Genomic DNA, 72,089 nt, shown 5'->3' with positions numbered 1-72,089 from the left:
ATACCTTTCCTGGTCAGTGATTTCCACTTCACTTGTGAATTGCTGGAACGAAGAACAGAGGGCGATACAAGGCAATACACAGGTTGAAATGGGGAAGAAAAACAAGGCTTAGAACTCCGAAGTGGGGGAAATGGCACCTTTATATACAGACACAGCTTGTAACGGAGACGAAGGGATATCAACCTGGGAAGGCATGTACAGACTGCTCGAAGACGATAATCCTAGAGTAATGAAGGTTACTGCTATCGCTGACTCTTCCGAAGCATCCCTAGAAGTGCTAGCACGCTCATTCCTACATCGGATAGCAGCGAGGCCCAAAATTCTCCCATACACGGACATGATCAAGTGGATACTTGATAGCGTAGAAATGAGAAATAGAAAGTTCAATATTCAAGGAAAAGGGCTTATCGGGTCATTCGCTGCGCAGGATTTAAATCTTATGTATCATATGCCTGAGCCGCAGGCAACTTATAATACACAATTCATAGAAAAATTTGTGGCGGAGAACCCGAACATGTCAGAGACCACCAAAGATTGGTCCAGAAAGAATGATCCGCTGAAGAAAGATAAACACGGTATGTACAGTACTGGTTCCCTTACTTCCCCATATTGTTTTGCTACTGCCATGCTCTGTAGATTATTTGGAATGCTAGATATCAATAAATTTTCATCCGAATGGTTACCATTACTAGATGCTGCCACAAACGCCACTATTGTGGATTGGGCCAAGATTTTATCTGATAACCTAATCACGGCTATTGTCAGTTACCGGTCCAAAAGATCTACGTCCCAAAGGGTTTATCCTCCTTTTTACCTAGCCGCATATGTTATGGATTCAATATGTTATGTGTCTAAATTCCCTGTTATGGGTTGGAAGTGGACAACTCAAGACCCCTTACCCATCCATGTCTATCATAAGATATTGTGGGACTCTCAGTTCACTCCATATTTCTACCATATTTGTCACGGACTTATCCTGCCCTTGTATAGAATGTTGTATGATAAAGACCCCCCGAGGTGCTCACCTGAAGCACAAATAGATATCATCCCCATCGCAAGATGGTTCAGAGAAGAAATGTTCACTTATGTTAGAGTATTTGGAAGCATTGTACCCCCTCATGTTCTACCTTTGTATATCCCTGATAAACTTCTAGCTCGAGAAATTGCATATCAAACATGTTCAGAACGCAGCCTAACTAAAGATTTAAAGGACAAAAAGAAGGCTATATGGCAGCAGTTTCCTGTGGCTTGTGGGGCCTTTTCGCTATTCGATGTAGGTCACAAGTTCACCGAAGTACAGAATATGATGTGTCTACAATTATTTAAATTCCCGGGAAGACCATTTGACCCAAATGAGGTTGCCCAGAATTTCACAACGACATTCAAGATAAAAGTGTTCTTTGGGAAAAATGATTTATTTGATGATATATTCCAAAATAAAATCTCACTTCAAGAAATTTTGCGGGAAGCCCAATTTCAATTATCTCCAGAAGACTTTCAAAATTTCATGGTATACAAGGAAAGAAGACTAGCCAGTGCTCCTCTAGAAAAGCTGCGACTGTCTGCCAGAGAACCGACTCCAAGCATTAGCCTCAGTGGGAATTCAAGCACTAATGGATCTAAATCTAAGTATGTACAAGAAATGCCTGAACATTCTAAAAGATCCGGAAACGACCAAGATAGGGTTGAAGACTCACCTAAAGACACTGCTCAGTCAATGGAACTTCCACAACAGTAGGTTATTACCTCCCTGCTGAGAGATCCTCCCCCCGTCATCATTGAAGCACCACCCGCCACAACAAAATTAGATAAGGAATGGGAAACCTTCAACGAACTGATCAATCTTGAAGGACAAGCCCCAAAAACACCTGTGAACAATACACAGGTAGCACGGGAAGTGGTCCCAACCATAGTCAGCAATGTCTCAGAAACAGAGCATATTCCTATCGCTTCGTCTTCTGAGCTTCTACTTAATGTAGAAGAAATTCCCCCTCTGGACATATTTTATAGTCCCCAACATAAAGCAGTGGTAAGAAGACAGAGAAAGAATAGGAAGTTAGAAAATACACTTTCTCCGGATGCTGAGCAATTAGACGTCTTATGGAAAGATCCTACCAGTAATCCGACTGAAAATCTCACCAAACTATCTCAGATCGTAGGAGCGTATGCCTCTGCAACTATTGAAAAAGCATCAAAAGTACAACAATTGTTGAAAGAACGAGAAGATCATATACAAGTACTGCAACTACAATTTCAACAAGCCAATACTAATAATGAGGCACACAACAGCTTGAAAAGTTGCAGGAAGACTTCCAGCAAATGCAAATAGGTTATCAGAGAAGTTTGGAAGAAAAGGGAAAATAGCTACAGGATTTACAAGAGATGCATAGAGATGACCCTAAGCTTACAAAGTTTATTTCAGAATCTATTGCCTTGAATGAACAACTACTGCAGTAGCAAGAAGTATTGGGCCAAAAGATATCACAGTGGAATTATTATTGCGAAATGAGTGACTATGATCTGATTGACAAACGAGTGACTGAGTACTTGGCTTGGCAGGATGAAGACGAGGGAAAAAGAGAAGGCGCACCCATGATAAATTAGAATCATAAAGAGTTGCTCTTCAATAAGTGGGACGACCAAGTCAGGGAGGCAGAACAAGCAGTAGAAACAGTGGCCACGACAGCAAGCATTCTTATCGACTGTGTAAATGAGAATTTGCACAGAGAAAATTTAATCGCAGAAACCACCCCGGGGTATTTACCAAATAAACTACAACTAGAGGTGGAATGGAAGCAGAGAGCGCAAGAAAATGGAAAAGCAATCCAAGCACTAAATAGGTTAAATTGGGAATGTTACTGGGCATACTTGGTGACGCCGCATAGTCAGTGGATGACTGTGAAATGTATCATAAACGTGGCCGAAAAGGTGGTGCTAGCTCTCATCGATTTCGTTTTCTCAGCCCAGCTCAAAGCAGAAGTCAGCCAGCCGACTCTCCTTAGACCAATGCTGAATACATGCAGTTTTAAAGACCAGATACAAAAGTAGTTTAGTTATGAATTTAATTTTCGCTTTAAATTTTGCTTAGAAAAAGGGCGGTCATTTGAAAACCGCATCCTGAATTTTTGTAAATAAACTATTATTAGAATTAGGAAGTAGTATTTAAACCCTTCTCATGCATTTAGAGAAGGGTCCAGAAATTTATCAAAAAATTGCCCTCACAACATGCACTTTTGCACCCTTAGAGGAGGTTTTGGTGAATGAATGGATCAAGATTTGTTGATGTTTGCATTTGATATCTGCTACTGATGTTGCACTTCTGTACTCTTAGTAGATGTTAGAGCAAGGAGAGATAAATCATTGTTGCTTGAAGCTTATGAGTAGGACCAGTCATAAATGGTACTTTTATCTCTTGACCATTTCTGCTTATATGTTAAAGTAATATACAGTTTTTAGTTGTTTATATGTTATTACATGAATGCTTGAGTTATCATTTGGCACTTTTGTATGGTGGTAGCTATTTATTTATGTTTAATGTATGAATAGCTTATTATGCGATATGTTGTTCACAACTATTTTGCCTAACTTTTTATGCAAAGTGGTTCATCTTAATTGATTTCTTTTCTTATAATCGCTGAATGATCTTTATTACTAGTTGTTATTTGAAATCTCTTTAGATCGCATAATAGAAGAATGACATCCCGGGTTAGCATAGATTAGATGTGCTGTTTTTATTAGATTACAATAGAATAGAATTATATTAAAGTTTGAATTAGAATAACTTAGATAGTTACTGTTAGATCAACAACATCCAATTCTACACACACACACACCCATAGATTGGGAAACTGGTCCCATTATCCCTAGTTAGACCCGCTATACCAAACGGATAAGGAGCTACCAACCAAGGTCCGGATCAGGTGGGTATCCCCCTTGTTGTCGACCCGATTTTCAGGGCTTCAACTTATTTGGCACTAGAAGGAGGGCCTGAACATGTTGTTTGTTGGAGTTGTTTGCAATTGTGACATTTGTATTAGGATGCTTCTCTCAAACTTCCCATTTGGAGTTGCATGTTCGTGCCTCTTCCAACACTCCACCCGAAGTGGTAAGACTCTTGTCTCAGGTAAAATTCAATGGTAATAGTGTTACAAGGAAAAGTGTCTATTTAGAACTGCTCTATCCCACTAAGGTGTGACAGCTGCCTTAGAAACAAACAGAGAAAAACTACTTTTGTATTTCCTTTATGAACTATAGATAGAGAGGAATAGAAAGAACCAACCTGTGTCTTGCACTAATCCTTTGATCCAATCCCTCTCTTCTTTGATAGTCTCCAGCTACCTGCTCCCTTACCTTCCCAGCTTCACAAAGTACTTGTAAGATCACAGAAGAAGAACACTATACAAAGATATGGATCTATATTCATAAACAACTTAGGATCAGATTTAAGTTAACCATACAAATGTAACAAGCATCAATGATACAAAAGCATGGAGGAAAAACTCAAATAGTTTTTATTGATAAACAAGAAAATATCCAGGAGGAGTTACAACCGATGGTTCTTGACCCATCATCAACCTCCCAGCAAAGAAGCCCCTCTTCACCTCAAACAAAGCATAGATCATCCAATACTCTGATGTTTCTCTCAAAAACCAACAACAATTCCTTACAATATGCAAAATTTCAGCCCCCGGATCTCTGGGATGAGGGATCCGTATATAGATATCTGTAAGGAGGATGAGTCAGCTTGTGATTTGATTATTGTCTTCTCTCTGTCAGTTCTTGCTTCCACTTGGAGACTGAAGGTCTCTTACTCATCCTTGGTCGAATTCAGTGAGGCAAGTGTCACAGGAGAAGATTCTGGAAGCTTCCATTGTCTCTCCACCTCGCGGAATGACACTGCCATTTGTCATTTCTCGCCAATCGCACCCCACAGAAGGGACTTTTTAAATGCAACACACCCTCACAGTGTATTTAGGTGCAATGCAACGCACCTAGCTAGTGGAGCAGCTGCAATGATCGTGTTTTGACATATTCTGAGCAGTTTCTGGTGGAGAACTTCTGGGAGAAGCTGTAATCTGTTGACCTTGTTCCTTTAGGGGTTAGAACAACACTTTTAGGGACTTAGGAGCCCTTGGTTTATGGACATTTCATGCTTGGAGTTGTAGGGCACAAAAATGTCTATAACAGTTGCCCCCTAAAGTATGAGGTCGTTAACCTTTTGGTGTCGGGTGAAATGCTTTATTATGAGGATCCGAAGTTCTTTCAATGCTGGGAGGAGACCTGTAATAAGATACAATACAATAAATTATCTTCGTACTGTTTTCATGATCTAGCTGAGGCGGGCATTCCCATGCTCAGCTTTATAAATTCATTTTCATGTACATAGGACAAACAATCGTCTGAGGGTAGAGTGATGATTCTGATAGAGCCATCATCCTTTTGGTAGGATGATTATCTGTGCTGCAATGTTGTACATTTGATGTCTTTATTTTCCTGAATATATATCGCAGACCAGATGGATGAAACTAGATCCGGGGTCTTCAATCTAGTCTGATCTTTACTCGAAGTACAAGTCGATCCATGTGAGAAATGTTTTGAAGTCGAACATGGAAAGACATCGCTTGATTACCAGTGAATGATATAACCTGTTAACAAGCACGAGAGGAATCACCGATAATGATGATGATCCGCAAGGTACTACAGTACAATTCACGTGGTGTGAATAAAGGACTTGGCGTCGAACACCACGCAAAAGCTTTCGGTCGAAGGTCATTGATGTAAACCTGTAGCCGGAATTGAGAAACTTGCCATTGAGGTATGCAAGCTTCAAAGTACTGAATGGGGCGTTCCTAGATCAACTTCTTGGATAATGAGCTGATGTCGAAAAGAAGTGATCCATCACAGGAGGGCCTTAATGAATCCCACATCAATGACACGGAACGGAGCAAATGATTTTGATAGAGGTGAAAACGATATGATGATATAATGTTCAGGGTGGCGGTCATGAAAGAATGGAGTATAGTGTATGGTAGTGGGTGAGACACAGGTGACTTCTCTGGATGACTTCTCTTGAACATATCGGCGACACTCATGTGATGGATTGGTAGCATTAACCCCAAATTTGGATGGTATGGTGTGACCATGGCGATGTGACCGGTGAATGAAACAACCCAACCCGACTCAGACACGGAGTGGAAGTGTCATGTTCAAGAGCGACTTGCTACCAATAAAGATTCTTTGAGTTTTCTTCCCAATTTTCCCCAGTCATTGCTGACCAGTACCTCTTTATTTTTGTCAAGCTTGAGGAGGATAACATACGCTTGCTCTATAATTTTCCCTTCGGGCAAACCCATCGCTATGTTTTAACGAGCCTAGCGATAGTGAAACTTGTTCTCATCTAAAGACAAGTTTGTCGCTATTAATCTTTTTAACGAGTTTAACGACAAAGATAACTCGGTCCTTTTCAATTTTAGAGAGTCTGAAAAGGAACGTAAAGGTAACTCCAAAATTCCTTTTTCGTCATCTAATCCCTTAAGTCCCAAAAAGTATAAAACAATACAGAAGGGATGAATTTTCGATAGTTTTAACGATCCGAACAAAACAAGTGCTTGATCTTTTTGTGTAATAATCCCTCAGGTCCAAAAAGATTAAAATCTAGATGAGGGATAGCACTTCCTGTCCCTTTAACGAGCTGGAAGGCCAAGGACTCGGCAATCTTTTCATATTTTACGAGTCAGTTGAAAAGAGCTTAAAGGAGACTCGTCTTTTGAGGAACGAGTGATAAAACGGGTAGCAGCTGATTCCAGGTAAGGTTTGGAATTTTCCAATCACGGCAGTGTCACAAGGATGGCTAGTGAAATCACTCTTCGCAACTGTTCCTCAAAATGGGTAAACAATCAAATGGAGGTGAATGATCGGCCAATGAAAAAGTGGAGGTGACGATGCAAACATGACCAAGGTTTTAATGGCTGAAGTACTACATTCACGATGGTTATTTACTGGGGAATAGTTCTTTTTTTAACAAGCTTAAACACGAGTGGAAACATTTGCTCATGTCTTATGTTTATTTTTTAACGAGCTTGAGCTATGTGCTAAAACTACTCGATTAATCCAGTCTTGTGATAAGAATGTCTCATATAAAAACAACAACTTTTAGAGTTTTTCCCCACATCATTTCTTTATGCAAGTTAGGAAACGACCAATCCAAAAAACAAATAAATGATCGCTCTTTGCTTGCACTCCAAAAGGTTTGCATGCCCCCAGGTATAAAACAGAGTTTCAAGGTTACCTCTTCATTATTCCATTAAAACATTTGTTTACTGAGAGAGGCCTACCTCTTACAGGTTACCCAAATATTGCTCTATTCACAGCGCAAAAAAAACACTTCTTCGGCGATGTCTATCGAAATAAACAAAGGTGAGCGACGATGCCCGCCAACTCACATAACTTTGACAAGAGAATCTTGTTCTAGAATAACCCCCTCTTCCAATCACGGACGGGGGTACAGACTAGTCATATTCTCCTGCGGAAACCTACCCTATACCCGAAGTTTTCCTGCCGAAGCAGACCAGGGTGCATGCCCCCTGGGTTTCAGTCATATCCCTCCGAATCACTCGCGCTCATCGGGTGGACGGACTGGAGATTGAGACATTTCTTGCGTGAAAAGACCATTTAGGGATGGTATATGACTATTTGCTATGCGTGATCCGGGAAATGAAAGCTGGTCCACGAGCTTGACCACTCTTCCTTCGTGCGGAAAACACATCACTCTAAAGAGTGATGAGACAATGGCTCTCATGCAATAAATATAGTCTCATCCAAGGAGTAGATTGTAATCCAGGGGTCCTTGAACTACCATCACGTTCATGTGAACGGTTTTCCCTCTCAATGTTATGGGCACATTGGGAAGGATCCCTAACGGTCGACTGGTTCCTTTATCAAATCCTATCAGATTTCTCATCTCAGGCAAAAGCGGTGGCGAACCAAGCGCTTTCCAAGCAGTTGAGGAAAGGATACTCACAGAAGCCCCCTCATCTATGATGGTACCAGCCATAACCATTCTATATATTTGAACAGTAATTCGGAATGGTACACTGGCTGGTAAATGGGGTCTGCCTAGTTGATTCCAGTCGAAGGAGACAACTAGGTTGCTTGGAGGTGGGACTGAATAGATGGCCGGGTACGACTCTGACGAACTTCCTTCCTGCGGTAAAGGAACGGGTAAATTGCCCCCATGTTCGTTGGAGTCTGTGCTTATGAAAAGAATTTGGATGGTGTCATCCTTGTTCTCTTCAGTGATTGTATCATCCAAAGATGGAACCTCTGAAGGCAAGACCGGGTCAACTGCCGCCTCGACCTTTTGACTTTCGTCTGGTATGGATTCAGATGGTTTATCTTCAATGATAGGTGCTTCAGCCGACCACCTGAGCAGGCCGGCCGGATTTTCAACTAGTGACGGACTCGGCAAGAGTTTTTTATATCCAGGAGGAAGTCGTAACGGTGAAACCGGACGATCATCCAAAACTCTTTTAGCTTCGTCCAAGAAGGGACAACGGTGGACGACATGATCACCTTCGCACAGTTTACAAGGAAATCTATATTTTCCTTTTTGTCCTAGGGCTTCACTTTCACTAGTTGACGATGTTTTTTCAACATGATCATCAGAGGTTGACGACACTGGGTTGTGCAAACGAGGAGACCAGTCCCTTAAGATCCGAGGGATGCAGGGACAATCTCTGTGAAAGTGGTCTCCTTTGCAAATGACACATGGCGATTTAGGCCTGTTCGGTGCAGTGTGTGGATTTTTGTTAGACGACATTCGTTTGCCCCCATTCACTTTTGGCTCCTTCTTCTTCTTCTCTTTCTTCTTCTTTTCCTTCTTCTCCTTAGGAACTTCACTTTTGGCTTTACCAACCCCATCAAGCGAAGAGGAAGGAGGAGAGGAAGAATTAGAGGAAGTAGAAGGTTGGTGGGTAACTCTGGACTCGTCTAATTGTTGATTATATTGTTCAGGAGTAGTGGTGTTCTGAACGACAGAAGTTGAGAAGAGCCATACAGGAAAACCAATTGTTAGTCCTGGAAGTGACAATGTGGCCATATGGGGTGCACCAACATCTCCCAAGAGGAGAAGGGACTAGGATTTCCTCCAAGGGGAATTCCTTGGTTGGTGGACTCCATTTTCTCAACCCAAGATCAACGTAGGAAAGGGGTAATGAATATTCCGTTTAAAATAAATTTTAGACGCTTTGACACAACTTGTTTTTTTAGTTTTTAAGAGTTGAGAAAAAACAAAAGATGACTCTAGTCAGCTTCGATTTTTAATGAGCCTGAAGTGACAAGTGCTCAGATGGACCTTTTCCGTTAAGGAGTCTGAAAAGGAACGAAAGGGACTACTCTGGAGATCTAGGTAGAGGGAGTACCAAACCAATCGTAAAACTGCAGAATACTTTTTATGGTACGGCAGTCAATATTCCCGAATGCTGTGTTCAGTGCATTGCGATCGATAGGGCGGCAGACACGGCTTCCTAAGGATAAAGAATTTAAGCCTATAGTGGTCTCCCAAAATATACTCGACGGTACGTGGGAGCACAAGTCCGTACTGGCACTTATCGTCTCAAAGTGGAGGAATCACCTAACCATCAGTGAGAACAACAGTTACCAGGTTTTACGACACCGAAATACGTCTCTAGACTAGACCTCTAAATGTTGTGCGTTAAGTTCCAAAGCGTTGTTAGATTCATTGAATTTATTTTAAGTTGATCTTGCTTATGAAGTTTGCCTTTTGGGTTCACCACGAGATGTAGATGTAATTCCTAAAATGCAATCTAAAGATGATAAACAAACTTTTATCTCTTTTGTGCAATGAAAATCCTAGCTACTAGGGGAAAAGAAAGACAATCTTTTTACAAAGAGCAAAGAGCACACTGTAAATGCACTTTCCTAAATCAAGCCAAACAGACTGTCTATATGAAAATGCACATGCATGTATTTATTTTCGACTTTCTTACTATTGATGCTAAAAAGAAAGTTGATGTACAAATCTGAATTTCTTTTCAAGCGACAAATATAAACAAGTTCTTTTTCAAAATAAAAAACAGAGATGATTCCGACACCTTACGATTTCGAAATGAACACTCTTTCTTGACACTAGAAAATCACAAATTCATACCAAAGGCAATAGTAACAGTATAATCGATCATCAACAACAATCAAACTTTCTCCTATGATCGAAATCGACACTTGCGACAGATCCAAATCAAAGGACGAGAGTACGACTATTCTACTTTTGCAATGGAAAACTGTAAACGATTCAACAAACACACAAAAAACATCTACAGTTCTTTTGTACAAAGGAGGCGGAATAACAACAAGGAAAAGGGATTTCAAACAGACATATACTGATCACAGGCAGCAAAATTCAGAGATAGAACTGGAAAGAATGAAGCACAAGAACCACAACTGCACAGGGCTAGTCTGATCAGCGCACCTGTAACACAGAGAATCTGAAATGCAGCACAGGTTTCCCTTTTGGGAAGTGCGCTGAAATTCAGGATCTCTTAACAATACCTGCACTCGGCCAGAAACGAGAATCTGTCCGGGTTCCGGGTCACAGTTTGTAGTTCAGTCTTTGGTTTTTGGCCAAGTAAAATCAATCAGTAATTCAACAATCAGGCGTAGATCTAAGGAGGATCTAAGAGCTATCACAAGGGCAATCAGATAGTTTGTGAATCAGTTGTTCAAATCATAAATAGATCCAGTGAATGGATTGAAGCAGCAGATGTCTACTTTGCATTTGTTATAGCAAATGCAGTTCGAATGCCACTTATAAGTTTATGAAACAAACAAACAAAGAATGATAAACAAACAAACTAATTAAGTCCCCAGTATGGTCGCCATTTTGTTACAGGGAAAAGTGTCTATTTAGAACTACTCTATCCCACTAAGGTGTGACAGCTGCCTTAGAAACAAACAGAGAAAAACTACTTTTTTATTTCCTTTATGAACTATAGATAGAGAGGAATAGAAAGAACCAACCTATGTCTTGCGCTAATCCTTTGATCCAATCCCTCTCTTCTTTGATAGTCTCTAGCTACCTGTTCCCTTACTTGCCCAGCTTCACAAAGTACGTGTATGATCAGAGAAGAAGAACACTATACAAAGACATGGATCTATATTCATAAACAACTTAGGATCAGATTTAAGTTAACCATACAAATGTAACAAGCATCAATGATACAAAAGCATGGAGGAAAAACTCAAATAGTTTTTATTGATAAACAAGAAAAGATCTAGGAGGAGTTACAACCAATGGTTCCTGACCCAGCATCAACCTCCCATCAAAGAAGCCCCTCTTCACCTCAAACAAAGCATAGATCACCCAATACTCTGATGTTTGTCTCAAAAACCAACAACAATTCCTTACAATATGCAAAATTCCAGCCCCCGGATCTCTGGGATGAGGGATCCATATATAGATATCTGTAAGGAGGATGAGTCAACTTGTGATTTGATTAGTGTCTTCTCTCTATCAGTTCTTGCTTCCACTTGGAGACTGAAGGCCTCTTACTCATCCTTGGTCAAATTTAGTGAGGCAAGTGTCACAGGAGAAGATTCTGGAAGGTTCCATTGTCTCTCCACCTCGCGGAATGACACTGCCATTTGTCATTTCTCGCCCATCGCACCACAAAGAAGGGACTTTTGAAATGCAGCGCACCCTCACAGTGTATTTAGGTGCAATGCAACGCACCTAGCCAGTGGAGCAGCTGAAATGATCCTGTTTTGACTTATTCTGAGCAGTTTATGGTGGAGAACTTCTGGGAGAATTTGTAATCTGTTGACCTTGTTCCTTTAGGGGTTAGAACAACACTTTTAGGGACTTAGGAGCCCTTGGTTTATGTACATTTTATGATTGGAGTTGTAGGGCACAAAAATGTCTATAACAAAGAGTAATTCTTCTGCTTTTAAACATGCCCTTCAATTTATTCAAAATGTTTCAAGTTCGAACTTTCAAGGAATTGATGAAGGCATTTTATGCAGAATTTTTACTCTCACATTTGTAGCGGAAGCTAGAAACTGGTGTAGAACCCTCCCAGTTGCCTCAATTCACAGCTGGGACCAATTTGTCACGGCTTTCATTTGTAAATTTGATTTCTATGATTACGATCAGGTATATGATGAAATTGAATATCTATGTAAAGAAGATGAGTCTGTTAGAGATTTTAATATTCGATTTCATCTTAATTGTTTGAAATATGAAGTTGAGAATGAACTCATGAATGAAGAATCTTTAGATTGTGTTGAGCATAACTATTCCCTGCCTCCTATCCCCGATCCAGTAGAAATTAGTCCAAGCTTTGTTCCATTTTCTTCTAATGTGAATGTGAATTCCAATTTGGATGCGCGAATAAGTCATGATGAAGAAACTTCCCAAAGCTTAGGGGAAATGCCTGATCTAATACAAGAAGATGAAAGTGGGAATGTTGAAAGAGAGCCTGCCTTGGAACCAGAAAGTAACTTTAGACAAAGTTAGATAATATGATCGCAAGTCGACAAATGCAGATGCCAAGGTTAGAACAACGAAGTAATCCTCTTTAGAAAAACATAAGCACACAAAGGTATGATTTAAAGCCCAAAATCTACGATGAATGTGATGAAAAAAGGTTTTTTCACGATGATATTTTCAAATGCATTATTTCAGAATCACATTTTTCTCTTTATCCTGATGTTTTTAGTGATGATAATTCCCCCCCCCCCCAGTATTAATGATATCTCAGAAAGTACAGAGGATTATCCAAATGAATCACCATTAGATTTTCAAGATAAAGAGGCAGCTATAGAACACCCTTTTGACATTTACAAACATGAATGGCTTGACCTCCCCTTTTTGAATATACTGGATGAAAAAGAAAAATCTAGGGAATCCTGTAAAGTCATTTATGATAGCTACTTTGATGATTAAGATGTTGATTTATCTCGAGTAAATCAACAGAAATCTGAGAATGAGAGATATTCTAAACCAAGAATTATTTCAGCCAATCCTCATTCCAGAGTGGCAGATCATTTACATGATTTCACTACCCAAGAGAATATTCCAATCTATGATTCATACCATGAGAAAACCTTCATGCCTCTTCCAAATCATAATTTGTTTTCTAATTCACAAGATGGAATTCGAAATTACTCGAATCCCACAATTTTGGCCAATTCTTGTGAAAGAGAAGATATTTCAAATCAATCCTAGTTGTATTATAACACTAGTTGTACAGATAGTCATTGCATTCTTTTTCGCTTGCACTCATTTTGTATAAAATCAGATTGTGTTTTAAATTTCAATTTTCAGACTCTTGATAGATTAATATGGCATACTGAGCACCTTGCTGACAAACATTTCAGTGAGGTTTTACTATTTTGGAATATTGAATTGTGTCTAGGAAATGTAGAACTTCTTCAATTCCAAGTGCAATAAATATCAGCTTTTCTTGAAAAACTTCTATCTTATCCAAAACATCATCAACAAAAGGAGGTATTTTTGGAGAATTGCCGACAATTCAGGGTAATTGATAATTGTCTTTTGATAAATTTCCATCCATTCTTTATTGATTCATTCAGTGAGATATACTTGGAAACTTTCCTTTCATTAGAAAATGTCAAAGGCCTAACTTTCACACATAATAGAATACAGGCTATCAAAACCAAAAACTCATATTCACAGCCTAGCCTGTCATCTTTCCTATTGCACGATTACCAATCCATAACAGAAACTCATCTTGATTTTTATGATCCAATAGGTATCCAATTGGAAAGAAGATTTCACAAGAAAGAGATTTCAGTCAGAGTTCTGACCACAATTACACTTTCTAATTTCACATTCAACGTTGTCAGTCTAGGGAAAAATTTATTCTTAACACTGATATTTGAAAGGTACATACATGGAGGAATAAAAATGGAAAGATGGTTACACTGGAAATATCATTATACCTAGTTGATTTTCTGTGTATAGTTAAAATAGGAGTAGGAGTAATTTAGCTAGGTTGTTGGGTGGATAGTTTATTTTTAACAGTTAGCAGGTAAAATAAGAGAAGAAATTATCCCTATCATGTACATAATCCAAGGGAATAGTTACCTCTCATTTCTTTAAATATGTTTCTCCCTAATAAAATCTGTTGTGGTTGACAGCATTTGACATTTACTAAAGACACCAATTCTCTTTCAGATTTTGAACTTTTCGATTGTATAAATAGCAAATCTTTTGGAAAATTGATCTTTATTATTGACAGATACTGTTAAAAAACTTTAGCCTAGATATGATACTAGTTTCAACTTCATAAAGTCTGACGAAAGCAACCTTTAGTAAAGAAATTGTTTTATCTCAGTACAATGAAAGGTATCAATAAAAAAATGAAGATTCTCTGTAGAACAGCTGTTTCCAAAAACTCTATTATTGTCATCCAGAGCCATCTTAAGGAAACAATGACTTCCTCCCTGCTAAGGAAGATCGCAACTTTCAGAGGGATAATCCAAGGATACACTATATCTTGAAGAATGAGAGGTCTCATCACGAGTCGGCTTATCATGATCACAGATATTATAACTTGTTGACTTTGCCAATACTGTCCACCACAACATGGCAATGACTCAAGATTGTTGTGATCAAAAGACAAGGGGTCTCATCATGAGCCAGCTTGTTCAGCAAAGTTATAAATCAGTGAGTGACTGTGTCATAATTTGGCTACCAAACCAAGACATTGTTCTTTAAGAATTAAAAAGAAAATCAAAGCAATAAGTGTGGATATGGATTCTTTCTTTGAAAATTGTAGGTCACCTTAAGTAGGATACAGGATCATTGTTGGGTAGCAGGTAACCCTGTCGAGGCTATAAACGCCTGCTGGCAGTAGAGGCTCTACCTACGACAAATGAGCATATTTAAAACTGGTATATAGAGGAGACTTTGTTTTATCTTTACAAAACCAAGTAATGAATGATATAAATACAAGGACTAACCTGAGGAAACTAATAGCCAAAGCGGAAAATTGAAACAAAATATCATTGACAGTTTAGAGCATAATGTGCTTTGTCTTTCCATAATGAAGTTTAATTTTCTGAAAAATTTTCTGTTTTGGAAGTTTGAAAAATTCAATAGAAAAGTAGAGATAACTAGTTCTCCCAAGTGAATCGCCAAGTGTTGTGACCAGCAACAACCCCCCCCTTTTCATTTAAGTGTTATCCAAAATACTAAATGTATGGGGACCCTTAGTTAAAATTTAGGAAAAGCAAGAGTAGGGATTAAATTTCTTTTCCGCAAAATAAAGTTACCATCGTAAGCTTAGGAAACTCCTTCGAATACTTAAAACCTAAGTTTATGATAAAGGAAAAATCTTTAAAAATTGCATCATAAAATGGTAGTAGAACGCCACCATTCAGGTACAATCCCGGCATGTGCGAGATTCTGGTATTAAACAACTATTGCGTCACAATAAGTAAAACTAATAAGAAAAAACTTCAAGATTTACCAATTTGCGATGACGATGATCGCAAGATCGCATATCGCAAGAAATAGGCTAACGAAATTTGGCAAACATAAAACTTCTGTGATCTGTGATATTGTGATATCGTGATATAATGATGGTTGAGATATTAAGCCAGACCAACACTGCGATGGTGCGATCTGTGATGTTGCGAAGCAAATCGCAAAATGGCTCCATCGCGGATCTTTCGGGCACGGTATTCAAGAAAAGCCATTTGCCATAAGTTGACTCATGATCATGCGCTTTAAATGATAATAAAGGAGTTATTTGTCAGTTATTAATAAAATATGAACGCGTGCTTTTCAAATAATCACTTCACATAAGGTGGTGTATTTGGTATGTCTGCTGCATTTAAAACTCTCCCATCACCTTTCCTAGTCAGTCGTTTCCACTTCACTTGTGAATTGCAAGAACGGAGAACGAAGGGCGATACAAGGCAATACGCAGGTTGAAATGGCGAAGAAAAATAAGGCTCAGAGCTCCGAAGTGAAGGAAATGGCACCTTTATATACAGACACAGCTTGTAACAGAGACGCAGGGATATCAACGTGGGAAGGCATGTACAGACTGCTTGAAGAAGAGAATCCCAGAGTAATGAAGGTTACTGTTGTCATCGACTCACAGGGCTCTTCCGAAGCATCCCTGGAAGAGCTAGCATGCTCATTCCTACATCGGATAACAGCGAGGCCCAAAATTCTCCCATACACGGACATGATCAAGTGGATACTTGATAGCGCAGAAATGAGAAATAGACAGTTCAAGATTCAAGGACAAGGGCTCATCAAGTCATTTGCTGCGCAGGATTTAAAGCTTATGTATCATCTGCCTAAGCCGCAGGCAACTTATAATACGCAATTCATAGAAAAATTTGTGGCGGAGAACCCGAACCTATCGGAGACCACCAAAGATTGGTCCAGAAAGGATGAACCACTGAAGAAAGATAAACACGGTATGTAGAGTACTGGTTCCCTTACTTCCCCATATTGTTTTGCTGCTGCCATGCTCTGTAGATTATTTGGAAAGCCAGATATCAATAAATTTTCATCTGAATGGTTACCATTACTAGATGTTGCCACAAACGCCACTATTGTGGATTGGGCCAAGATTTTATCTGATAACCTAATCACGGCTATTGTCAGTTACCGGTCCAAAAGATCTACGTCCCAAAGGGTTTATCCTCCTTTTTACCTAGCCACATATGTTATGGATTCAATATGTTATGTGTCTAAATTCCTTGTTATGGGTAGGAAGTGGACAACTCAAGACCCCTTACCCATCCATGTCTATCATAAGATATTGTGGGACTCTCAGTTCACTCCATATTTCTACCAGATTTGTCACGGACTTATCTTGCCCTTGTATAGAATGGTGTATGATAAACACCCCCCGAGGTGCTCACCTAAAGCACAAATAGATATCATCCCCATCACAAGATGGTTCAGAGAAGAAATGTTCACTTATGTTAGAGTATTTGGAAGCACTATATCCCCTCATGTTCTACCTTTGTATATCCCTGATAAACTTCTAGCTCGAGAAATTTCATATCAAACCTGTTCAGAAGGCGGCCTAACTAAAGATTTAAAGGACAAAAAGAAGGCTATATGGCCACAGTTTCCTGTGGCTTGTGGGGCCTTTTCACTGTTCGATGTATGTCACACGTTCACCGAAGTACAGAATATGACGTGTCTACAATTATTTAAATTCCCGGGAAGACCATTTGACCCAAATGAGGTACCCAGAATTTCACAACGAGAGTCAAGATAAAAGTGTTCTTTGGGAAAAAGGATTTATTTGATGATATATTCCAAAATAAAAGCTCACTTCAAGAAATTTTGAGGGAAGCCCAATTGCAATTATCTCCAGAAGACATTCAAAATTTCTTGGTATACAGGGAAAGAAGACAAGCCAGTGTTCCTCTAGAAAAGTTGCGACTGTCTGCCAGAGAACCGACTCTAAGCGTTAGCCTCAGTGGGAATTCAAGCACTAACGGATCTAAATCTAATTCTGTACAAGAAATGACTGAACATTCTAAAAGATCTGAAAACGACCAAGATAGGGCCAAAGAGTCAGCTAAAGACACTACTCAGTCAATGGAGCTTCCACAAGAGCAGGTTATTACCTCCCCACTGAGAGATCCTCCCCCCCTCGTCATTGAAGCACCACCCATCACAACAGAATTAGATAAGCTATGGGAAACCTTCAACGAACTGATAAATCTTGAACGACAAGCCCCAAAAACACCTGTGAACAATACACAGGTAGAACAGGAAGTGGTCCCAACCATAGTCAACAATGTCTCAGAAACATAGCATATTCCTATCGCTTCGTCTTCTGAGCTTCTACTTAATGTAGAATAAATTCCCCCTTTGGACATATTTTATAGTCCCCGACATAAAGCAGTGGTAAGAAGACAGAGAAATAAGAGGAAGTTAGAAAATACACTTTCTCAGGATGCTGAGCAATTAGACGTCTTATGGAAAGATCCTACCAGTAATCCGACTGAAAATCTCACCAAACTATCTCAGATCGCAGGAGCGTATGCCTCTGCAACTATTGACAAAGCATCAGAAGTACAACAATTGTTGAAAGAACGAGAATATCAGATACAGGTACTGCAACTACAATTGCAACAAGCAAATACTAATAATGAGGCACACAAACAGCTTGAAAAGTTGCAGGAAGACTTCCAGCAAATGCAAATAGGTTATCAGAGAAGTTTGGACGAAAAGGGAAAACAATTACATGATTTACAAGAGATGCACAGGGACAACCCTAAGCTTACAGAGTTTATTTCAGAATCTATTGCCTTCAATGAACAACTACTGCAATAGCAAGAAGTGTTGGGCCAAAAGATATCACAGTGGAATTATTATTACGAAATGAGTGATAAGATCACTAATCAAGTGGTCGACTTACGAAGTGGCTATGATCTGATTGACAAATGGGTGACTGAGTACTTGGCTTGGCAGGATGAAGACGAGGGAAAAAGAGTAGGCACACCCAGGATAAATGACAATCATAAAGAGTTGCTCTTCAACAAGTGGGACGATCAAGTCAAGGAGGCAGAACAAGCATCAGAAAACAATGGCCACGAAAACAAGCATTCTTATCGACTGTGTAAATGAGAATTTGCACAGAGCAAATTTAATCGCAGAAACCACCCCGAGGTATTTACCAAACAAACTACAACTAGAGGCGGAATGGAAGCAGAGAGTGCAAGAAAAGGGAAAAGCAATCCAAGCACTAAACAGGTTAAATTGGGAATGTTACTGGACATACTTGGTGAAGCTGCATAGTCAGTGCATGACTGTGAAATGTATCATAAATGCGGCCGAAAAGGTGGTGCCAGCTCTCATCGATTCTATTTTCTCAGCCCAACTCAAAGCAGAAGTCAGCCAGCCGACTCTCCTTAGACCAATGCTGAATACATGCAGTTTTAAAGACTAGATACAAAAGTAGTTTAGTTATGAATTTAATTTTCGCTTTAAATTTTGCTTAGAAAAAGGGTGGTCATTTGAAAACCGCATCCTGAATTTTTGTAAATAAACTATTATTAGAATTAGGAAGTAGTATTTAAACCCTTCTCATGCATTTAGAGAAGGGTCCAGAAATTTATCAAAAACTTGTCCTCAGAACAAGCACTTTTCCACCCTCAGAGGAGGTTTTGGTGAATGAATGGATCAATATTTGTTGATGTTTGCATTTGATATCTGCTACTGATGTTTCACTTCTATACTCTTAGTAGATGTTAGAGCAAGGAGAGATAAATCATTGTTGCTTGAAGCTTATGAGTAGGACCAGTCATAAATGGTACTTTTATCTCTTGACCATTTCTGCTTATATGTTAAAGTAATATACAATTTTTAGTTGTTTATATGTTATTACATGAATGCTTGAGTTATCATTTGGCACTTTTGTACAATGGTAGCTATTTATTTATGTTTAATGTATGAATAGCTTATTATGTGATATGTTTTTCACAACTGTTTTGCCTAACTTTTTATGCCAAGTGGTTCATCTTAATTGATTTCTTTTCTTATAATCACTTAATGATCTTTATTACCAGTTGTTATTTGAAATCTCTTTAGATCGCATAATAGAAGAATGACATCCCAGGTTAGCATAGATTAGATGTGTTGTTTTTATTAGATTACAATAGAATAGAATTAGATCAAAGTTTGAATCAGAATAGCTTAGATAGTTACTGTTAGATCAGAAACATCCAATTCTACACACACACACCCATAGATTGGGAAACTGGTCCCATTATCCCCAGTCGGACCCGCTATACCAAACGGATAAGGAGCTACCAACCAAGGTCCGGACTGGGCGTGTATCCCCCTTGTTGTCGACCCGATTTTCGGGGCTTCAACAGACCCTTCACCAGTTCACTATCCTACATATTAAGCCTCTGCAGTATTGTCTCGACATACTTCCTCTGGTTTAACTAGAGCTTCCTCTTTGCCTGATCTCTTTTAATTTTCATTCCCAAAATATAGTTTGTAGCACCAATATCTTTCATGTCGAATTTGGAGGACAATTGGGTGTTCAAATCCTAGATAATTTCTTTGTCATTTCCAACCAGCAACATATCATCGACATCCAAAACCAGATAAATAACACGGTCCCCAATTAATTTAAAATACATAGTGATATGCCTTGCTTATGGTGAAGCCAAGTCCCCATATAAATGTATCAAATTTTTGATACCACATCCTTGGTGACTGTTTTAGCCCATATAGAGACTTTTTTAACTTGCATACCAGTTCTTTATTACCCTCACCACAAAGCATTGAAGTTGCTTCATGTATATCTCCTCTTCCAGATCCCCATGAAGAAATGTTGTCTTCACATCCATCTGTTCTACCTCAAAATCAAAATTAGTAGCAACAGATAAAAGTAATCAAATAGAAGCTACCTTGAAAACAAGAGAAAAAATACCACCAAAATCAATTCCCGGAACCTGGGAATAACCTTTTTCTACCAACCGAGCTTTGTATTTCTCCACCTTTCCTTTTTCATTTGTCTTCTTCTTGAACACCCATTTTCTACTAATTGGTTTCCTTCCAGCAGACAACTCCACCAGATCCAAGCCTCATTTTTGTGCAAAGATGTCATTTCATCAACCATGGCCTATTTCCAGAGTTTTGCATCCTTTGAATCTACTGGTTCTTTCAAAGTTCTGGGATCATCATCAGTAATAGATAAATAAAAAATTGAACAAAAAGTAGATGGACTATACCTTTTTGGCTGCCTTCTTTCTCGAATGGATCTTCTAACACCCAGAATTTGTGGATCTTCAACTTTTGATTCCCCTTCTGCTATAAACTATGATTCTTACTCCTTTAGGTCAAACTCTATCTTCTCAGGTTCCTTTCGTTGGAATATATGTTTAATAACATGTTTCACCTCTCTGAACACAACATCTCAGCTGTACACAACCTTCCTTGTTACTGGGTTCCAAACTTTATAACCCTTTAAACCATCCTTATACCCAGTAAAGATGCACTTTTCATATTTTCTATCGAACTTTGTTATTTTATCCTTTGGAACATGTACATATGCATCACATCCAAATACCCTCATATGTGAAAGAGAGGGTTTCGTATCCTCCAACGTTGATGAAGGTGATCTGTTGACCAGAACATGCATTCTCCACCGCCTCTACCGAGAATTCCTATCCTAACCTGGCACCACTAAGCATGCTTCTTGCCCTTTCCATCAACCTCTTGTCCACTCTTTCTGCAACTCCATTTTTCTCAGGTGTGTATGGAGTAGTCTTCTATCGTGCAATACCACATTTCTTACAAAATTCTTCAAATTCCTTCTTTCAAAACTCTCCACCATTATCTGTCCTCAGCACCTTTATCTTACTCTCTGTCTAGTTTTCCACTATAGCCTTAAATTCTTTATACCTATCAAAAACTTTGAATTTCTTCTTAAGGAAATATATCCATGTATTCCTTGAGAATTCATCTATAAATGATACATAGTACATAGACTTACCGAGTGATGGAACCTTCATAGGTCCAAACACATCACTTTGCACAAGAAATAATATATGTTTTGCCATCTTACCACCAGAGGGGAAACTCACCCAATTCTACTTCCCATATACAAAATTTTCATAGAAATCAAAATCTAGAGAGCTATTAGTCATACCTTCTACCATACCTTTACCATGAAGTAATTGAAGGCCCTTCTCTCCAATATTTCCAAGCCTTTTATGCCATAACATGGTATTTTCTCCAGAGACCACTATATTAACTGCTCCACTTTCAGAAACCACAGAACTATTGCACCCATTAATAACAATACTACATTGCAACTAGTACAAATTTTCAATCCAAACTCCCTACATCAATACCAGTGCTCCCTGAACCATATTGCAAGTATCTTTCTCGAACACTATTTTTACACAGGCATCATCCATCTTGCTTACAAAAATCATATTTTTGTCTAATGCAGGAATATCCAGAACACCCGAAAGTACTCTAATCCTTCCACCTTGCAACTTCAACTTGAATTTTCTGTGACCAATACTTCTAGCCTTCCTCTCATCCTCCAAGAAGACATCACCACCATCACGTTTCTCATACTCGTAGAACCACTCTATGGGGAGTGAAGTGAAAGGATGCACCTTAGTCAATCAACCATGCCTCATGATCTACAAGTGTACTTGAAGAAGCCAAGTACACATCCCCACCTTCACCTGAGGTGGTTTTCGCCTCTACAGAAGCGGCATCATCAGATCCCTTTCCTTTGGTAGGAGCTTTAGATTTACAGTCCCTTTTGTAGTGCCCTTCCTTCTCGCATTTCTAGCACACCTTTACGATTTTTCCTGGAGATTTAGATCTCCCTCTAGATTTAGATCTCCCACACGATGACTTTTTTTTTTTCTGTTCTTGGACTGTCCTCGTACAAAAAAGGCATCACCATTCTGGCTCTCCATATTTTTCCGTCTCATCTCCTCCGTCAGCAGGGATGAGACTAATTCATCAAACTACAAGGCAGTTGCATTGTAGCAATTGCAATAACCAGACTATCCCACGAATCTAGTAGAGAACACAACAAACTGATGCACTTATCTTAATCTGGAATTTTAATATCAACAGATAATAACTAACTTACCACAATATTTAATGTGTTTAGATGCTCTGTCACCATGTCTCCATCTTTCATCCCCAGGTTATACAGATTTTTCCATAGGAACAGTTTATTCACCAGAGACATAGATTGGTACAAAGTCCCTAACTTGCCCACAAAGATTTCATGTAAGTTCCCATGATACATCCAAAAATACCGAATCTAAAACACAACTGTATTGTTCTTTTTGCCTTCTAATCCAACTTCTTCCATTCTTCATTGTACACTCCTGTTGGTTTAGTACCCAGATCTACCACGATACACTGATCTTTATCCACCAATAGATCCTCCATCTTTAGTTTTCACAACTAAAAACTCTGACCATTAAATTTCTTGATCCCTATCTTTCCACTGCTAACCATCTTCTTTCACCACAAGGATCGATCCTACAGATCTCCCACTGAATAGGGTCTACCACAAGCCCAAGCCAAACCCCTCAGCAAAAAAGGTGTCCCCTTGAAGCCAAATTAGCTCTGATATCAAAGGCAGGTTTTAACCTCGTATAGAAATTAAGCGAGAGAATAACACATAATACAAATATACACAGATATTTTCCCCTCGATCCCAAAACTAGGACTACCAAATTAATTTTTCATTACATTCCTTTCAATGTTACAATACATACATATAGATGTCGAAGCATCCAATACCATGTACTGAAAACTATCGCGCCCAAAACGATGTGCGAAAACCATGCACAAAAACATAGGTAGGTACGCCCACCTAATATAGGGTCCAAAAAAAAATCCCCAGGGCGCCACCCCAGACCTTGTACAGGGGGGTTAACCATCCCCCTCAAACCCCCTGTGACCACCCCACTATGCAGTCAGCACAACGAAGGGGGGGCTCGGCCCCCCCTCTAACCCCCCGATTTGACTTGGGCAGCTAGTCGTCGAAAGAATATAACAAAACCCAACATTCTTTGAGTTGTTATTTTCTTTCCACAGGGGGCCACAGGAGAGCTTAATCATTTATCCACCTCAGTAATGTCCATTGTTTCTCTACATCAAGAGAATTTCTCAGAGCTCACAAAATTTGTCAATGCATATGCAATATTCTTCAAAGTGTCCACCTTTACAAGCAACACCTTTTTGTCTTCTATCATATCCCTCAAAAAGTGATACTGAACATCAATGTTCTTTTTCTTTGAATGGTAAGCAGGGTTCTTTTCAAAGAAAATTTCACTTTGGCTATCACATCTACCCCCTTGTGACCCCCACGCTGCACTGTCGGCTCAATGAAGGGGGGGTCTAAACCCCCGGTTTAACTAGGGGAGCTATTTGTGGAAAGAATATAACACAACCCAATATTGTTTTTGTAGTAGGTTTCATTGAGGTTTATGCCATTTTCTTTCTACTACCCTATTTCTAGGATTTTTGTTTCGGGTTCTTGGGTAGCCTGTGCCCTGGATATATTCTAAATTTTGATATTTTTTTTGCCATAGCAACATGTATGTGTCTGCGTCACAGGTCATTTTCCATCTCTTCTTGCCTCTGTGGGGTTTTGGCTCCTGTTCCTTTAAGTTTTTTTTGTGTGTACAAAGGGTATGGACATAGTCAACATGAGTTTTTGACACACACTTACTAGGAATTCATCATTGAAGACCAATAATTGCAACGGTCTATCCCCATCACGATGCAATTTGAGAATATTTTCTGATCCTCTCGAAACAAGAAGAAAAACTCGTTGGTTGCATCAGTGTAGTGCGTGTGTGGTCCAAAACATCTACGGGCATCACAAACTTGTTATTTCCTCAAACTTACATGGCCTTAACGATCATAGTCCCTCTAAGAAGCTAGCCGAGAAGGGGAACCTCCACATAGCTAGCTAGCAGGTTGAGGTCTCCTTCATTATCGGAATTAACCAGACAAACCGCTCCAACAACTAAGAACGACCATACACCACCACCCATAGAATCAAGAAAGAGATCTCAATCTATCAATCCTTATTATGTCTAGACCTAGTAAGTTTCCTCATGTTGAGTCAAATTAAGTTGCAGGATCCACTACTAGTGGTTCCCTTCCATCAGCTCCTTTAAGTTTCATCCTTGCGACCATAAGAGGGCACCCACCTAAATTTGGAGTATGGTTGCAAGGTTGAAACTTAGAGGACTTGATGGAAGGGAACCACCAGGAGTGAAGCCTGCGGCTTAATTTGACTCAACATGAGGAAACTTACCAGGTCCAAACATAGTAAGGATTGATAGATTGAGAACTATTTCTTGACTTTATGGGTGGCGGTGCATGACCATTCTTAGTCGGTGGAGCGATTTTTCTAGTTAATTACAATAACAAACGAGACCTCAGCCTGCTAACTAGATACATGGAGGTTCCCCTTCATATCTAGCTTTTTAGAGGGACTATGGTAATTTAGGCCATGGAAGTTTGAGGCAATAACAATTTTGTGATGCCCTTAGATGTTTTGTCCCACATTCGTGTTACACTGATGCAGCCAACAAGTTTTTTTTCCTGGTTTGATAGGATCGAGAAATCTTCTTAAATTGCATCGTGATGCGAATAGACCATTACAATTATTGGTCTTCAACGAGGAATTCCTAGTAAGCGTGTGTGATCAACTTGTGTTGACTACATCCCTACCCTTTGTACACACCACCAAAACTTGAAAGAAAAGGAGCCAAAACCTTTTTTAGGGCTTTTGATTGGTACTCTCTTTTGGAGTTTTCTATTTGGACATAACAACACTGTAAGTGGATTTTGACCACTATTCTAAATATGCTATCAACACGTACAACATGTAATTTTATGATATTATCAATGAAAATTTTTTTCTCTGTGAAAAATTAGTAATACATATTGAAAAACAATGTATGAGTCATGGTTCTCATCCAAAGTTTCATGTCATTAAATTGTTCTTGGGTGAGGAAGCCATATCTATTATTAGTTATTTTAACATTTTTCTTGTGGACTAGGTGAATTTCCTGCCAAAGAAATTGTAGTGGTTAGGATAAGAACTTTCTTTGATCAACCTCAACTCTTCAAATAACTCTTGAAATAATGGGTATTGTCCTGATGATGAGTCTTGTTATAGACTAGAAACGTCGACTCTTAAATGGCTACTGTGGGATTATCTGTGAGGAATAAACAATATTAAGATACCCTCGACAAAAATATTCAAACAATCAACATGTGAAAAATACATTACTAGAAATTATGGGTTGTTAGTTACTGTAAATAATAGTATTTATTTACTTCTCATAATTAATATCAATTTCTCATAATTATTATCCATTATAACAAGCAACAACTCACAATTAATTACTGATATATTTTTCACATGTTTTTCATGACCATGAATAAATTTTATTTCTATTTCTATGATATTAATTGTGAGTTCTTAGTTCTTTTCTTTTTTAAATGCAATCTATTCCATTGATTACCATAATTATGGATTTCACATGAAATTTTAATGTTAATTTATCAAAGACTGCTTAATTAGACTATCAATAAATATTTGATAGATAAATATAATTTAATAGTATGTCAATATAAAATATTAATTAAGAGTTCGTTATCCAATTTTACAAACACCCATAAAGGGTTAAGCTAAACATTAATTTTGAATTCATATAATTGAACGCATTCTACATTCTCATAAAAATTATTTGGGTGCATTTTAATGTCAAAGTTGAAGTGGGATATCCATCAACTTTCCAATGTGTCAGGGAAATGATACTTTAAGCAATTAGATATACAAATTATTAAATTATTTATGATCAAATCAAACGATTTTTGCTTACACCAATTATATCAATTGAAATCAATGCATTGATTTTAGTATACATGCATTAATGCATTGATTTCAATGTACATGCAATTGATTCAACATTGCTACTTTGTTTCTATTCAACCTATTCTTTTGTAGCTCTTGAGATACTTCTAAATAATATTCTCTATGTTTTAACAAACTAAGGAAACTGAGTACATTTAAAATGAATAGATCCATCTCAGACATATACATATACATAATTTTGATCATGTACAAATTGTGCAACTATACTAAAAAACTAAAAACTAAAGAATATAGATTGATATTGACTTTCAACCAAGTGAGGAAATTGAGTAAATTGAAAATTATCAGATTAATCTTAGAAATATACATAATGATGATCAAATAAAAAAAATGTGATCACCATGATTGAAACCAACCAAAATCCATCCTAATTTTCAATCTATCAAACATCGAGAGGGATCAAATATTTTGAGGTGCAAACTCTTCCACAAGTTTTGTACACTAAAAGAGGTTCACACTTTCAAATATTTGATCTTCTCAATGCTTAATAGATCCAAGATTAATATGAATCTAAATCGATTTAAAATCTCAACTTAAAAATACATCATTTGTCTTACCTATTCCATAATTTTATATTTTCAATTGATATGTCGATATTAAAAAATCCTAAAAATTTAATATATAAAATTACTAAGTACATATTCAACATTTTAATAGAACTTATGATCTATCCTCTACAAAAATTTCATGATAAAATTTGACCTCATCATGACTTTTAAATTGTTGACTTTTATATAAAAATATGTATTTTAATTTGATTTTAATATTCTCAAAATACTTGACAATGCATTCTCAACTTCCTTGTCTCACTATTTGTTTTACTCTCCATTTTTTATGCACACTATTCGTAACTAACTAATTATTTTGACCATTGATATAGAATATTCACCAATTAATTGACATGAATATGTCACAACTAATACCATATTTTACACGATCCTTTTAAAAGTTGTAAATTATAATATAAATATATCTTACATTTTTTGTGAGCAAAATATGCATGTTTTTAATCTCAATTAAAAACTAATATTTAGCTACTCCACACCTCTTATTAATAAAAATTAAAAACTCTTTTGTGAAGGAAATATCCCAACTAACATGGTGGATCCAAAAACCAAAGTGTTATACCAACTAACGTGGTGGGAGTGTATGTCTCCCTTGTGTATACTCCAAAAACCACCCAACCTTTTGCATTAGTTAATTTCGTGCCTTCACTCAATATATAATTCAAAACTGAAAGTGGAATCTCTTTAAGTCACATCATGAAAAGCATTTATTATGGATGAATATAAAATTTATTTAATCTTGACATTTACGTTATCCTCAATCTTGAAACAAACCCATTCCAAGAAAGACAAGCATACCTTCTACACGTACTAGGCAACAACGTGTGGAGAAGAGACCAACCACAAGTCCTCATAATGACACCTATACCCTTGCAACCCTGGTACTCCCGCAGATGGAGATGTGAATTTTTTACTTTTGTGTACCTCTGTTTCATTAATCTATGCATTGAGAAATAACATATTAAATCTAATGGCCAATCACATTGCATAAAAAAAATTTAAATTATTGTTAAAAAATATTAAATTTCAATATGCAAAGTAAAACTATAGAAAATTTACAATTTTTTTCAGTCAACCCTAAATTAATAAGGTTGACTACAAACTCAATACAATATCCATGCATGGTTACACAGATAATAACTTGATTTCCCAAGGAGAATCATTCATACAAATTGAGCATGTGATTTACCATCACTACCATACATGCTCCACATAGACATTATAAACTCTTATTTTCTCATATATCACAATTCGTCTTAAGCTTTCCAACTTGAGGTTAGTCCTCATGAATTAGCCATCAAGATTTGTCATAATGCTAACTCAATTCACAAGTTATTGATGGTAGGATTAGTTTTCCCAAAAGGAAGGAGTCGAATCATCCAATCCTCTTGGAGCCTTACTCCACCCCAATTTTTCACGATCATATGAATTAAATGTTACTCAAAATCCCTAAAGTGGATCTCAACAAATTGGATGGTTCTAACCACACAAGTTGAGTCACTCAGATGGACCATTATTTTTCCTTGCATGGCATCACAAATAACTTGATGCAACTTCATTTGGGTGTCTTACATTTAGATCCTAAACATTGACAGTGGTGGAAATGGCATAAAAGGTCCCACTAAGGTTATATTACTTTGATACAATTTCTCATCAAACTTTGTGAATGCTTTGAAAAAACACTCATTATTTGGGACGATTTCCTGAGCTTAAACAATATAATCAATCAAAGATCATCTCTTATTTTGTAATAACCCTAGTTATATTTCTCACTTATTTTAAGCTTTGTAAGTTTAATTAAATTAGATGGGCTAAGTTGGGGACATAGATTCCAAAGATGAGGTAGAGGGAGAATACTACTTGGGATGTTGATTGTTTTAGTGGTAGCCATGGAGGTTGACAGGTGGCAAGAAAGAGACAAGGGACTAAGTGGCATCATGGTGATTGGCTTGCAATATTCTAGCAGGTAGAACAAGGATGATAAAGCAAATAAACAAAAAAATCAAGCGAAATGGGGCAGGTGGAACAACATTGTTTGGTGAAAAGGATTACCACGACATATTGGAAAACAACCACCAAGGAGGTGGGATTCGAAGAGATATATGAATAAGAGGAGAAATTGATCATGTGATCATGTCCTAAGTGGAAAAAATGCTGAAATTTTGAATTGCTCAGAATTGGTTGAAACCAGAACGACCAGATAGGCCTTGTTTAAATGATTCTGTATCCGTGAACGACACTCAAATCTGACACCATATGGAGGAGTTATCACATTTTGAAAATGCCCAATAAACTGCAAAATTTGAATTTTAAAAAAATTAAAAAAGAATATTTTGAGGAATATTCCCCAAAATATTCGCGGGAATATTTTTTTTTGGAAGGCCAATGAATGGACACCACATGTCCTGCCCAGAGGCCACCCCATGGCCCCAAGGCTACAGTTTTGTATGGAAAAATTTTGGCACTTCATAGGATTCAATCGCGGGTCTCCACGCTGCCAGCCCACAGGTTTGATTGGCCCACCCATGCGTTGGTTCTTACCAACCTAAGGTCACAATGCATATTTAAGTTTGATTAAGGTTTCATTTGGGCACAAAAAGGGGCCAGCCCCTTATCCATATGACCAGAGCGCGGAACCAAAGGCCTAGACTCGGCAGATAACCTTCAACCCCGACGGTTAAGGGCACGTGGTCACATGCAACATTACCGCCAGTAGTTACGGTTAGCTGGTGGTCAGTTTGGCGAAGTCCGCCATTTTTGACACAGTTGCCAAATTTAGTCGGGCTAACTCCCAGTTAAGCCAAGTTTAGTGGAGTTTCTTCAGGGGAGACTGGACAAAAATTCTGGAGGCCATAACTTTGGCTAGGGAGATCCTTTTTGGCAGATTTTTTTGTTTTGATTTTTGGTATTCTGAGCATTCCAGAGCCAGTGGTATAGGTTTTAGAGCCAACAAGGCTCATATTCAGGTGTTTTTTAGTAAAGAAGCTTGGAGAGCCATCAGGGCCTAGGGAGTGTTGGAGCTATATTGGGATATGGTTAGCCACTGGAGGTGAAACAAAAGTCATTCTTGACTATTTTCTGTGTTCTGAACTCATTTTCATAGCTTATTTTTCCTGTTTAGGCTTTCTTATCACTGTATAACCATTTTTAGCATCTAATAAGAGCAAGGACATGCCCATCTGGGGGCCTTCGACCCAACAGATGTAGCCCAAGAGGGGTGAACTGCCTTATCAACTACTATGTTATATTATGTAATTTTATCTTGGTGTGTTTTTTAGATTTGATATGCTAAACAGTAAAAGGAAATAACACTCATTCACATATAAGGCTCAGAAATTTACCAAAAACACTTTGTTTGAATTGCAAGACACCAGTAACAGTTTGCACATATAATTTAATGGAAATGAATACCTTGAACAACAAAAACAAGTAGATTCATTTTCATATCAGAAATGCAAATCAAGGGCAGAAAAAAATGTTCATAGAAAAGAGAGGACACGTCCTACTACATGAAAGTACGAGGATTACGAACAAAGGAGAAATCAAAATTTTACATGAGTCAGATGTAGGAATAGAGGTAGTCATAATTGAACAAACATTCAGAACACACCTTTAAGAGAAAATAATGATCTTTGGATGCATGAGTGGGAGAGAAGTGTAAAAGTATAGGAGGATTGATAACAAAATTTAGTAGAGGCAGGAGGTAAGGAAAGGAGAGATAGTACACAGTTTGGGATAGTGTCATCACAATTCTGGTGCTGAAATTTACGAGGTTCTTGAAACTCTTCTTCTAGTAGTCTAATTTGGTTAAAATCCACAACCAAGACCCCTTGCTCACCCTCCTGAATCTATCTCTCGTACTTTCATGTAGCAGGACGTGTCCTCTCTTTTCTATGAACATTTTTTTCTGCCCTTGATTTGCATTTCTGGTCTGAAAATGAAACTACTTGTTTTTGTTGTTCAAGGTATTCATTTCCATTAAATTATATGTGCAAACTGTTACTGGTGTCTTGCAATTGAAACAAAGAGTTTTTGGTAAATTTATGAGTCTTATGTGTGAATTGTTGGCATTATGAGACAAGTGTTGTATTGTTAGAAATAATACTGAGAGGGGGGGTGAACCAGTATTATCACATCAATAAAACTTTTTCATTTCCATATTCAGATTCATATATGCTACTTCCACAACTTCTTATGATTCAGTTAGTTGATCCTTAATGAGTGCATTAGAACCTTATCAACCATATTAATAGTAAATAGGTGCAGTAAAATAGAACAGCTCATCACACATAAGCCACACACATGAACACCATGATATAAGGTGGAAACCCAATGTGGGAGAAAACCACCTGCTGCAAGTCATCTCAATCTTCTTCTTAATAAGAAAATCCTTTTACAATATTTATGTACTGGTGCAGTCTTATACCAGTACGTAGGCTTCTACCTGCAGAGAGCTACAACCCTCTCTCGTTCTCCAGTCTCTCCTGGAAGGGAGCTACAACCCCCATAGTTCTTGTACTAGTCGATCCATTTACTAGTACGTAGGTTGCTACCTGCTACAATGCTCCAAAGTTTTCAACTGCTACTAGAAGGGAGCTACCACCCCCTTAGCTCTTGTACTAGCTAAGATACTAGTACGTAGGCGCCAGCCTACAATCTTCTCTCCTACAGGTACCACGTTTCATACATTTTCAGACTGGATACTCCTGAAGCACAACACATAATCTGAAAGGCCATGTTTCATCCAATTTTCATACTCGACCCATTAATATCATTGAAGCGCATAATCAATCAATCTTCTGAATCACCCAAACACCAGATCAATACATATTCAAGGATATTATATGTGTTAGCACCCAGATCCAGTCCATCAGATCACATAAATATGAGTCATTATAATCCTGATCCAATATTAGTTCTCATCCATCAATACTGAAGCTAAACACACTCAACCAAACAGGATATGTAAAATACTGACACCTTTAAACTATCATCAGAACCCATCAACAACCAGAACCACCTGTGACTTCAAATATCATAACAATGAACCAAACCTACATACATACGCGCTTACACCAAAGCCAACCCGCATACAGATCTATAAATATTCAAACATGACTTGCAGCGATTTCAAACTTAAGTTATACCCAGTTCAGATCATTACAAGCGTCAGTATACAGATCTAGAATAAGCATAATCAAATATATAGAGATAGTTCATTTCAAACCATTTGATCTCGATCTATCCTTAGATCTTGTTCTCCATCAACCGGTGAGATCCCTCTTTAGCTCACATCCAGATCTACACCATAACCCAATCACAGTATTCCAGATCTAGCACTTTATCAGATATTCAATAATTCATATAATGCTTTGCCAAATGATCTCCTTCATCTTTTATAGTCTTAGGCCTTTCACAATACCACGGTCCAAAACCATAATAACACAATACCACGGACCCAATACTTGGGATCAACACTTTTGGATGCAATACCACAGACCAAAACCATAGGATCAAAGACTGTCGGACTAATACCATGAACCAACCATGAAAGTGCGTGAGATCAACACTTTTGGATGCAATACCACAGACCAAAACCATAGGATCAAAAACTGTCGGACTAATACCATGAACCAACCATGAAAGTGTGTGAAATTTTCTCTTGCATGAAGGGAACTTTTCTCTACATGAAAGTGCGTAAACTTTTCTCTACATGAAATAAACTTTTCTCTGCATAAAATTGCGTGAACATTTCTCTACATGAAATAAACTCTTCTCTACATATAAGTGCGTGAACTTTTCTCTACATGAAATAAAATTTTCTCTGCATAAAAGTGCGTGAACTTTTCTCTACATGGAATAAAATTTTCTCTGCATAAAAGTGCATGAAATTTTCTCTACATGGAATAAACGTTTCTCTGCATAAAAGTGTGTGAACTTTTCTCTACATGGAATAAACTTTTCTCTGCATAAAAGTGCGTGAACGTTTCTATACATGAAGGAAACTTTGTTGCACTATAATTTATCAAATAAATTTGCTGCACTATAATTGATCATTTGTGTGATTTGCCATCAAGGACAACGCTTGTCTCATAATGCCAACAATCTCCCCCTTTGGACTTGATGGCAAAGCTAACTTGTCACACGTAGAACTATCATCTGATTCCTTTGAGTTGTCCTGCACCCCAGGCATTCAGTCACATCTAATGTCTCTTCTTGAAGATTCATCTAGTTATATATAAGTGAGTTGATCTTCTATGAGTTGTTTGCCATCAAGTACAACACATGCATCATAATGCCAACAATCTCCCCCTTTGGACTTGATGGCAACAATAACAAATCACTCTCCCCCTTTGACATCAAGGGCAAAGGGTGAACCAAGATATTCTCTATCCTAGAAAGGCATTCTGCTGTTCATACTCCCCCTGAGTACCTATTGAAATCTCTGAATGAGCTCCCCCTTTGTATATGCTAAGGTATACCAATCTGTTTATGCTACATGCTGAAAGCTCTGCTCTTTCTGAATTGTGTTGTTCATGCTCCCCCTGACTGTAGGAAAGCTCTACAAAAGATGTTCTCCAAGAAAGAGATAGAGATGTATTGTAGCAATATTCAGACCAGCATCCATGATCTCCTTCTGTTCTTCCTCCATAATGCCAACAATGCATGATATGCTCCCCCTGAACCTGTGCCATTCGATCTTCGACCAATGTACGCATATACTTCAGATGAACCTTGCGTACAACCAACAATCAGAAGAGATTCAACAACAAGATGATACATCAACAACCCCCAGCTTTTGCCTGAGGTATTCAAAGGTCTCCCTAGGCAATGGTTTGGTGAGTATATCAGCAACCTGTTCCTTAGAAGGAACATACTCCAACTTGACCTTTTATTCAAGCACTTGTTCCTGGAGAAAGTGATACTTGATTGGTATGTGCTTGGTTTTTGAGTGCATGATTTGGTTCTTTGAAATGCTGATTGCACTTGTATTATCACATAAGATGGAGATAGGTGGTGTACAAGTGATTTGAAAATCCTGCAGGGTCTACATCATCCAAAGGAGTTTAGTGCAGCAAGATGCAGCAGCAACATATTCTGCTTCAGCTGTAGACAAGGCAATCGAACTCGGTTTCTTGTTGAACCAAGATACTAATCTGGAACCCATAAATAATGCACCACCACTTGTGCTCTTCCTATCATCCACGCTTCCGGCCCAATCTGCATCAGTATAAGCATGAAGTGTGAGATCTATATCTCTAGGATACCATAAGCCATAATTTTGAGTCCCTTGAAGATATTTGAAGATTCTCTTTACTGCCTGAAGATGAGTTTCCTTTGGATTTTCCTGAAATCTTCCAACTATTCCCACTGCATGCATGATGTCTGGTCAGGTACCTGTCAAATAAAGTAGACTTCCAATCATAGGTCTGTAGGTTGGTTGATGTACTGCTGCTAATTCATCATTTGCACTGAGGCTACATCCTGTGACCATGGGTGTACATACTGGTTTTGCATCTTCCATGCCATATTTCTTCAAAATCTGCTTGAGATACTTGGTTTGAGACAAGAAGATCCCTCCTTCCTTTTGTTGGATTTGCAGGCCAAGAAAATATGTCAATTCTCCAAGCAAGGACATTTCGAATTCTTTCTGCATCACCAAGGCAAAGCTTTGACTCATAGATTCTTCATTGTTGCCAGAGATAATGTCATATACATACACAACAAGTATTAGAAATTTGCCATTTTCAATTTTTATATAAAGATTGCTATCTGCTGATCCTTTTGAAAAACCTTGTTGATGAAGATATTTGTCCAAAAGATAGTACCAAGCCCTTGGAGCTTGTTTAAGACCATAGAGGGCCTTTTTCAGTATGCATACAAGATTTGGATCATTTCCAAGAATGAACCCATTTGGCTGCTCAATGTATACTTCTTCTTCTAAGTCTCCATTCAGAAAGGCTGATTTCACGTCTGTTTGAAATACTTTGAACTTTTGAAAGCTTGAGAGAGCAAGGAACATTCGGATGGCCTCAAGTCTTGCAAAAGGAGCAAAATTTTTCTCAAAATCTATTCCTTCTTGCTGCGCATACCCTTTACAAACAAGTCTTGCCTTGTTTCTAATTACTTCCCCATTTTCATTCAACTTATTTTTGAAGACCCATTTTGTCCCTATAACATTCTTATCCTTTGGTCTAGGAACCAACTCCCAAGTGTTGTTATTTTCGATCTGCTCAAGTTCTTCATCCATTGCTTTGACCCAACATTCATCTTTGCATGCCTCTTTTACATTTTGTGGTTCAGTGGAGGAGAGTAATGCCAAATAGCTTGAAGCTTCTGCAATTGTTCTTCTTGTTTGTACACCTGCTTCTTTCTACCCCAAAATCTGAGATTCTGGATGATTCTTCTGAACGTACCGGGATGGAGTCTTCTCTTCTATTCTTGTCTGTTCCTCTGGTGCTCCTTGAGGTTCTTCTTCTTCATCATTCTGTCTTTGAGGGTAGTGTTCATATTCTTCGATATTTTCATGATTTACTTTCCTAGGAATGTATCCCTTTTCATCAACCACTACATCAATGCTGTCAACAATTCTTCGAAGTCTTTTATTGTAGCACTTATATGCTTTGCTGTGTGGAGAATAACCAAGAATAATGCCTTCCTCTGCTCTAGGTTCAAGTTTGCCAAGTTGCTCATCAGTATTCTTAATAGAGCATTTGCTCCCAAAGATTTTGATGTGCTTTACCGAAGGAGTCTCACCATACCAGAGATCATGAGGAGTTTGAGTGTTGTTTACTCGGACATTTGTTTTGTTGAGAATAACAACCGCAACATATGCGGCTTCACCCCAGAAAGTTGCGGGAGTTCCAGACTCGTCCAGCATAGCACGAGCCATTTGTTGGACTGTTCTGTTCATCCTTTCCACCGCTCCATTTTGCTGAGGAGTTCTAGCTATAGAGAATTATCTTCTTATCCCATGTTCTTCACAGAAATCGAAAAATTCATTTGAGGTAAACTCCCCACCTCTGTCAGACCTGAGGCACTTAATTTTGTAGCCTGATTCATTTTCAACCAAGGCTTTGAAGGATTTGAATTTCTCGAATACTTCGTCATTGTGCTTCATAAGTCCTAACCAAACAAACCTGGAGAAATCGTCAATGAATAATATCAAGTATTCTTCTCCTCGAGGTGTCCTTTTCCTAAATGGACCACATACATCTGTATGGACTAGCTCAAGAGGCATGATAGCTGATCCTTCCTTCTCTAGAAAGTTAGTTCTGGTTTGCTTTCCAAACTGACATGATTTGCATATGGTGTTGTCTGGAATTTTGATATTTGGAAGACCACGAACTGCCTGATATTTGCATGCTTTCCTTATTTGTGAAAATCTTAGATGCCCCAACCTCCGGTGCCATAACCAGTGTTCATCATCCTTGCTAAAATAACATTGTTGTTGTCCTTCTTCAAATATGTATAGATTATTTGGAGTTTTTCTACCTTTGATCACTGTTTCACCTGTATCAAGATCACGAACACGACATCCGTTTGATCTAAATATCACCTCGGTTCCTTGATCACACATCTGGCTGACACTTAGAAGATTATGCTTCAATCCATCAACATACAAAACATTTCTAGATTTGACCTTTTCTTTTAACTGAGCAGTGCCTTTTCCTTTTATAGCTGTAGGAGTATCATTTCCAAAAGAAAATTTCTTTCCCTTTTCTAAAGCAGAATATGATTCAAGTTTTTCTTTATCACCTGTCATATGTTTCGAACGTCCACTGTCAATGTACCATAGATTTTCTTGTCCTTCTGCATAAAATTCTATCCCACATCTTTTTGTTTGTAGTTCCTTTATTCTCCATGTTCTGGTGCTTGAGGCTTGTTCCTTTGTCTGCTGAAACCTGCTCCTGCATTCAGAATCTTCATGACCAAAGTTATTGCAAACAAAGAAATATCCATTAAAGTACCTTGAATGTGATGATCTTTCTGCATGATGGTCTTGAACCCTTCTTCTTCTACATCTGGCTGCAACATGTCCAAGATTATGACATACATAACATTCAACATTATTCATAGGAGGAGTAAAATATTTTCTTTGAAGAATTTCTTTCCTTGGTTGATGATGAGATTGACCTTTCATATCCTTATTGAGCATTTCAGATTTTGCAGTAGAGTCCCTTGTCTTACTTTGTGAACTAGATTCACCTTCAATAGATTCATGAAAACCAAGACCAGTTTTGATAGCAGGAGACCTTTGACTATTAAGAATATCATCCAAGACTTTAGTACTATCTTGAAATCGTAACAGTTTATCCTTTTCTTCTAATTTATCTTTTAGAATATTTACCTCAACTTGATGTTGCTCTTCCTTTTCAAGATACTGCTTCTTCACATTTTCTTCAGCATTTCTTTCTTCTTCCAACTGACGTCTTAGTTCAAGAACTTCATTTTCATGAGCTTGGAGTAGTTCTTTATTCTGCTTCTTTGATTCTTCAAGATCTTCTTTTAGCGAGCGGATCGTGGCTTCAAGACTTTCATAGTAACTCGATCTATCTCTGAGTTTCTTGATGGTTGTGCTTCTTTCATTGACTTCATCTCTTAGTGATGTTACTTCATCCTGCAACTTTTGATATCTGTCCTTAAATAACTTCCTTACCTTGTTTCCTTCCTCTAGTTGAGCTTTTAGTTTGGCAGCTTCTTCCTTGAAGACACATTCCCTTTTGTTCAATAGATCTTGGTGATCTCTAATTTTGTCTGTAAGCCTTTTAAATTCTACCTCTATTTGATATCTTTCTTGCTCACCCATAAAATAAAATTCAGTTGTTTCGCTATCACTTTCATCTTTTCCAAATGGATAGATAGTTGGAACATCAGAGGATAAAAAATTCATACCTGATAGTTCATCTTCATTTTGAAATGATTCTGAATCTGAAGTGCTTCTTCCACATAATCCCCAATCGATTCTCCCACTGTCATAGTTCTTCTGAGATGTCTTCTTCTGCTTAGGCGCTTTCTTCTTAAGCTTCTTTCCCATTGTTCCATGGATCTCCTTCAAGCGATCAAGCTTCTACAAAAGGACCCGCTTTGATACCAATTGTTGGAAATAATACTGAGAGGGGGGGGGTGAATCAGTGTTATCACATCAATAAAACTTTTTCATTTCCATATTCAGATTCATATATGCTACTTCCACAACTTCTTAGGATTCAATTAGTTGATCCTTAATGAGTGCATTAGAACATTATCAACCATATTAACAGTAAACAGGTGCAGTAAAATAGAACAGATCATCACACATAAGCCACACACATGAACACCATGATATAAGGTGGAAACCCAATGTGGGAGAAAACTACCTGTTGCAAGTCATCTCAATCTTCTTCTTAATAAGAAAATCCTTTTACAATATTTCTGTACTGGTGCAGTCTTATACCAATAAGTAGGCTTCTACCTGCAGAGAGCTACAACCCTCTCTCGTTCTCCAGTCTCTCCTGGAAGGGAGCTACAACCCCCATAGTTCTTGTACTAGCCAATCCATTTACTAGTACACAGGCTGCTACCTGCTACAATGCTCCAAAGTTTTCAACTGCTACTAGAAGGGAGCTACCACCCCCTTAGCTCTTGTACTAGCTAAGATACTAGTACGTAGGCGCCGACCTACAATCGTCTCTCCTACAGGTACCACGTTTAATACATTTTCAGACTGGATACTCCTGAAACACAACACATAATCTAAAAGGCCACGTTTCATCCAATTTTCATACTGGACCCATTAATATCATTGAAGCGCATAATCAATCAATATTATGAATCACCCAAACACCAAATCAATACATATACAAGGATAATATATGTGTTAGCACCCAGATCTAGTCCATCAGATCACATAAATATGAGTCATTATGATCCTGATCCAATATTAGTTCTCATCCATCAATATTGAAGCTAAACACACTCAACCAAATAGGATATGCAGAATACTGACACCTTTAAACTATCATCAGAACCCATCAACAACCAGAACCACCTATGACTTCAAATATCATAACAATGAACCTAACCTGCATACATACGCGCTTACACCAAAGCCAACCCGCATACAGATCTATAAATATTCAAACATGACTTGCAGCGATTTCAAACTTAAGTTATACCCAGTTCAGATCATTACAAGCATCAGTATACAGATCTAGAATAAGCATAATCAAATATATAAAGATAGTTCAGTTCAAACCATTTGATCTCGATCTATCCTTAGATCTTGTTCTCCATCAACCAGTGAGATCCCTCTTTAGCTCAGATCCAGACCTGCACCATAACCCAATCACAGTATTCCAGATCTAGCACTTTATCAGATATCCAATAATTCATATAATGCTTTTCCAAATGATCTCCTTCCTCTTTTATAGTCTTAGGCCTTTCACAATACCACGGTCCAAAACCATAATAACACAATACCACAGACCCAATACTTGGGATCAACACTTTTGGATGCAATACCACGGACCAAAACCATAGGATCAAAAACTGTCGGACTAATACCATGAACCAACCATGAAAGTGCGTGAGATCAAAACTTTTGGATGCAATACCACGAACCAAAACCATAGGATCAAAAACTGTCGGCCTAATACCATGAACCAACCATGAAAGTGTGTGAACTTTTCTCTTGCATGAAGGGAACTTTTCTCTACATGAAAGTGCGTAAACTTTTCTCTACATGAAATAAACTTCTCTGCATAAAAGTGCGTGAACATTTCTCTACATGAAATAAAATCTTCTCTGCATAAAAGTGCGTGAACTTTTCTCTATATGAAATAAACTTTTCTCTACATAAAAGTGCGTGAACTTTTCTCTACATGGAATAAACGTTTCTCTGCATAAAAGTGCGTGAACTTTTCTCTACATGGAATAAACTTTTCTCTGCATAAAAGTGCGTGAACTTTTCTCTACATGGAATAAACTTTTCTCTGCATAAAAGTGCATGAACTTTTCTCTACATGAAGGAAAATTTGTTGCACTATAATTTATCAAATAAATTTGTTGCACTATAATTTATCATTTGTGTGATTTTCCATCAAGGACAACACTTGTCTCATAATGCCAACAATTCACACATAAGACTCAGAAATTTACCAAAAACACTTTGTTTCAATTACAAGACACCAGTAACAATTTGCACATATAATTTAATGGAAATGAATACCTTGAACAACAAAAACAAGTAGTTTCATTTTCAGATCAGAAACGCAAATCAAGGGCAGAAAAAAATGTTCATAGAAAAGAGAGGACACATCCTGCTACATGAAAGTACGAGGATTACGAACAAAGGAGAAATCAAGCTTTTACATGAGTCAGATGTAGGAATAGAGGTAGTCATAATTGAACAAACATTCAGAACACACCTTTAAGAGAAAATAATGATCTTTGGATGCATGAGCGGGAGAGCAGTGTAAAAGTATAGGAGGATTGATAAGAAAATTTAGTACAGGCAGGAGGTAAGGAAAGGAGAGATAGTACACAGTTTGTGATAGTGTCATCACAGTTCTGGTGCTGAAATTTACGAGGTTCTTGAAACTCTTCTTCTAGTAGGCTAATTTGGTTAAAATCCACAACCAAGACCCCTTTCTCACCCTCTTGAATCTATCTCGAGGATGACAATTGCAAGTGACTATGGTTGTAGCTCATCTCTGTTTCAAGAACCTAGTATGTTGGGTCCCTATAATACTAGTGATTACTGCATTACTATTGTAGTTATACCCCTTATTGATATTTTTGTGCCCCTATGTCCCCCATATTGTTATTACTGTGCCCCACAGAATCCCTCTATTGTTATTTTTTTGGCTTTATATTATTATTGTTAGGTCGGCTGGATTATATTGTGACTCCTTAGACTCCTATATATAGAAAGGAGGTTTTGTCATTTGAATCATCCAAGAATTGTTCATTTATGTAATGTAAAGGAGGTTTCCCCCTCGAAGAGGATGAATTCTAAGGTGTTGATCTATATTTTCTATCTTTTCTTGAGCTGGTTTCATAACATTTGGTATCAGAGCTTTGGATTCTAGGGTTTCGCTGCTCCAAACATGTCATCGTGGCATTTTCACTATAACTTTTTTTCTGTGACGTTTCAGAAGTTTCAAAAAAATGATATTTGAGAAGAAATTGTGCTGAACCTCGGGTCTGAATTTCAGAGCTTTTCGCGCTATATTTGCGGAGATATGATCTGAGGAAGTTGGTCTTTTTGCAGACTCCTGAATTACATTCCAAAACAGGTGACCTGGGGAAACTTGTCATAGCTTTCTCTCTGGGGATCGGATTGAAATTTTGTAAGAAGGTACAGAAAGAGGACGGACTCTAGTTTCTTGTATGCATTTTTCAGATCCAAAGGTCGAAACAGTGACTCGTGCCACGTCGTACAAGTTCGCTCTACTAAACTAGTCTATAATCAAGTCACTGTGGGAGATTTCGCATAACTCTTCTGTGGAGAATCCAATTTGGGTTAGACTTGTGGCATTGGAAAGAGGACATAGAGGGCTACTATAGGTCACAAATTCAGAACTAGATGATCGAAAAGTACAGAGATACATCAGAGGCAATATCGAGCTCCTACAAAGTGAAAAAAGGTGTGTAGATTTTCTTAAATTTTTGCTTAAGATCGGTTTGAAAATTATTTTGAAGGAATTATTATCGGTAACTGATGCCCCGAGGAAAGAAAATGAAAACACCAAGTAAGGAACCTGAAAGCTCTAGTATGACTCACGAAGAAGAGGAAGAAATGCTACATGATATATCAAAATTACAAGAACAAGTGCAACAAATGTCACGCTCACAAAAGCTAACAGAAGCTAAGATAAATGGCATGGAATCTAAGATAAAGGGCGTGGAAGCTAAGATGGATGATTGGAAGATAGATTTGAAGACAGACATGGAAGAATTGAAGATAGATTTGAACACAAACTTGAAGACAGGCATGACAGATATGAAGACGGATTTGACAAATTTTCTACAAGAAATACTTACTAATGGTGAAAAGGTAGTGAAGGAAACTCATGATGCGAAAAAAAGAAATGTTGATCATGATATCATAGACTCTAATGTTGGATCGAAGAATCACCATATTCCAAAAATCGATATGAGGAAGTTTGATGGCAAGGATCCTGCCACATGGATATTACAGATGCAGCAGTTCTTCGATCTCAATAATGTGCAAAACACACAAAAGGTACGTATGGAAACTTTATATTTGGAACCAAATCAGTTTGTATGGTATCAATGGCTTCGCTCTCGTAAACAATTTATCACTTGGGCAATTTTTACGGAAGAATTGATAGCACATTATGAGGATACAAAAAGCAACACTTTTTTTAGCCAATTGATAAGTCTCAAACAAAAGGGTTCAATAATGGAGCACATTGAGGAGTTCCAAAAATTGAACATAAGGGTAAAAGATATTCCAGAGGATCATAGGATTGATGTGTTCATAGGGTCTTTAAAGGATAATATCCAACATGATGTTCGCCTTTGGGAACCTGATTCATTAGAAAAGGAATTCAGGTTAGCAAGAAAAATGGAAAGCAAAATTATGGCAACTAGGAAGCATACCACTCACAACTATAAAGACGGAAGCATTGTTGCCCCTAGTCTTCCACAACCTATAAGGTTGACACCACAACAATTGGAAGAAAAAAGAGCAAAATGGCTTTGTTACAGTTTTGATAGACACTAAAGGTCATAAGGGTGCTGAGAAGAAGTATTCTACATAGATTGTGAAGAAGAAGAAGAAAAGGAGCAAGAAAGGTCAAAAGAAGAGGATATACTCCAGGAACAAAGCCTAGATGAAGAACAAATAAATCTGACCATATCTTGTAATGCATTGGCGAGAATTACCACTCCTCGAACCATCAAGATAGAAGGACAAATCAAGAAGAAAAAGGTAATAGTGTTGATTGATTCAGGGAGCACCCACAATTTTATTCGTTGTAGGGTAGCAAAAGAATTGAATTGCTTCCTATATCCAGCACTAGAGTGTCAAGTGATGATTGCAAATGGAGGAACAATAAATTGCTCGGGAAAGTGCCATAATATCAAGCTAGCCATGGGAGAATATGTATTGACTAGCCCAACGCTTTCCATTCCAATGGGAGGTGTTGATGTTGTACTAGGAGTCCAATCGCTACAATCCTTGGGTACAATAGCTTTTAATTTTCAAGAACTTTTCATGAAATTTTCTGTGGAAGGAAAGGAAGTTGAATTAAGGGGTATTGTAGGGAAACCAGGAAAGATAATCAGCTCTAATGGTATGACAAAGCTTCTAAAAAAGGATCAAAGAGGTGTAATTGCACAATTATGTTCGCTAGATGTTTCCACATCGGAATCATCTATTTCTCTAGATCTCCAAAAAGTCCTGGACAATCATTCCAAGGTATTTGAGACTCCCAAAGGTCTCCCACCTATGTGTGATCATGATCATGCTATTCATCTGATTCCAGGAAGTGTTCCTCCAAACATCAGGCCGTACAGATATCCCTATGTCCAAAAGAGTGAAATTGAACATATGGTTGCAAAACTACTAGAGGCTAGTATAATTCAACCGAGTCAAAGTTCTTTCTCTACTCCAGTAGTATTGGTGCGCAAGAAGGATGGATCATGGCACATGTGTCCAGATTATAGGGAGCTCAACAAGCTCACTATTAAAGATAATTTTCCCATTCCTGTCATTGATGAATTACTGGATGAATTGCATGGATCAATTTACTTCACCAAGTTGGATCTTCGTTCAGGATATCATCAAATCAGAATGAAGATTGAAGACATTCCGAAAACAACATTTAGAACTCATGAGGGTCATTATAAATTTTTGGTCATGCCTTTTGGCCTTACCAATGCACCTTCAACATTTCAAGGTTTGATGAATTCAATTTTCAAACCATTCCTTAGAAATTTTGTGTTAGTATTTTTTGATGATATACTAATCTACAGCAAGTCTTGGAAGGATCATGTTGAACATGTTGACAGGGTGCTACAACTATTGGAGGAGAAACAATTATATGCAAAAAGATCCAAATGTTTCTTTGGAGTCCAGGAGGTGGAATATTTGGGTCATATTGTATCTCATGAAGGAGTTAAGGTAGACCCTAGCAAAATTAAAGCCATTAAGGAATGGAAAATCCCCACATCCATAAAGCATCTGCGAGGATTTCTTGGGTTGACAGGGTATTATCGCAAGTTTGTTAAGAATTATGGGAGAATAGCAGCACCTCTAACAACATTATTGAAGAAAGATGCATTTTCATGGACTCCGGAACCAACAAAGTCCTTTGAACATCTTAATGTTGTTAGCTACACCAGACTTCACAAAAACCTTTATTGTGGAATGTGATGCTTCAGGAAATGGAATTGGTTCTGTTCTAATGCAAGATGAAAGACCCATTGCTTTTGAAAGTCGTCCAATCAAGGGAAAGTTTTTAAGCAAAGCTATTTATGAGAAGGAAATGTTGGAAATACTCCATGCACTTAAGAAATGGCGACCCTACCTAATGGGAAGACACTTCAAGGTAAAAACGGATCATGATAGCCTTAAATACTTTTTAGAACAAAGATTATCCTCTGAAGAGCAACAAAAGTGGGTCACAAAGATGTTGGGTTATGACTTTGAAATCATCTACAAAAAAGGGAAGCAAAATGTGGTGGCAGATGCACTCTCAAGAAAGGATGAGGATGTGGAAGCATTGTTGTGTGCCATTTCTATTATCCAACCAGATTGGATAAACGAAGCAAGGGAGTAATAGAAGAATGACAAAGAAGTGTGGGCACTTATTTGAAAGCTACAACAAGATTCCAGTACGTCTGATACATTTAGCTGGAAAAATGATTCGTTATGGTACAAAGATCGCTTATACCTCTGTAAGAATTCCCAGCTAAAACAAAAGATTCTTATGGAATTGCACACTTCTCCCTTAGGAGGGCACTCAGGATTTCTAAAAACTTACCACAGGATTAAGAAGGAATTTTTTTGTAATGGCCTTAAATCAGATATTCAAAAGTTTGTGGCGGAATGTTTGGTTTGCCAACAAAATAAAGTTGAAACAATTAAGACACCGGGTCTATTACAACCTTTATCCATTCCAAGCCAACGTTGGGAGGAGGTTTCAATGGATTTTATCACAGGTTTACCCAAGTCTGAGGGAAAGAGTGTCATCATGGTGGTAGTTGACAGACTTACCAATTATGCACACTTTTGTGCATTATCACATCCATTTAAAGCCAGTACAGTTTCTACTAAATTTATGGAAACAATTCAAAAGCTACATGGAAACCCAAAGATTATTGTAAGTGACAGAGATCCCATTTTCACTGGAAATTTTTGGACAGAATTATTTTCTTGTCTTGGTACTCAATTAGCTCATAGCTCATCTTATCATCCTCAATCTGATGGGAAAACTGAGATAGTAAAAAAATGTTTGGAAGGATATCTTCGTTGCTTTGTATCTGATAAACAAACACAATGGGTCAAATGGTTGCCTCTAGTTGAATGGTGGTATAACACTTCCTTCCATACAACAACAAAAATGACCCCATTTATGGCACTTTATGGGTATCAACCACCATCCATCACATCATATTTAAGAGAAAATTCTAAGGTTCAGGCAATGTAACATCACATCGAACATCAACAACAAGTCCTCCAACTCTTAAAGGATAACCTCGTGTTGGCAAAGAATAGAATGAAACAACAGGCAGATCAACATCGCAGTGAAAGAAGTTTTGATGTAGGTGATTGGGTATTCCTACGGCTACAACCATATACGAAAATGTCCCTCAAGCAAGCTAAGAAGGATAATAAATTATCATCAAAGTATTATGGTTCGTACAAGGTGTTTCAAAAGATTGGTACTATGGCATACAAATTGGAGCTTCCTGCAGCTTCTCGATTGCACCCAATTTTCAATGTTTCATGTTTAAATAAGGTTATAGGCGACAAGCTCCTAGTTCAAACAATATTGCCAGAACTTGACGAGGAAGGAAAAATTATATTGGAACCGGAAGCAGTCATAGAAACAATAATTCGGCAGCTACGAAATCGATCAATTTCAGAGTATCTTATCAAGTGGAAGAACTTATCCGCTGAGGATTCCACATGGGAGGATGAGAATTTTATGCAGAAGTATCCAGAACTACTCAAGTGTTCAGGACAACACTTTTTTGAAGGCGAGGGGCATGTTGGGTCCCTATAATACTAGTGATTAACCAGTTACTGTTGTAGTTATACCCCTTATTAATATTGTTGTGCCCCTATTGCCCCCATATTGTTATTACTGTGCCCCACAGAATCCCTCTATTGTTATTTTTGTGGCTTTATATTATTATTGTTAGGTCCGCTGGATTATATTGTGACTCCTTAGACTCCTATATATAGAAAGGAGGTTTTGTCATTTGAATCATCCAAGAATTGTTCATTTATGTAATGTAAAGGAGGTTGCCCCCTCGAAGAGGCTGAATTCTAAGGTGTTGATCTATCTTTTCTATCTTTTCTTGAGCTGGTTTCATAACATAGTATGCCTTTTCATTAGTTTGCATAGTAATTGAATACAGATTTTGTTGATGATATGGGTTTTTCTTAGCAACATTGAGTGACAATTTTGTTCTTTTTTGTTGATGCATTCAATCCTTCATGGTCCACTTCCTATGATGCAATTGACATATGTTTCTAATAATAATCATTATGGTTATGTATAAAGAAAGATAGCTCTTATAATAGTAATATTAAATATCCATGGACACTATCTTATAGAGTCTCGTTCCATATATTCTATCTTCCACTTTGAAAAAAATTGGTTGCCGTGAAAACTCTAAAAATCAGAATCCTACTGCAACAACTGATAATATTTCTTCTATTTGTTAAATTAATTAAACAAACTATTTGCAATTTCCTAGGGAAAATATTGAAACATATGCACTGCAACCTTCACAAAACAAATATTGCAGAAGGAAAATAAATGTTGGAAAATTAGAGAAATTCTAGCACACGCATAAAGATATTGACACAGTTATTTTTGGACAATTGTCCCCATAAAACCCAATGCGGAAAAATTGGTGCAATAGATGAAGGTTTCTTTATTAATTTTCAGTAGTAATTCAAGTACAATAATTCAGGAAGAAAAATAGATGAAGAATACTAAAAGAAATTTAGTAACAATTTTCTCACTCTCCACAGTGACTCCCTGACCCTGAGATGGACCCTATGCCCATACGCTAGTGTCTCTGTGTCACTCTCTATGCAGTGACTGCGTAGTACTCTAGTGGACTACATATCTCCTCACACTGTCTCTTCTTGAATTATTCCTACACTTCCTAGATGACTATTGATACCTTCTCTTTCTCTCTTGCAACTCACCCTCTGGCTCTATCTCCTTTGCTAAACTTCAACCATTGAGAAAATCGATATGCCTGGGCAACTGAGTAACTACACTAGTGTTTTCTCCATCTACCTATTGACTTCTTCTTATAATCTTCTATTGGAGCACCAATGGCCAAGATTAAAACATATTCAATGGATAATATTATTTCACTATCGATCCGTGTGAGTTTCTAGAACATTCACACCATGACTTAATTAATTATGATTAATTAATCATGTTTCCTAAGTTTATATTTAGGGAATATTAAAAACTGATAAATAAATCTAATTAAATTGTCTCTAGGTGGAATTTCCATAAATGATTTTTGGATATTGGAGAATACATATATTCTTGCCTCTCCACAAAATCTTTTGGCTAGAACACATCAGATGCTACAAAATCTAACAATTTCCTCTTTAGACACCATAAAAAGGCACACAAAACATATAGCACCACAATTTTCTCCTACCCCTAATTCATTTCTCATTGTAGTCATGAAACATTTATGTAATAGGACCTTGCTATTGTTGATCTATGGCTACTCCTCGTGGAGGTGGAAATTTGAAATTTAGGTTACTGGCATTGTGTTGAATGAATGCATTCTTTCTTTCATAGCTTGGCAATAAGTTGTGGCACATCCTTGGCATAACATTACAATCATAGGGTACTTAGTTATATAAGCATATCAACAAGGTTTGTAAGAGTGTTATACATGGTCCCAATTATGAATCTTATGCCTTTATTGATTTTATGCATTACTTATGATATTTTGACTTCTATTATATAATGATTGACTTCCACCTATGTTATAAAAAATTATATGGTATTCACTATTATTGGAATAAAATGCACTAGAAATGGGATGACATGGAAATTTCCGTTCTCTACACTTGTTCTATGCTAGGATGGTTCAATGCTAAATATAATGAATTATTTGGAAGAAAAGATAGATTTTGGATCATAATATGGGTAACGCTCTTTGACACCAATAGCCCATGATTGAATCAACGTTGCCAAGAGTGGTCACTCCTGCCATAACAATCCACTTAGTGGAGAAATCGATCCTCCAAAAAGGACAATATCACAAAGTCTTATTAGTGAAGCTTCTTCTCCTGCTAGAGCATTGTGAGAACAATTAAACATTTTCAAATTGTTTATTATTTTGACTTCGAAAACAATATATCAAGTTATTGTGAGAAGAATCGAATATTTTCATATCGTTTATATTTGGAAAATGCTCTAAGTGGGTAATGTTCTGTTGAAATGGTGTATTCTAATCACATTTTAGATTTTATTTAATATTTTTGAATTTTTATTATTAAGACATTGTTATAGATGGCTAATGTCTAATTGAGATCTTGTATTCTTATTAGGTTTTAGATTTTATTTACAAAGAGTTTGTTCAAACTTTATAACTAATTTTTAATATTATATATATAATTTAGTATCATCACTCTTTAAGCTAAAATTTACATCATTTGAAGAGCTGAAACTCATTTTTATTTTATTTTTATCTCTCCTTATTTCTTGAATGCAAAACCTCCAAACTCCATTTCTCATCTTGTTTTCATTTCTCGTTTCATTTCCCTTTTCTCGTTTCTAGTAACATAGGCTTCCACAATATTTCTGTAGTGGAAGAATCGAATTGCATTATAAAGATAAACACATTATATATGTTTTGGTGCCAAGGCCATAAACTAATTGGCGATTCTACCCCAATCTTGTAAGGGATCCATTAGTGGATGTATATTCTATGTAGGTATTGTGTGTAAAGGAGTAAAGAGTCTATCCATGATGAATGAATGTGCGTATGAGTGATGGACATTTCATTTCAAATTTCTTAGTCCATAATGTCTCTACCTCTATGCACTTTCTAAATAAGTCAATTTATCCACTCTTACACAACCTTGATTTCGTTCGAAGATTTTGTCAAAGAAAAAGGCATAGCCAGGCCGATCCCTTTTCCATTTTTAACATTTGAATTATATTAGGGTCCTATAAATATAGTGGTCCAGGTATGTTTATTTAGCCATTTATCCCACTGGGATATTGTAAATTATTTTTCATTTTAAATTTGTAGTATTTAAAAAATAAAAATAGAAAAGAAAAGAAAGAAATAAAAGAAACGAAAAATGGAAAAGAAAAGAAAGAAATAAAAGAAACGAAAAATGGAAAAGAAAAGAAAACAATATAAAAAAGAAAAAAAGAAATATATAGAAAGTGGGAAAGAAAATAAAAATAGCAATAAAATCCCAAAAGGCATACTAGTTCAAATGTCTTTATTTATTAAGGTCTTATTTAAACGTTTAGAATAAAGTTGATATGATGTTTTATTATTTTTTATAAAATAATCGCACTTCCCGACGGTTGTGATCATCCCCGCCCAGGTCAATGGCAAGGGATGGCATTCGAACCCTCCCCGCGCTCTCCCCCCCCCCCCCCCGATCTTTTGGGACTTAATGGAAGTGGGGGGGGGGGGAGACATGATTTCCATATATACCGCCACAACTACATGTCCAGTTCAAAAAAATTTCAGGGGGTCCTCCCTTGATACCATTTACCACTCTTTCTCCTTCCCCCCTGAAAACCACCATATGATGCTCCCTTTTTCCTGTTGATTATTGCGCTATCTGCCTATGCCATTTGTCACTCATCCATCCCTCCACCTCACCTACCCGCCACGCCATGTAACTGTTATTTTTTAAATATCCCGCCAGCTATTATATAGTCATTACCCATTAAATAATCTCCCGCCAACATATGAATTTCCCATTAACACCCACACTCCAAAAAATGGTAACAACCCCATTAAACACCCTAAAATTCCTTTATAAAAATCCCTCCTCGATCTGCAAATTTCCCTTTCGACCATTGTTTGATTTACATAGATTTAGATTGAAGAACCTCTGAAGACTACCAACGCCTTTGCAAAGTGATCTCTTTCGGTAAATTTTAGTTTACCAGATCATTACATCCTCGTAACTATATTTCTTTGATTTTCGCATTCAAATTAAGATGTCTTCGCATAAAGCAAAGGGAAAGATGCCTGATGAGAATCCTATGGAACCCCATATCCCTAATTTAGATAGGACTCCTATACTTGATACTTAGTACAAGATAACATAAACACAATGTGAGTTTGATCTATATGAGTTTCATAATTGGGCGAAACAGAAATTTTTAGACCAGAGTGATGATTTAAACATTTGGAAATCTTTTCTACCCCAATTTACTTTTCCTTAGACTCAGATTTTCCTTGAATTCGCTACCCGGTGTCATCTCAAGTACCTCCCCAGCCAGAAAATAGTGTCTGCTCAGAAAAATCATTAGGGGATTTTTGAGGTCTAAAATGGGCCTCCTGAGAAAATTATAAAATAATAGTGGAAATAATAAAATAACATTAAATTACATCATCAAATTTTAGAGGGAAAAAAGAAAAAACTATTTTTTCAACTTGTATTTTAAACTTATCTCCCTATTGCTTTATTCAAATTTTGAGTGGGAACACTTGTTGGATGCAGAATCTGATTCCTCATCCAAGGAATACCCATGTTGCATACTTTCAATGGACCCTGCTACATGAAAAATGAGAAATGCATGAAAAACGTGATTGCAATAGCACTTTTTCATGTATTTATCATCTTATGTGTAGTAGGGTCCATTGTGTTGGACACAGATTGTCATTGATGTCAATATGGCAATATTCAAGGAAGCAGACAGAGCCATTAGAGGAGCAATATATATATATATATATATATATATATATATATATATATATATATATATATATATGCAGGGTTAAAGGAGTGGAGAATATATATATGAATAGGCAAATGCATTATCGAAGGCCATAGCATACATATTACAAATACACTATCGGAGGCGGAGCAGTTTATTATATCGGCGGGTTCTATTAAGTGTCACCCCCGAAACCTCCGATTGCGATAATGTACATGGACCCGATGCGGAATTGTGTTATGGTTAAATGTTTTATCGCATCCGCCCATCGCAACAATACATCAAGGAATTACACTCACCCGAGCGCCAATTGCGATATATACACATGGACCCAAAGGGTATATAAATATAACTTAATATCATATCACATCTGCAAGAGTGGACTCGATGCTGCGACTGCGACTGCCGATATGTTACAATCGCCGATAGTGATTATCGCATCGGGAATTCGGAGCGAAGTCATACAGTGGTAAGCAGCCCCTTTGCGATCGCCGATAGCGACGAAAGCTGCAGACCCGACAAGCATATAAAACATGGTTCAATGCTTATCACATCCATCACAATCGCATATGTTATAAAGCCTTCCCACACCCAAGCGCCGATTGCGATGAATGTCGCAGACCCGATACAGTTTAGATGTGGGTTTAATATTAATATTGAAGTCTGCCCCTTAGTCTTTTGACTATTTTGCTCATATTTTCCTGTGTAGTTGTGTTTCTGCTTGCGTGGTGGTTTTTAAGCCGAAAGGCTTACGATGGTTGTTTCCGATGAATTAGAAGGCTGAGCGTCAATTACATGGGGTGAATCATGGCGATTATCATTGTCGAAAGGATGTGGCTATCCGTCAAATGAAGTATCATCTGTGTATGCCTGCGATCATGAGAAAAACCAGGAGCATTGTTACAATTTTGATATATGTGTCCTCTGTGTATGACTCAATTCTCGCCATTGATTCAACGTGTCCTGTGAGTATTGGAACAATCGAATAAATAGAGGAAGCCATGGAGTGGGAAGCCAAAGTGTGAAGCGAGCATAGAAGATCAAGCGAGTTAGAGGAAACGACAGTGACTGAGGAGGAAGCCAAAGAGCCAGCGTGTAAGAGAAAACGAATTGACAGAGGCATGGCAATGCATAAAAGCAGCAAAAACAGAGGACTGTAGTGGATGTTGTTGTGGTGAAGACCCAGAGTGTGAGGTGGTAGAAGCAGCAGAGGCAAAAGAGGCCGCAGAAGCAGCGGAGGCTATAGAGGCAGTAGAAGCAGCAGAGGCAGGAGAGTAGGTCTGAGAGAATCTCAGCTGAATAGAGTGTAGCTGCATACCAGTTTATACCAAGGTTGGGTTGAAGCCCAAGAGGTGGGAGCCTCAGAACTGAACTGGACTGAAGTCATTGGGGGTAGGTGCTCCTAAGTGCAGAACCACTGCAAAATAGAGTTGGTGCTCTGGAGGTTGGAGACTCATTGAAGTCCAAGTTGGAGCCTGGCAACTATTCACAATCAGATTTATACTTATATTGTATTTATTTCATTGCACTGTCTTGAGTTTTTAATAAAAGCATTAATTTCAGCTGTTGATTTCTGTGTTCTGTGTATACATATACATATCTATATATGTTTTTAGGAATCACTAGAACAATTAAAAAATAAATAGTAAGAAATATTGATTCACCCCCCTCTCAGTATTTCCAACAATTGGTATCAAAGCCGGCTTCTTCATACTAGCCTAACAGCTTGAAGAAGGATCCGCAACCATAATGAGAAATCACGAAGCATCATGAAGACCTCCTTTGTTCGATGGCACTAACTTTGGTTTCTGGAAGAAAAGAATGGCCTACTACTTAATGTCCCTTGGACCTGAAGTCTGGCATTTTGTTCAAAATGAATACAAAATGACTACCACTCTTCCAACAGACCAAGATGAGAGGAAAGCCTACATTGCAAATGCAAAGGCCATGAACTCCATCTCTAGTGGAATCACTGATTCTGAGTTTACAAAAATAATGCACTGTACATCTACGAAAGAAATGTGGGAGAAGCTAGTTAGCTTGTACGATGGAGACTCAAAAGCAAAAAGGGCAAATCTTCAAACTCACCAAAGACAATTTGAAAGTTTGAGGATGGAAGATGAAGAAGACATTGCAGCATACCTCCTCCGAGTAGCTGAGGTGGTAAATTCCCTAAAAGGATTGGACGAAAAATTTGAAGAAAGTACCATTGTTCAAAAGGTATTAAGGTCTCTTCCAGACAGATTTGACTCCAAGATAACTGCTATAGAAGAAGCAAAGGATCTAGATACCCTCAAAATGGATGAACTTCATGGAATTCTCACTACCTATGAAAAGAGGAAAGGTGGCCCAAGCTTCAAACTGACCGAAGACAATTCGAAAGTTTGAGGATGGAAGATGAAGAAGACATTGCAGCATACCTCCTCCGAGTAGTTGAGGTGGTAAATTCCTTGAAAGGATTGGACGAAAAAGTTGAAGAAAGTACCATTGTTCAAAAGGTATTAAGGTCTCTTCCAGACAGATTTGACTCCAAGATAACTTATATAGAAGAAGCAAAGGATCTAGATACCCTAAAAATGGATGAACGTCATGGAATTCTCACTGCCTATGAAAAGAGGAAAGGTGGCCCAAGCTCCAAATATGCAGCATTCAAGGCCTCAAAGTCAAAGAAGGGGAAAGAAAGGAATGACTATAGTGATGAGTCAGATGTGGAATCCGAATTGCCTCAATTTGTATGAAAGCTGAAGAGAGGATCTAATCTTAAAGGCAAGTATCCCCTTATCTATTTTAAATGTGGTAAAATAGGTAATTATGCAGCAAAATTTCTTCATAAACATGACAGTAATGATGAAGGAAATTCTAAAATAATGGCACACAAAAAGAAAGCGTTCAATAAGAAAAATATCTTCTCCAAGCAAGATGAGTCTGATGAGGATGAGTTTATGGTCATCAAAAATAAATCAGATGAGGAAAGTGATCATGATGAAAGCCAATAAGCATTATTCATGGCACTCGCAGATGATGATGACTTAGGGCTGGAAGGAAATGTAGATGAACTTTTAATAAGTGCCATTGAAGAAAATGAGAAACTATGGAACAAGATCCTTTCTCTCAAAGTGGAGAACGAGGAAATAAGAAGGAGAGAAGATCTCTTGGAAGCAAAGCTTAAAGAAAAATAAGAGACTTGTGAAGAACGTGAGGCCGAAATAGTGTCTCTGAGAAAGGAGTTGGAGCAAATTAAAAAGGGTTGTAAAAGCTCTCAAATACTTGAGACTATTTTGAAAAATCAAAAACCTCAACATGACAAATCTGGAATAGGTTTCAAAGGAGAATCCTCAAGCATTAAGAATAGTACGAAAATCTATGCCGATGTACTTTCCAGCAATCCAAAAGATGAAAAAGTAAGTTATCAAAAGTGCATCCCAGATCCCAAGAATGAAAAGATAATTACTCCAAAGAACAATGTGGAGTCGAATCATGGACACTACAACAAATACAAACCTGTACTCCACCAAGGGCCCATCGCAAATCTAAAGAACGAGGGAGGAGTAATTCCCAGGAAGGAAATCGACTCAAACAGTGGTTGCTTCAACAAGTACAAAACCATCTTTCTTGGACACTTCTTTCACTGTAAAAACTTCGGTCATCAAGCCAGACATTGTATGGGTCGTAGAAGTGAAAGGACAAAACTAAAGCACTGAACAATCAACTCATATGCCCCCAAAAGGTAGGGACAAATCAAAACCTTCAATTCATTTGATCCCTTAACCAAATTTGATCTTATTTGCGCCCTTCTTCCTTAATGCAATATTATATATGTAATTATGCTATTACTTGGCTCGTCTTTCACAAACGTGTAGAGAGGAGACAGACCAGCCCTTCCTACCTACCTCTCGCAGTTCATGCCCACTTTCCTATCTGAAAGGGGATTGACGTCCATCTCGCAGTTATTTCCCACTTCACTATCGGACTTCAGATCCCCCTAACTATCGGAGTTATTGAGGCCAGGTTAATGAAGTGAAAATGAAATCCACTTCCTTACTGCCCCAGTGCGTGCGGTTTATCCCTAACCGGCTAAGCGCAACCTGCCCTGCCTCACCCTTAAGGTGGGAATAAGGTGGTAAATTCAGTAAGCAAAGTGACCTCCAAGAATTCATATAAGTATAATAAGCCGGCTTAAGTCGTGGTTCCGGGTTCGTTCGTAAAGGTCAGGGTTCGGACCTTGCTCGACTTTGATCTTGACCTTGATATAGGCATCAACAGGGAAAGTCCTATCTGGAGGGCCTCGACCACCCTAAGATGGCCTTATACTAGGAGCATTTCATGCAGCTGCGAGATGGCCTCATTGTTCGACCCACTTATACGTGCATGCATTGGATGCGTGCCCTCAGGATCCGGCCGGTTGAGAGTTGGTTCGTTCGCATAGGCTCTGGGTTCCTATTTACTATTTGATCGGGTGAAGGGTCTTTGGCTCCTAAAAACGACCTACAGTTTTCCAACAGACCATTCAACCATTGGTTGATGAAGTGGAAGTGGTCGAGCCGATGCAACAATCTTCGCTTGATGCTGCTTTTCCATTGAGGAGTTTTGTGACTACCGAACAAGTTTTTTCGACCTAGTTCAGAATTTTCTGGACATGCCAACATTCCACTCACTTCGAGTGTGCTCCCTCCAAGCCCCAGGATCGCTTCCTAGGTTCCCAATGAAGGTTACATCCTGGAATGTAAGGGGTCTATAAGACCCAGTCAGGAAGACGATGGTGACAATAATTTGTTTCTTTATAAAAGATAGATATTCATTTCCCATATCTATCCATATCCCTAGTATCATAAGAAAGAAAATGGACAGAAGAGAGGCCTGCGGATAGGTACCCCTGCTTCAGATCAGATAGTTTCCTGCTGCTGAGAGGTCTGCTTGCTCATTATTCTATTCTATTTCTGCGGAGAATATACGATGCTGAAAGCAGAGAGACGCACCTGCCATTTTTTCTGTCTGCTTGCTTTGAAGCGGGCAGGCCACCTGAAAACACCTATTTTGGCATTTCCGTACTTAGAGTGGTGAATGAATAAATCCCCTACCGCCGCATCTGCTGTGTCAGTGACAGACGAGGGAGATGCCAACCCTCTTCTTGTTTCTTCGACCTTCTGCTTTACGGGTACAACGAGATCTGGCATTACTCGCTTGCTTGCTTGCCTACCCACACCCCCTGGTAACAGTAGACTAATCGGCAAGGAAGGTCCGGATGCATGAACAAATTCCTTCCGGAGAAACAGTTGGTGCGTGTTGGGCAGGGGACCGACAGCAAAGAAACTATTTTGGAACTCGATCGCGATGAAGATTGTCCGAATTTCACTCGGATGGGGAGTCGAACCGGCCATATTTATATACCCCCTGTAAAGGGTGGAACTTAAGAATGCTCGACCGGAAGGAAGGAGTTCTGGCAGCAGCCAAACCCGTTGAGCCTTGATAGACTTTCACCCCGCACCACTGGTTGAACTCCCGGAACTATAGCTATAGCATCGTATGGGATCTCCGCTCGAATAATCGATCGTACCCTAATAGAAGAATATCGTATACAAAGAGATATCTATATAATTATATATGTAATTATGCTTGCCTTATGACTTTAAACAAAGGTATTGAAATCACGTAAAGTTAGGGTGATGAAAAACTACGTACCTCGTACCTCTCCTTTCCTCTCCCTGTCTGTCTCCTTCCCATCCATCCATTGTTCCCTCACTCAATCGCTCACTCAATCGATGGCGGCCCTCACCCATCGGATGGATGAGCTTCCAAATCCCTCTCCTTAGCAGTCGAGCCCCTCCGGGCCTCACCTTTTTAGGGAAGGTGAGCGATAAATCCCTCACCATATGAATAGTGAGTGACCCCTAAGTAATATGGGGCCCTTTGGTCTCGCCTGCTTGCGCATCCTAATTTCCTTATTGGGTGGGTGGAAAAGAAAAAAAGACGTAGTAACTAAATAAGTATGCGTAATTACATATATAAATAGCTAAGAGTTGGCGTAGTTAAAGGTAAGTGTATCCCCCCATATAAGGTAAGTGTGTAAGCTAAGTAATACCTAAGTGTTCTAGTTCAGGTAATCAAAGGCATAAAGGTTTGTCCATCCAGTGTGATAGTTATAATAAAAGTATCTTCTGGCTCATACCAGTTGTCTCTATGACAGGCAATGACCACTGGCTCTGACAGGCTCTACCTTAAGGCTATACCTCTATATCTATCTATCTCTCCTGGCTCTGATCAGCTTGGATGGGAACAACTCTGACTGTCTCTTACTACACATAAAGTGTGTAAGCTAAGTAATTCCTAAGTGTTCTAGGTCTGGCAATCCCAGGCGTTCTATAAGGGTTTGTCCGCTATGAGGAGGTAAAGTCCCGTGGCTAGCTTGCCTCCCTGAATTAACCTCGCTGAGCATATAAGAATGTAATTAAGTGTCTGTGGTCTTAAGCTAAGGCACCAGGATCATCGTATATAAAGGGCAGCAGTAATCCAGTAATAAGGTTGATTCGTTCTCGTAATCGCTTGCCCATTCAGTAAATCGTAGTCAAAGAGACATCTAGGTGTTCCTGGCCCCACTGACCACTACACTAGCAAGTAAGCAAACTCTAGTACACATACTTCTATCGATGCATTATATAATATGGTAAATGGGTAACATATTGCCTGTGGGCTATTGATGTGGGCAATCGATCCATCGATCCATCCTTTCACATATCCCTTTTACATATCCTTATCTGATGGAAGCTCCTGTCAAATAAACAGGATCGTGTCCCTCCAGGCTGTAATGGACAACCGAAAATTATTACTGTCTGTAACCCCCGGCTAGGAATGGTTCTCGGCGTAGCGGCTATCAATGAAAACACCACTCCAGTAAATGAAACATCCTGGCTCTCGGCTCCCTTCTAGCTGTAACTTCTAGCTGTAACATAAAAGTGGCAATGACTAGCTGCACAGACACAAACTCTAGCTTCCATGACTGACCGGAGGTCAATGCAGCACTGGACTATATCTAAATAAATGCACCTCCCATCCATAGCGAGCTTATTGGACAAACTCTAGCTAAAATGAAAAGCTATGACAGGCAATGACTACTGGCTCTGACTGGCTCTAAAATGCTAATAAGGCTAGGCCTCAATAAATAAATCATTCAATAAATCCAGTGAATTATCAGCTTGGCTCGGTCTATCTTTTCCAGTCTCTGAGAACAGGAACAGGGTAAGCAAGAAAATCCTAGTAATAAGGTAAAGCCCTCTAGCTTCCCTAAACTATAAGTAAATAAATTCCCCAGTCAGTGGCAACTCCACATCGTTCTAGGTGGCCTCATTCCAGGAAAGCACATCTGGCAGTAGCTACTATCGAGGTGTATAAAGAATCAGTTCCTCCGTGGCTCGTATCATCAGGCGGCAGATCTAAGTGCTAAAGGTCCCCTAACTGAGGTGAAGGTAAGGTTCCTCCTTTACGGCTGTAACTAGGTAATCTAAGAGGCTCTAGGTGTAGTAACTCTATTAATTCTAAGATGGCAGCTCATAAAGTGTTGTCCGATTACTTTCAGTCTCCTGCTACGACTGGCTCTGACTGAAAGTATGGCTCTGACTGGCTCTAAAATGCAAATAAGGCTAGGCCTAAATAAAGAAATCAAATCATTATTGAAATAAATAATTCACTAAATCCTGGAATGATCAGTGTGATCGGGACAGCTCTTAAAGTCTCTGACAACAGGTCCTGGCTAAGCAATAATCTCATAGTAAAAGTAATGCCCTCTAGCTAAAAAAAACTATCAGTACAGGAATGACCCAGTGGCAAAGGTCTCCATCCAGTTCGTTTTAGGTGGTATACCTAATTATTAAAGTAAAGCACATCTATCTGGCAGGAGCTAATATCGAGGTGTGACATAATAAGTTCCTCCGTGGTAGAATCGGTTCCTCCCTGGTCTCAGGCAGGTATAAGTGCTAAAGTATCTGTGCTATAGGCAGGTATCAATTACAAAGGTTCTGTCCCTGGCTCATAGGTCCTAACTGAGGTGAAGCTAAGGCACTTCCCTTCCCTCCCGTCGAATAGTTAATCCTATCTCTAGGTGTTCTAACTAGGTCTTTCAAGATAAGATGGAAGCTCCACAAAGTCCAATGACTGTAAGGCTCGTTCATAAAGGCTCTGACTTAATAAGAAAAGGTCTGGCTCTGACTGGCTCTACTTCCATATCTAAAGGCTAGGCTTCTTTAAGTAAGTATCTCCTGGCTGTGAAAAGTGTGATCGGCACAGCTCTGACTACCTCTGACAACATACTGGGAATGGCTAAAAAAGGCAGACTGTGTAAGTTCCTGGAAATACTAGAGGTTCACTAAAATCTCTCTACAGGAATGACCCAGTGTAAATGGTCTAAAACTGTACCTAGGTGGTCTACCAGATTCCTGGAAAGCTCAAATGGCTGGACTAAAGTCAGGTGTAAAAGAATCGGTTCCTCCGTGGCTCGTCTCAGGCAGGTATCAGTGATAAAGGTTCTGTCCCTGGAACAGGTTATTAGACTAGATCAATTGGAACTAGGTAAACTCAACCAACCTTGGAACTTTTATTTTAAACTTCCTATGCTTCCATTGGTGCTGATGAACCCACTGCTGATTCTCGAAATGGAATTGGACGGATAGATGGCGGCAGAAAAGGCCTCTCCTACCTCCTATCCTCTATCTGTATCCGATACAATCTGCCCGCCCTAATTTCATATATAGAGAGATCTAAGCAACCGCCTTTGACTCCGGCTTCGATACCTTATATGTTAGTTATTTTAGTGGTTACTCCGCCTTGGGTGCACTTAAACTTAGTCAACTGGTCAGAAATATATATGGAGGGCTTGGCGTGAAAGAGGAACTGCTTGGTCCGAACGGTTCGAACTGAACACGCCTTTGTCATTTTAAGACAGATCGACTAACTAATAAAGTCATCAAAGAATCAGTAAGTTCAGTCGTTAATACGTATATAATAGACTCAATCGAAACAACAACCTTATATAGGAGATAGAATCAGACAATTCTTTAAGTTTAAAATACGTATATAATCACTTTCACGTCCATCAAGCTAACGCCGAGGATCCGGTGAGGATTACCGTAGACCCAATACAGAGGCATAACTACAAACTTGCAATGAAACAGACTCCGGCCAGGCATCTTTCAGATCTTCGTGATGGAACCGTCTTGCTAAGGCGCAGGACTGGAAACTCACTCGTTGTCCATTCTGTGGGATATAAGAGGACCAAGTTCTGAATAAAGCGTTCCTTTATGTAGGTAGTATCTCCTCGGTTCGGGGTGAATACTAGCACTCGTACTCCCTAGATGAAGGAGAAAGCGCTCTACTGGAGGTTTAGGGAGTATATGCTCAATGGAGGTTTGGACTAGCAATCAGACACTTCCTAGCTTTTCATCGGGTCATAAGTCTCTTGAGTTAAGGCTAAGGCATGCATTTTTATAGTATAGGGAAGATACTCCTTCTTTCTTTAAAGCTTTATGTACCCAGGGGAAATGGAGTCACTATAGGCCTAAATAGCAAGGACTATTATCTCCTTCTTAGAAGCTTTATGTACCGGGAGTAATAGGTTGATGCATGGGCCTATCAATGATTTAGCTATCGATGATCTATAGGCCTACTCTTTGAGCATGACTCTATAGCTTTCAGAAATAGATGTACCTACGGGGTTTACCCTACGGAGGTGTACCGGGGAGAAAGAAATAGTAACCAATACGCCTGTTCTTGCGCTGTTCGGATGCGTACGAAAATGTTGTTGGGCAAAGTGCTCCATAATACACCCTTGCTTCTGTTGCTGGTGATTATCAATATCTATACCCAGATCGAAAGCCAATAGCGAAGGTAGTGGTTGACCCACTATCAATTGAAAAGGCAGAGGAGCAAGCAGTAGGACCTGTTTAAGATTACCCCGTAGCTAAGACAGAGGCAGCCGGATAAAAAGGTGAATCTGTACTTGGAACTTTATATTAAACTACTGGTAGCTCTATTACTGGTCTTGGATCGAACGCTGAGGTCAGGCTAGTAAGGCGCATGTAATGCAAGGCTATAACCCAGGGCAAGCGCAAAACGACCAGGCAACAGCAAGGGGTGGAAAATTCCTCTCTATGAACCTGGCCTATGGGGTGGATGAGTAGCAAGAACTCCAGCATGGACAAATGCGGCCTGGCTCTATATGCTCAAAATAATGGAAACCGGTGGTTTATAGATAGTGGGTGCTCCAGACACATGACAGGAGACAGAAGGAAGCTTGTCTCACTGAGCAAAAAGGAAGGGAATGTGTCCTTTGGAAGTGGATCTAGTAGAATTGCAGGAAAAGGAACAATTACTCTGATCAATGGAAAAGGAAAATCTCAAGATGCTCTGCTAGTTGACGGACTCAAACACAACCTCCTGAGTGTCAGCCAAATCTGTGATCAAGGACATAAGGTTGTCTTCAGCACCAAAAACAATGAAATAAGGAACTCTGCCTCAGGGAAACTTGTGGAAAAAGTGGTGAGAACATCAGACAACATTTACATTCTGAACAAGGTTCAAGAAAATAAATGCTACTTGAGTCGGACAGATGAGAGTTGGTTGTGGCACAAGCGACTTGGACATACAAGCTTCGAAAATCTGATCAATATCTGATCCGGATTTAAACAGGAACGCAATAGATTACAGAGATAACCATAAATACAGAGATGCAATAACCATAAACACAGAGATGCAGCGGAAATAATACTTCATTTCATTAATGGAAGATACTGAAATATGCTTACAACCAGAAATGGAAATAAACCAGCTAGGGCGATGGTAGCTTATCTCTGAGAAGAGATGTGGTGGCTACATGCCTCTGAACTGTTCTGAACTGTGTTACAATGAGGCTCGAAGGCCTATTTATTGTTGAGAAACAATGAAAAACCCTTCACATCCCGAAACCTAACCCTAGAAGATGAAACACCAACTTGTGGGCCCCGTTTGGGTAAATTGGTACATCAATTTCCCGGGGTCGTAACTTTGGCATACGATCTCCGTTTGACGCGTACAATAGCTCGTTAGAAAGATCTATCCGAGTACTACCACTTTGGGAGGCAACATCAGTCCATGGACCCATGTTGCCCCAGATTCCCAAAAAAACGTCGTTTAGGGCCTCAAAACGACTCCGGAAGTTCAGGACCCGAAAAACTGCTAAAAATAGTAAATTGTGTTGTAATTTAGGAAACTGAAAAGACTGAAAGAGACAGTTGTGGGGGTCCAAATGGGTTGGTGGGCGGCCACCAACATCCACCTGGATCATTCCTCCCCCCTTAGGAAGCAATGGTCCCCATTGCATTGAGTTCCTCCATCTGCTGAACTTGTCCTGCAATCTCTGATGTGTCCAGTGATGGTGGGAAGCATGGTCGATGATGGTCCACATTGAATACTCGGTGCAAGCAAAGGAATGGAGGAATGATGTGCTTCAAAGCATTGTTGCCCATAGCCTTGGTACTGTTGTGAGGACCATGTCAGAGTGGTTGGAGCTTCTGATGGGCTCTTGTAAGGCGTTCTTTCTGCAGATGTAACCAGAATTTGTTGCCCACCTGAAACTTGTGTGGTACCCATGTGGGTGAGGAGAAGTTGTTCCTGTGTTTTATCATGACCGTATCCCTTTTCTACTGCTGCTGCGTGGAGGAACCCTTTGCAGGGGTCATGGAGGTAGCAACGATCTTCCCCTTACTTTGGGAGTGAACCAGACAGATAAATTTCCTGGTCTGTGAGATGAGCTTGTTGCCTTTCTTAGCAGTGACCAAAGATGTGGCGGTAGGTGGGGCTACCTCCGGTATCCTGTATAATGAATTATTCAAAGAAATAATGACAACACGAGGCCTGGACTCATACACAGCATGTCGCCTCCACAAGTATGGTTGGCCTAATAATACATCACAAACATCTAGAGGTGTAACATCACACAATACCTCGTCTGTGAAGGGCTTGATGCTGTAGGGAAGGCGGCACTGGTGGCGAACTTTGAGATCTCGTCCTTCATGAAGCCACCCGATACTGTACGGCTGTGGATGTGGTGTAGTCGGTAGGCCCAACCGCTTCACAACCTCTGCTGAAACAAGGTTTTTTTGGCTGCCACTGTCAACAATGAATTGTAGTGGCGAACCCTTCACCCACATCTGTGAGTGGAAAAGACGCTCCCCCTCCTCTGGATCTTCGGGCTCATTTTTCTTGATCTTGGCGGTGGCAACAGTGGCATTGGGATCCGCATCAATGATCTGCTTCCCTTTGCCATTCCCCTTGTCGGGTTCTGGCTCAGGGTCGGAACATGCATCTGATTCGGAAGCCTTCAACTCAGCCACCAGCGACTGCTTGGTCCGACACTCACTTGTGTTATGAGTGGGACTCTTGTGGAACTCACACCACTTTCCTGTGTCTTTCTTCGGCTTCGTGGTGTTGTTCTTTTCTTGTGGCTTCAACGGGTTGCCTTGGGTCACCCGGCCTTGGCTTTGTCCTTTGGGCTTCGGATTTGCAGATCCAAAGTCTCGCTTCTTCTGTTTGAACTTTTGCTCGATTTTGACAGCATATCGGTATGCTGTGCCGAGTGAGGAGATGTTCAAGAACCCCATCTCTTCCTGGATGTATCTGTGTAGGCAGCCGCGGTATTTGAGTACCAGATGCAACTCAGAATCTTTGATACCCAACTGTGTGCGAAGGGTATGAAAAATGTTTGTGAACTCTGGCACATCTTGGTCTCGTCCCTGCCGCAGTGTGGTCCATTTGATGTATTTGTCCTCATAGCTTCCGACAGGGTAGTACTGCTCCTTGATGGCATCCCGGAAGTCATTCCAAGTGGGTGCGGCTGAAAATAATGAGCCTGTACTTTCATCCTTCTGCTCGCAGTAGGTTTCCCACCAGTCCTTGACGTGGGGCGCTGCTTTGAGAAGGGCGAAAACAATCTTTTCCCGATTTGAAAATTCATGAACAGAAAAATACCCATCTAGCAGATTTAACCATTTATCAACGGCATCTGCGTCTATTTGACCCTCGAAGATGGGGATTTCAAAATTAACTTGTACCTTAAAGGGTGTGGCGTTTCCAGAGTAGCTGCTGGAAGCCGATGCGTTGCTTCTGGGTAGCCGCTGAAGGATCTGGGCAAAGCTGTCCATCATCGCGTTCCGTTGTCGCTCGAGGGCTTCTTCGAGCAAGATTTTGATAGGATCTCCTGCCCCCTCGTCTTTATTCTCATCCGCCATGGGAGGCCGTCGGGATTTGCGAGGCTGGTCTTGCAAAGGTTCGACCAGTTCAAGCCCTAACTCCTTATATCCTGACCTCGTTGGGGACATGCAAAGAAAAACAGAGAAAAAGCAGACCGCTCTGATACCACTGATCCAGATTTAAATAGGAACGCAATAGATTACAGAGATAACCATAAATACAGAGATGCAATAACCATAAACACAGAGATGCCGTGGAAATAATACTTCATTTCATTAATGGAAGATACTGAAATATGCTTACAACCAGAAATGGAAATAAACCAGCTAGGGCGATGGTAGCTTATCTCTGAGAAGAGATGTGGTGGCTACATGCCTCTGAACTGTTCTGAACTGTGTTACAATGAGGCTCGAAGGCCTATTTATTGTTGAGAAACAATGAAAAACCCTTCACATCCCGAAACCTAACCCTAGAAGATGAAACACCAACTTGTGGGCCCCGTTTGGGTAAATTGGTACATCAATTTCCCGGGGTCGTAACTTTGGCATACGATCTCCGTTTGACGCGTACAATAGCTCGTTAGAAAGATCTATCCGAGTACTACCACTTTTGGAGGCAACATCGGTCCATGGACCCATGTTGCCCCAGATTCCCAAAAAAACGTCGTTTAGGGCCTCAAAACGGCTCCGGAAGTTCAGGACCCGAAAAACTGCTAAAAATAGTACACTGTGATGTAATTTAGGAAACTGAAAAGACTGAAAGAGACAGTTGTGGGGGTCCAAATTGGTTGGTGTGTGGCCACCAACATCCACCTGGATCAATATCAGCAAGATCAAAGCTGTATGAGACATCCCAAGGCTGTTCAAACCAAATCAAGCAGTGTTTGGTCCATGTCAACATGGAAAGCAGACCAGAACCAACCACAAGACGAAGGAGCTCTATACATCAAAGCCCTTGGAGATCATCCATGTTGATGTGTGTGGGCCAACTAGAAATCAAGCACTCCAAGGAGAAAGGTACTTTGTGTTGTTTGTTGACGATTATACTAGAATGATGTGGATATGTTTCATAAAGTATAAATCTGAAACTTTTGAGTGTTTTAAGAATCTAAAAGCCCTTGTAGAAAATGAAAAAGATTCAAAAATTAAGTGCCTCAAAACAGAAAAAGGAGGAGAATTCACATTAAACGAGTTTAGTGAGTTTTGTAACATTCATGGAATTAAAAGAGAATTCTTGGCTCCTAGAACACCTCAACAAAATGGTGTAGTTGAAAGAAGAAACTGAATAGTCCAAGATATGGCAAGAACTATGCTATTAGCAGTAGACTTACAGCCTAGATTCTGGAGAGAAGCAGTAGGGACAACTGTCTATACACTGAATCGAACTCAATTAAGACCAAATTGTGAAAAAACTCCTTATGAGCTATGGAAAGGAAGATTTGCCTCGGTGAAGTACTTCAAAATCTTTGGAGGCAAGTGCTTCATAAAAATAAATGATGGATCACCTGGAAAGTTTGATTCTCGAGTTGATGAAGGGATATTTCTTGGATACTCTACACTGAGCAAGGCTTACAAGTGCTACAATTATCGACTGAAGAAAATAGTGGAAAGCACTGATCTAAATGTTGATGAAGATCTTCCAAAAAAGGAAATTGAAGAACATGAAGATGACTCTCTCACTGAAGAAGAAGAACCTAAGGAAGAAGAAATAGATGAGGAAGAAGAAAAAGAAGAAGAGGAAAGAGAACCACCTTATACCCCTTCAAAGATGAAGTATGTCCAAAGATATCATCCATAAGAACAAATCATTGGTGATAGAGATGAAGGTGTGCAGACCCGAAGAAGGATAACAACCACACCCGAGAGAAAAGTCATTGTCCTCCTATCTATGATAGAACCAAAAACATTTGCAGAAGCAAGTAAGGTTCCTCATTGGGTAAAAGCCATGGAAGAAGAAATGTCCCAAATTGAGAAGAACAAGACATGGGAGTTGGTACCTTGTCCAAAGGACAAAAACATAATAGGAACCAAATGGGTGTTCAAAAATAAGATGAATGAGGAAGGACAAGTTATCAGAAACAAGGCAAGACTTTTCTGCAAAGGCTATTCACAAATTGAAGGAATTGACTTTGAAGAGACAATTGCACCAGTGGCCCGTATGGAAGCTATCAGAATTTTCTTAGCATTTGCTTGCTCAAAAGGATTCAAAATCTATCAAATGGACGTAAACTCGGCATTTCTAAATGGGGAACTCAAAGAGGAAGTCCACATGGAGCAGCCATAAGGGTTTGATCTAACAACAGGAATGGACTTAGTTTGTAAGTTGGAAAAGGCTTTATATGGGTTGAAACAAGCTCCTAGAGCTTGGTATGCAAGACTGGATCACTATCTAGAACAACAAGGCTTCAAAAAGGGAGTGGCTAGAAGTAATATATGCATAAAGACAGATCAAGGTAAGTTACTAGCCGCTCTTGTTTATGTTGATGATCTGGTTTTTGCTAGTAATAATGATGAAATGAGCCATGAATTTTCTCAAAACATGTCAAAAGAGTTTGAGATGTCAATGATAGGAGAGCTGTCCCACTTCCTTGGACTTCAAATATCTCAAACCAGAGCAGGATTGTGTATATCTCAAACCAAATATCTAAAATACATGCTCAAAAAATATGGAATGGAGGACTATGCACCCATGAGCATGCCTATGACCACAAACTGCAAACTGAGCAAAGATGATGACTCCCCTCTATTAGATGCAACTCATTGTAGGTCAATGATTGGAGCCCTTCTATACTTAACAGCTACACGACCAGACATAATGCAAGCAGTAGGAATGGTGGGAAGATTTCAATCTGCTCCCAAACAATCCCATTTATTAGTTGTAAAAAGAATTCTTAGATATCTGAAGGGAACTTTTGATTTCGGTCTTTGGTACCCAAAGAACTCAACACTAACTATAACTGCGTACACCGACGCTAATTGGGCCGGAAGTATTGATGATCGGAAAAGTAATAGTGGAAATGCATTCTTCGTAGGAGACTTTTTGGTATCATGGCTCAGTAAAAAACAGTCATCCATATCATTATCCACAGCCAAAGCCGAGTATATTGATGCAGCAGATTGTTTTTCTCAGATACTATGGATGAAGGAAGCTCTAAAAGATATCGACAGATGTACAAATCAACCAATTACTATCTATTGTGACAACACAAGTGCTATCAGTCTCAGTGAAAATCCAGTGATGCACTCAAGAACCAAACATATACCAATCAAGTATCATTTCTTCCATGACCAAGTAGCTGAACAAAACATCATCCTGGAATATATCAGTACAAAGGAGCAGATAGCTGATATTTTCACAAAAATTCTTCCTCGAGAAGCATTCGAACATCTACGTCAAAAGATGGGGGTTATTTCTTTATCATCACTCAAGTTCATTCATAAAGAGGCAGCAGGACAGGGGGAGCAGTTTGATAGGGGGAGTCTGTATGCATTCCTTTGCCATTGATGTCAAAGGGGGAGAGAGCAGAAGAATATTGCCATCAATAACAAAGGAGGAGCTTGTTGGACACAGATTTTCATTGATGTCAATATGGAAATATTCAAGGAAGCAGACATAGCCATTAGAGGAGCAATATATATATGCAGGGTTAAAGGAGTGGAGAATATATATATGAATAGGCAAATGAATTATCGGAGGCCATGGCATACATATTACAAATACACTATCGGAGGCGGAGCAGTTTATTATATCAGCGGGTTCTATTAAGTGTCAACCCCGAAACCTCCGATTGTGATAATGTACGCGGACCCGATGTGGAATTGTGTTATGATTAAATGTTTTATCGCATCCGCCCATTGCAACAATACATCAAGGAATTACACTCTCCCGAGCGCCGATTGCGATATATACACATGGACCCGAAGGGTATATCAATATAACTTAATATCATATCGCATCCGCAAGAGTGGACCCGATGTTGCGACTGTGACTGCCGATATGTTGCGATCGCCGATAGCGATTATCACATTGGGAATTCGGAGCGAAGTCCTACAGTGGTAAGCAGCCCCTTTGCGATCACTGATAGCGATGAAAGTTGTGGACCCGACAAGCATATAAAACATGGTTCAATGCTTATCGCATCCATCACAATCGCATATGTTATAAAGCCTTCCCGCACCCAAGCGCCGATTGTGATGAATGCTGTGGACCCGATACAGTTTAGATGCGGGTTTAATATTAATATTGAAGTCCGCCCCTTAGTCTTTTGACTGTTTTTCTCATATTTTCCTGTGTAGCTGTGTTTCGGCTTGCGTGGTGGTTTTTAAGCCGAAAGGCTTACGATGGCTGTTTCCGATGAATTAGAAGGCTGAGCGTCAGTAACATGGGGTGAATCATGGCGATTATCATTGTCGAAAGGATGTGGTTGTTCGTTAAATGAAGTGGGCCCTATGTATGCCTGCGATCATGAGAAAAACAAGAGCGTTGTTACAATTTTGATATATGTGTCCTCTGTGTATGACTCAGTTCTTGCCATTGATTCAACACATCCTGTGAGTATTGGAACACTCGAATAGATAGAGGAAGCCATGGAGTGGGAAGCCGAAGTGTCAAGCGAGCATAGATGATCAAGCGAGTTAGAGGAAACGACAGCGACTGAGGAGGAAGCCAAAGAGCCAGCGTGTAAGAGAAAACGAATTGACATAGGCATGGGAATGCATAAAAGCAGCAAAAATAGAGGACTATAGTGGGTTGTTGTGGTGAAGACCCAGAGTGTGAGGTGGTAGAAGCAGCAGAGGCAAAAGAGGTAGTAGAAGCAGTGGAGGCTATAGAGGCAGCAGAAGCAGTGGAGGCTGTAGAGGCAGCAGAAGCAGCAGAGGTAGGAGAGTAGGAGTGAGAGAACCTCAGCTGAATAGAGTGTAGCTGCATACCAGTTTATACCAAGGTTGGGTTGGAGCCCAAGAGGATGGAGCCTCAAAACTAAACTGGACTGAAGTAATTGGGGTTAGGTGCTCCTAAGTGCAAAACCACTGCAAAACAGAGTTGGTGCTCTGGAGGTTGGAGCCTCACTGAAGTCCAAGTTGGAGCTTGGCAACTATTCACAATCAGATTTATACTTATATTGTATTTATTTCATTGCACTGTCTTGAGTTTTTAATAAAATCATTAATTTCGGCTATTGATTTCTGTGTTCTGTGTATACATATACATATCTATATATGTTGTTGGGAATCACTAGAACAATTAAAAAAAAATAGTAAGAAACACTTATTCACCCCCCTCTCAGTATTTCCAACACATTGAAAGTATGTAATATGGGTACTCTTTGGATGAGGAATTAAATTTTACATCCAATGAGTACTCCCGCTCAAAATTTGAGTAAAACCATAAGGAGATATGTTGAAAATACAAGTTGAAAAAGTAGTTTAATTATTTTATTATTTTTTAATCTTTTTACTTTTTTACCCAAAAAATGGTGAATCATTCCCCATGGTTGAGATCATCATATTTAACCCTATTGGTTCTTATAAAGTTTATTTTGGTTGTACATGTTTCTTAGGAGACCCATTTTAGACCTCAAAAATCCCCTTATGGAAGTGTTCTTTTCAATTACCCTAGAAATCATTTGTCAAGGCCTTCAGATAAATCCCCAGGCCTCTATACATCCCTTTTATACTAGGGAACCTATGAAGATATACAAAAATCTAACTTCCCCCCAATGAGCCCATATTTTTGAATGATTTCTTCGTGATAATTTTGAATTGCCTAGAACAAATTCACCATACTCTGCTTCTATCTTCCCTGAGATGTTAAGAAAAGAAATTTCCATGGTTACTTGTTTATTGGTTTATCATACAGATGAATGGGTTGATGAGGTAATGTTAGGATCTTTATCAGTTTTTGCATTTTTTGAGAAGCCTCCAATTCTTTTCAATTACAGTAAGTGCTTATCAGATGTTATACATGAGAAGATCCTCAAGTTCAAAGTTGAAGGTGTGTTCAAACACCAATCAATTTTAGTATATCTGATGATATTTTACGAGGAGGATAGGTTCAAGATCCAATTACAGAAGACAGAAGAGCAGGTTACCCCATTATCAGTCATTCACTAGACTTCTTTAGTTAGAAGAAACTTAGGGGATTATTCATTTAATGATTTTGTGGATAAGTTTCTACATACATCCTTGTGTCTACTCAGTAGTGATCCTATACCAATAATTTCATCAGAGATCAAGAATGTTTTGCATCTTTCAGAGCAGTCAAAAGTTGGATACTGTTATTCATACCAAAATTATACATAAATTAGAATCTATGGGTGTTACCTTCCTCCCTATAGATTTTTAGGTTTTTTCTAGTGAGAGTCTTTGCCCTGGAATATGATAGACATATGTTTAATATGGATGAATTTCACTTTGTATCAAATAAAAAGAAGGCACAGTTTAAATTGAAGGAAAATGTTGGACCTTATATGGTAAATACCAAAGCAACAATAAAGGAAGTGGAGAAAATATTAAAGCAGGTGAAATTCAAACCAAGCTTCACATGGTGTTATGATCCTTTAGGGGTAATTTCAAAGCTGAGAGTTGAGAAAAAGACCACTCCATATGCACATACACCTAGGATAGAGATAGAGAACTATGTTGATAAAGAGAAGTGGATATTGAACGCATTATAGGAAGATGAAGAGAAAATATTCTGTCAGTCATATATGTAAACTCCTATTCCAAAAGACAAAGAAATCAAGAGGCTAAGTGAAAGTATGTCCCCTAGAGATTTAGACTATTAGGTTGTAGATTTCTGTGTTTTCAAGAGGAGGAAGAAGGATCCAAACACCACTATTATGACTAATAGTAAGATTGATCCTCAAGTAATAAATATTCAAGAAGAATCCTCAGAAGAATAGGATTCATAGGATCAGAGTACAATGGTTTTGGGAGCTAATCCTACCACAAATTTCCCATATGTAGAGGAGACAACTGAGTCTCCTATGTCTTCTACGTCTCATATTCCAACACAACAGAGTATTTTTGCAAGATATAGGGAGATCGAATTGAAGAATAAAGCTTTGAAGCCTTTAACATATTCAAAGTTTTGGAAGAAAACTGGCACCACCCAACACATATTTTCATATGGATTTGACAAAGAAAAGGGGAAGTTCCAAATGGCCTTTTTGGAACCTATAGTGCCAGCCCCTAGAAGTGCAGAAGATTACAAGGCCTCAATATTTTCTATTGATACCAATAAGTTTCATGGAATCGATCAAATCGATTTTCATAAGCACGCAGGTGAGATGATTTACTCAACAATGACCAATTCAGCCATGGCTGAATCCAAGTTGTAAATATCTCTAAATAATATGCACTCATAGTTGAATATTGAAAAAATGTCTTCTCTCGCCAAAGACACCATAATTTAAACTTTATAATATTTAATTATCAAACTAGGATATGATCCTAGTGATGTCAAGGCAACTGACGAGATAATTAAGAACAAAAATGTAGATATTCAAGACCTTAGGAAACAACTTAAGATTCAAACAACATTTCACCCTTAGACTAAAGAAGTAACCATTCTCGAAATGGAAAAAGAAAATTTGTTCAAAATAGTAGTTGAATAGAATGTTCAAATCGAAAAGATGGAACAAGACATGGAAGCACTATTCAAGGAAAAGGAATAATTGGAAGCAATAG

The sequence above is a fragment of the Pinus tabuliformis genome, chromosome 1_1 (assembly GCF_031772625.1).
Source record: "Pinus tabuliformis cultivar Carrire ecotype Pingquan chromosome 1_1, CPIR1, whole genome shotgun sequence".
In the NCBI taxonomy this organism is placed as follows: domain Eukaryota; kingdom Viridiplantae; phylum Streptophyta; class Pinopsida; order Pinales; family Pinaceae; genus Pinus; species Pinus tabuliformis.
This window is presented reverse-complemented; position numbering follows the sequence as displayed.